At 47.5% G+C, this 68,645-nt stretch overlaps 6 protein-coding genes across 18 annotated transcripts in view; 2 read left to right on the top strand and 4 right to left on the bottom strand.

Annotated features, from left to right (window-relative positions):
• Positions 1 to 2,579: 2,579 nt before the first annotated feature.
• Positions 2,580 to 12,623, bottom strand: NAA20 (N-alpha-acetyltransferase 20, NatB catalytic subunit). Its single transcript, XM_026723000.2, has 6 exons — positions 12,377 to 12,623; positions 8,637 to 8,661; positions 7,200 to 7,290; positions 6,101 to 6,236; positions 4,333 to 4,478; positions 2,580 to 2,722 (listed from the first exon to the last, which is right to left on the bottom strand). The coding sequence occupies exons 1-6, from the start codon at positions 12,427 to 12,429 to the stop codon at positions 2,637 to 2,639; spliced, it is 537 nt and encodes a 178-aa protein (XP_026578785.1). The 5' UTR covers positions 12,430 to 12,623; the 3' UTR covers positions 2,580 to 2,636.
• Positions 12,624 to 13,772: 1,149 nt separating this feature from the next.
• PIGM (phosphatidylinositol glycan anchor biosynthesis class M) lies at positions 13,773 to 19,470 on the bottom strand. Of its 2 annotated transcripts, XM_087931842.1 has the most exons (3): positions 19,081 to 19,470; positions 17,342 to 17,503; positions 13,773 to 15,847 (listed from the first exon to the last, which is right to left on the bottom strand). In XM_087931842.1, exon 3 carries the CDS (start codon positions 15,774 to 15,776, stop codon positions 14,433 to 14,435), a length of 1,344 nt encoding a protein of 447 aa, XP_087787968.1. In that variant the 5' UTR covers positions 15,777 to 15,847; positions 17,342 to 17,503; positions 19,081 to 19,470; the 3' UTR covers positions 13,773 to 14,432. The 2 variants fall into 2 exon arrangements, with proteins under 2 accessions (XP_087787968.1, XP_087787967.1); XM_087931841.1 differs by lacking the exon at positions 17,342 to 17,503 and having other exon boundaries at positions 19,081 to 19,151.
• On the top strand, positions 19,326 to 31,927 carry C3H8orf82 (chromosome 3 C8orf82 homolog). Of its 3 annotated transcripts, none has more exons than XR_015743338.1 (4): positions 19,326 to 19,466; positions 28,775 to 28,823; positions 30,644 to 31,731; positions 31,840 to 31,927. XR_015743338.1 is itself a non-coding variant. In XM_087931843.1 (3 exons), the coding sequence occupies exons 1-3, from the start codon at positions 19,326 to 19,328 to the stop codon at positions 31,069 to 31,071; spliced, it is 618 nt and encodes a 205-aa protein (XP_087787969.1). In that variant the 3' UTR covers positions 31,072 to 31,927. The 3 variants fall into 3 exon arrangements, 1 of the variants encoding a protein (XP_087787969.1); XR_015743339.1 differs by having other exon boundaries at positions 30,644 to 31,198; positions 31,303 to 31,927; XM_087931843.1 differs by having other exon boundaries at positions 30,644 to 31,927.
• Positions 31,928 to 36,161: 4,234 nt separating this feature from the next.
• On the top strand, positions 36,162 to 54,794 carry LRRC24 (leucine rich repeat containing 24). Of its 2 annotated transcripts, none has more exons than XM_026722996.2 (5): positions 36,162 to 36,185; positions 48,204 to 48,375; positions 50,041 to 50,319; positions 50,852 to 51,020; positions 52,284 to 54,794. In XM_026722996.2, the coding sequence occupies exons 2-5, from the start codon at positions 48,214 to 48,216 to the stop codon at positions 53,318 to 53,320; spliced, it is 1,647 nt and encodes a 548-aa protein (XP_026578781.1). In that variant the 5' UTR covers positions 36,162 to 36,185; positions 48,204 to 48,213; the 3' UTR covers positions 53,321 to 54,794. The 2 variants fall into 2 exon arrangements, with proteins under 2 accessions (XP_026578781.1, XP_087787966.1); XM_087931840.1 differs by lacking the exon at positions 36,162 to 36,185 and adding an exon at positions 38,779 to 38,894.
• Positions 54,795 to 56,587: 1,793 nt separating this feature from the next.
• LOC148126498 (uncharacterized) lies at positions 56,588 to 58,732 on the bottom strand. Its single transcript, XM_087928745.1, has one exon. The coding sequence runs from the start codon at positions 58,310 to 58,312 to the stop codon at positions 56,834 to 56,836; it is 1,479 nt and encodes a 492-aa protein (XP_087784871.1). The 5' UTR covers positions 58,313 to 58,732; the 3' UTR covers positions 56,588 to 56,833.
• An 8,525-nt stretch (positions 58,733 to 67,257) lies between these two features.
• The window catches only part of LRRC14 (leucine rich repeat containing 14), an 18,598-nt gene continuing 17,210 nt past the window's right edge, over positions 67,258 to 68,645 (bottom strand). For all 9 annotated transcript variants that reach the window (XM_087931851.1, XM_087931846.1, XM_087931850.1 and 6 more), the window contains one exon: positions 67,258 to 68,527. In XM_087931851.1, coding sequence (XP_087787977.1) covers positions 67,957 to 68,527 — 571 coding nt within the window. In that variant the 3' untranslated portion in view covers positions 67,258 to 67,956. The remainder of the gene's footprint in view (positions 68,528 to 68,645) is intronic.

The following is a 68,645-nucleotide window of genomic DNA, read 5'->3' on the forward strand; positions in this document are numbered from 1 at the left end:
GGTAGAGAGAGATGATAGGTAGGTAGGTAGATTAGATAGAGGGAGAGAGATGGTAGGTAAGTAGATATAGAATAGAATAGAAAGATAGAGAGATAAACCAAAGAGAGGCAGGTAGGTAGAGAGACAGACAGACAGAAAGAACAGAGAGATGATTGGTAGATAGGAAGAAAAGAGAGGTAGGTAGATTAGAGAGGTGATAAGTAGGTAGGTAGATTAGATAGAGGGAGAGAGATGGTAGGTAGGTAATACAGAATAGAATAGGAAGATGAGAGGGAGTAGATTAGACACAGATGATAGCAAGGTAGGTAGAACAGAGAGAGATGATAGGTAGGTAAAAGAGAGGTAGGTAGGTAGATAGATCGATGATAGAGACCAATAGAAAGAACAGAGATGATAGGTAGATAGGAGAGGAAGGTAGATTAGAGAGAGATGATAGGTAGGTAGAGAATAGAATAGAGAGATAGAGAGGTAGATTAGATGGAGAGATGATAGGTAGGTAGAAGAGAGGGAGGTAAAAGGGAGGGAGGGAGTAGAAGAGAGCTAGGCAAAGAGGTAGGTAGGTAGATCAGACAGACAGACAGACAGAGAGATGATAGGTAGATAGGTTAGGTAGAAGAGAGGTTGATTAGAGAGAGATGATAGGTAGATTAGATAGGGGGAGAGGGAGAGAGAGAATAATGGATGAACGATATAGTTAGAGATATACATGGATGGATTGACATAAAGGGATAGATAATAAAGCTAGATAAAGGATATATGAGACAAATAATAGAGAAAATGAATGAATAAATGAATGAATGAATGAATGAGAAAGTGCAAAGGATATAAATGGTAGCTTGATAGGTAATAAATTGCCCATAATCCCCCAGGGACTTTCTTTGGCTACAAATGGAGTTGAACAGACCCTGCCTACCCACCCAGCCACACACACACACACACATCCCGCGCATATCCTGCTCCAGCACCTTCACCTCTGGCTGGCTGAGGAGCAGGGCTTGTCGAATCCCTACAGTTAATAACCCGCTTGCGAAGTGCATCTGGCTTCCCCATTGACTGTGTCAGGAGGTCGCAAAAGGAGATCACGTAGCCTTGGGACACAGCAATGGTCGTAGGTCTGAGCCAAGCGTACTGAATTTTGATCCTGGGGAATGCTGCAATGGGCGCATGTGTGAAAAACACCATCAGACAGTCACTTTTTTTCAGTGTTGTTGCAACTTTGAATGGTCACTAAATGAACTATAAATTGAGGACCACGTTATAATTCATAGAGCTCTGCCAGGGTTGTTCCTGAATGCTTTCAAGGTGAACTTCAAGTGCATGCTGGATTATTTATTTATTTATTTATTTTACTTGCACCTAAGACAGTCAAGAACGTCGGGTGGGGCATCTGTGGGAATTCTCAGTCCTCCAGGTCAGGGGTCTCCAACCTTAGCAACTTTTAAGAATTGTGGACAAAGCAAAGCTGGCTGAGGAACTCGGGGAGTTGAAGCCCACAAGTTTTAAAAGTTGCTACGGTAGGAGACCCCCTACTCCAGGTCATGGCTGTCCCAAAGGTGCTTTTGTTTTTTTTTTCAAGAGGCAGCTGGACTTTCTGGTTTTTACGTGAAGAGGTTTCGCTTCTCATCCCAGAAGCTTCCTCAGCTTCTTCAGCCGTTTCGCTTCTCATCCCAGAAGCTGAAGAAGCTTCTGGGATGAGAAGCGAAACGTCTTCAAAGAAAAAAAACAAAGTTCAGTTGCCTCTTGGGGGAAAAAAAAGCACCTTTGATACGTTGGGGGTGCATTCAGGGGTGGGATTCTGCTGGTTCGGCCCGGTTCGAGCAAACTGGTAGTTGAACCGGCAGTTGGACCGGCTGGCCCTCCCAGAAGTTCCAGTAGGCCACACCCACCATGGCCACGCCCCGCCCCCCCCCCCAGCAACCAGGCAGCGAACCGGTTGCTGGGATTTTTGAATTCCCTTTACTGCCTTCTAGATGTTGACTAAGCCAGCATTACCACTGAGGGGGAAATATTGGGGCCTCAAACTTGGACAATGTCAGGTTGCCAAAGCCTGATTTGTCTGCCTAGGGAAAATTATGGCACGGTGTGTTTTCTCTCACTCCCTTCTTTCCCCCTTACTGTATTGTACCAGAATAAGAGTTGGAAGGGACCTTGGAGGTCTTCTAGTCCAACCCCCTGCTCACACGAAAAACCCTATACCCCTTCAGACAAGGGACTGTCCAACGATATTTTCTTAAAAACCTCCAGCGTGTATCCTATGGCCTTTTTTAATTTTTTTTTGACAATTTGAATTCCTTACATTTTAAACGGGATTTTCCACCCCGCAAACATTTTAAAAATTTATTAATGTAAAATTCGGTGAAAATGATCAGCCCTGCATTATTAACAACACGGCCTTCGGATTTATTAATATTGTTTTTAAAACTGAATCGTGATAAACATGGAAGTTAAAAGTTTGTTTTGGGCTTTTGAGGGATTGCGAGGTTTAGAAGCGCAGCCTAAAAGCAAAAACATGTCTTCATATTTGCATATACTCTCTCTTTTTCTTCCCAAACTCCCAAGTTGCATTAGAGGTATCCTAATTGTTCTCATGTATCTACAGGTTTTATTCTCGATATATTTTACAGCAACCCACAGTATTATTCAATATCTTCCGGCCGGACAGGATGCGGTAAAGGTATAATTGATTTCTTCTCTTTATCTCTTGATAGAGCTTTCCTCATGTCTGTAATAAAAAAAAAAAAAACATGGAACGAAATATAGATTAGGAACACAACCTACAATTCAAAGCCCAGAGCAGTTGCAACAACTCTCAACTCTCTGGAATGAGATTCTCCCCCAAAATCCACAGAGTTTCTATCCTGAGGATGCTCAGGGAGCTATTAACGACATAACTACAGGTTTACAAACACACCAGCTCAAAACTCAAGAGTTATAGGAGTGGTGCAGAAAACTCAACAGCTGGAGTAAAGTTGGATATCGCATGCTATTATTGTCCATTTTCCACCAATTATGCAGTGGGCTGACAAGCTCTTTTTATTCTGTATCTGTTCTGTCCCTCGAATGGCATTTGTCTTTTTGGAAATTTGGATTACAGATAAATGTGTGTATATAGGTTTCTCCTGTGCTAACTTAATGTTTAATAATATTTAATATTGTAATACTGCGCAAAAATACATACATAAGGCTATTTATCAAAATATAAAATGTAAGAAATGTATAGTTGATTGCAGATTACAGATTAACAGAGTTGGAAGGGATCTTATAGGTCATCTAGTCCAACCCCACCCACTCACCCAAGCAGAAGACCCTACACCATTTCTGTCAAATGGCAGTCCAATCTCCCCTTGAAAGTCTCCAGTAATGAAGCTCCCACAACTTTCGAAGGCAACTTCTGTTCCTTTGGTTGATTGTTCTCCCTGTCATAAAGTTTCTCCTTATTTCCAGGTTAAATCTTCCCTTGTTCAGTTTCCATCCATTCTTCCTTGTCTGGCCTTCAGGTGCTTTAGAAAATAGCTTGACCCCTTCCTCCTCTCTGGGGCAGCCCTTCAAATATTGGAAGACTGCAATCGTGTCTCCCCTGGTCCTTCATTATTATATTATAGTTTATTCTTATACTTTTACATAATAAGTCCATTATTATTGCTTTTTACTTATTTTGTTATTAATAGAGCTTACAGATCTATAAAAGACAGGCTAATACTTTGCAAGTAGATTTAGTAGTTTTAACCATTTTCAGGGCCTGTTTCAAAAGGGCTGGGAAACTAAATTGTTATATTAATCAGCATTCAACTAGGGAGGAGGTTAGGCATATGTATATGTGTTGGTTTAGGGTTTTTTTAAGACACTTTTTGTGAATGTCTTTTGTTCTATTTTGTTCTTGTTTTTCTTTTAAATATTTTGTCTTTTTTGAATAAATTAAAAATTTGGGGGGGGGAAAAAATCAAATGTATAGTTTGGCAGGATTTGTTCCTGTATTTTGCATGTAAGAACTTAAAACAAATAGAGACATTTTTTAAAATGGGGATTTGTGTCAATCTTCTGTAGGCGATGAACAGACTGAGCTGGATGGGGGGGGGGTGTGAAATACGTCAGCAGTTTGGAATCTTTGTGCTCTCGCAAGAGACCTACATTCAGCCCCATCCCTGAATTCCATTGACCCTGATCTAGGGCCAATTTAGTTTTGACCGTTAAAATCGACCAGATTCTTGAGTATAAGTAGCAATAATAAGCTCTTCGGGGCGTGGAACTCAAGTGAATGTCCCTGGTTCTTTACAGCTGACACCATGGGTTTATCCCAAGTACCCTTTTACGGCTCAAAATCCGCACGCTTACCGTAAGCATCTTCGTCAGGTTCCCCACTGCTGGCCGAGTAGTACTCTAACACCGTCCTGTACACGCTGTAGCCCAGTTGCTTGTACATGTTCACCGCAACCTGATTTGACACCCTCACAAAGAGATCCACGAAAAATCCGCCCTTTCTTCAGCAAGAAAGAAGACGGAAGGGTAAGAAGACCGCGAGAGCAACACTTAAGACTGTGCGGCGCTATGAGGAGAAATGACGGCGCTAAGTAAAATTGCAAGGTGTATCTGTTCGTGTGCAGATAAGAATTGAAGCGTTAGGGGATTCCCTGACTAGAAAATGACTGGATTAATGTTCTCGGTTTTTTTTTAATTTTTTCTTATTTTATCGGGGTGAAATCGGGATGACAGATTTGGAGCCGAGCATTTACCAGCTGGATGCCCTCCCTGACGCCTATGCGGAGTTCACAGCAGATATTTTCTCTTTGCACCCAGAGAGAGAAATATCTGTCACTGCCTAGGATTGAACCGTCAACCTTTCGAGTGGGTGGAGAGCATCTTCACCTCTAGACCGCTGTGCCGCTCACAATGTTTTAATTAATGTTCTCTTATGTTCTGGTTTAATTATATTACAACTCTAAAATGAAATACAAGGAGAAATTAAGAGCACTCAAATTACAACGAGGTAACCTATATCTATACTTACTAGCTCGATCCCCGTGCTTCGCTACAAAACTATGTGGTCGGGCTTAGATTTTGGGGAGGAAAATAAGGGGGGGGGTGGAATTCTGCCTCTGCCTACCAGCATCCATCGGTATTCATCTGGCTAGCGTCCTGTCAGTGTGTGAAAGAGTTGAGGGCTGTTTGGAAATTGAAAGAGTATTTGCTGTGTGAGCAAGGAGACAGCAAGGAGCCTGGGCACGGCTTAGCTCAACTGCTCTGTACTAAAGCTGCTTGGTGCTGTGAAAGTAAAAGTGAAACTGAAAGTCCTCTGCTTGTATTTTGCATTTGGAAGAGATTTCTTTTCAGGCGGGGAGGGTGGGTAGAACTCCTTCGCATCAGAGCATGTTAACAATAATACACAAAATATTAATGCTCTGGGGGTCATTTCAAAATATCCTTTCTTAGCAAGACCCTAGAAGCCAAGAGGAAGATACGTGCCGAATTTCAAGTTTGTAGGCTTTATGGTTCCGGAGATTTTTGCGATGATGCGTGAGGGGCATTTCGCTTTTATACAGATAGATTTCACATGAATGTTTCTTTTGTTACAATTAGCTCTTATCATGAACCATCTTCTTATTGCTGTAAAATCCACCCATAAATGCAAAGATTGACTAGCTCTTATGCACTTAAAAGCACTTTGGCCCACTGTATTATTTAAATTTGCTTTCTGCAACCATGTAATTTTTAAATGAATTGAAAATGATGCTCCCTCTAATTCTTTTTTTGCTTCTCTTTTAAATTTTTAGTCAAGAATTTTGTTTTTATTTATCTTAAGGCCTGCAACCTTGCAGAATTCCTCTATTTCCTTTATTAATTTTACTCCCATATCCAACCAATCAACCATCCATCCAATCTCATGCCATCATCTATTTTTAAGAAAGCCACAAAACGCACAAGCTGTGGCATAAAAATGAAATCCAGCTATCTTTGAAGTTTCGTCATCCCTCTGTCTCATTCCTAAGAAACCAGACCGTTTCCCTAAAATTGAATATTAACGATTAGGATTTTTTTTACCCTAATCCATACCTCCCCGAGAACTCACCCAAATATATTTATTTGCTCACAAAATCCGCCTCACCTCTCCGAGATTTCTTCCAGCAGCTCCATCAGTTTGGCAGCCAGCCCCAACCGGCGGAACTCGGGGGCCACCGAGAGCGCGGTGACGTGGCCGTGCCACTCTTCCCTGGCCACGGATCCTTCAGCTTTGCCCATGACTGCAAGGAAGATCAGCGGGGATCAACCAACACAAATGTTAGTTGGGGCATTTGCTTAGCACCTTATTCCAGCAGAAGCGGGGGAAAAAATACCTATTTCACTACAGAAGCACCCTAAAGCAGGGGTCTCCAACCTTGGCCATATTAAGACTTGTGAACTTCAACTCCCAGAATTCCCCCTCCAGTCAGGTTAGCTCAGGGATTCTGGGAGTTGGAAGTCCACAAGTCTTAAACTCGCCAAGTTGGAAGACCCTTGAACTAAAAGATTCGGAAAATTTCACTCCATGTCATTGCAGGAGTCTTCCTTAACTGATCAAAAGTTTCAGTTATGGCAAGCCCATACAGGTAATCCTCGGCTTATACGATCTGTTGCTTAGCAACCAGTCAAAATTAGGACCCACTCCCCAAAATGGAACTTTTGAAAGGTCTAGCGTCCAGAACTAGCACCAAAGACTCCCCAGTTTCTCCACCTCCTCCTCCCTTCCAACACTGATGAAGTTACCTAGTTGGGTCATGAAACATCTGCAAGAAAGCTACCAAATTCAGAGAGCACAAAGGACTCCATAGTCTGTCCGTCCGTCCGTCCTTCCTTCCTTCCTTCCTTCCCCCCTCCTCTCTGCAAACCCAACACCCTTCTGGCACTGATGAAGTTACCTAGTTGGGTCATGAAACATCTGCAAGAAAACCACCAAGCCACTGGTGGGATTCAGCCAGTTTGTACTGGTTTGAGAGAACCGGTTGTTAACTTTCTGAGCAGTTTGGTGAACTGGAAGTTGGAAGAAATCATTAGGGCGGAGAACCGGTTGTTAAATGATGTGAATCCCACCACTGAGCCCAACCCTTAGGACTTACGACCCAAATCGCGGGCTCCATTACGGTCGTAGGTCAAGAGTGCAGGTTCAATTCTTAAAAGAGTCCAGATAGAAAAGAAAAAAAAAAAAAAAGGGAAGGGGTCGTACTTACTGTAGCCCATCAGTTCTCCCCCAGGAGCTTCTGCCACAATAAAATATTCTGGCCAGTGAGCCAAGTACTGCAAGTAGAATGGAATTCCATACTATACGAAGGGTTTTACGTTAAGGAGGATTCATCTCAGCCAGTATGCCTTCAAGAACAAACTAAGCCTCACCAAATAACGTAAAAGAGAACCCTTCCAAAATTCCACTTGCCTGTGAGCAACACGCTTGTGAGCAACACTGTGAGCAACACGCTTGTGATCAATCTATGGAGACGCCGTCACGTTCCAGGCGTTCCAAATATATTCTTCTGAGTAGGAAACTACAGAGTAAGCTGCTGTTGTCCCCACTGTAGGTGTGTTTCTTCCATGGTTTTTCTACTGTATCCCATGAAGAGCCTACAATAAAAATATGTGTGTCTGCCTGTTAGGGAAACCCTTGCGAGGTGTTGGGGAGCTGCTGCACTTCCCCAGCGAGGACCTTACGGTGGCAGCCATATTAGGTAGGCAGAGGGCAGGAGAAGCAGCAATGGATAGAAACTAACCAAGGAGAGAAGCAACGTAGAACTGAGGAAGAATGTCCCGACAGTGAGGACAATTAACCAGTGGAACAGCTTGCCACTAGAAGTTGTAGATGCTCCAACACTGGAGGTTTTTAAGAAGAGATTGGAAAGCCATTGGACTGGGATGGCATAGGCTCTCCCGTTTGAGCAGGGGGTTGGACTAGAAGACCTCCAAGGTCCCTTCCAAACTCTCTTAAGTCTGTTAATTAATCACTGAAAACAGCTTGCCTCCAGAAGTTGTGGGAGTTTTTAAGAAGAGATTGAAATTAAGGAGAAATTTCCTGAGAGTAAGGACAATTAACCAGTGGAACAGTGAGAGTGCCCATCACTAGAGGCTCTCAAGAAGAGATTGGACTGCCATCTGTCAGAAATGGTGTAAGGTCTCCCGCTTGGGTGGGGGGTTGGACTAGATGACCTACAAGGTCCCTTCCAACTCTCTTAATCTGATTAGGTAGGTAGGTAGGTGGGTGGGTGGGTAGTAAGTAATAAGTAAGTTATGGGAGCTTCATCCCTGGAGACTGGACTGCCATCTGCCAGGAATGGTGTGGGCAGGATCTCCCGCTTCGGCAGGGGGCTAGACTAGATGATCTTCAAGGTCCCTTCCAACTCTGATTATCTGTTATCTGCTTGCCACCAGATAGTTGTTCATCACCTGGAGGTTTTTAAGAAGAGACTGGACAGCCACTTGTCTGAAATGGAATAGGGTCTCCTGTCTGAACAGGAGGTTGGGCTAGAAGACCTCCAAGGTCCCTTCCAACTCTGTTATATTATTCCATTCCATATTTTCTATTCCATTTTATTCCATTCCTCATATCCTATCCTCTCCTATCAAGATCCCAGCTATGACCATCGATGTCTTCACCCCGAAGTCTCAATTAAAGATACAGTCTCTGTCAGGGGATCCAAATTGCTGTGGAAAAACAAGAGAGAAAAAATTTAAATACCGAGAGGAGGACAAAGCAGCACTAAAATCAAATATCTTTCCAGCTCCCTCCAACCCACAGAAGACTTCGAAGACCAGGACTGTCATTTTCTCCAAGGTCGTAGCAAATGGGAAGCAAATTCCAGCACTCCGGGTAAGAAAACAGCGCTTCGGACCAGCAGGCTAACTAACTTATGGCCACAACTGGGGCTCAAAATTTCCGTTGCTAAGCGAAACTGTAAAGTGGTTTGTAACATATTATGCACTTTCTTGCCTCCGTCGTTAAGCAAAGCATTGCAGCGGTTAAATTAGTAACACGGGTGCGATTAGTGAATCTGATTTCCCCGCTGGCTCTGCTTGTCAAAAGGTCGCAAAAGAGGATCACGCAACCCAGGGGACACGGGAACCGTCGTAAATACGAAGCAGTCGCCAAGCGTCCAAACTGAAAGAAAGGTTTTGTCAGAGTATATTCATGAATTGGAACAGAGCTTGGTGACAAGGTCAGCCAATGAATAGGCCTAGCAGCTAAGTCAGCCAATGAGGACTGTTTGGAAACTGAAACTAGAAGTAGCCTAGGCGTGGTGGCTCTATATTAAGCTCTGCGGCTCTGAAGTCTGCCTTCTGTCGATTTCTGAGTCTGTCTGTCGAAAATGAAACGGCTTCTCTCGTCTTGCTTGCCTGCTGAACTAGAAGTAAAAGAGAAACTAACTTGCTTACTTGCTGAAGACTGGAGCTCTGCTCTGAGCTTGCACCGTGTTTCTGTCTGAGTTTGCTCCGTGTTGGAGAAATCTACAACTGGTTTGTAAAATCTACTTATTATGTTTATAAAGACGTTAAATGAAGCATCAGCCATCGGTGCTTATTTTTCTGGCGCTGAATTAATGATGCAAAAACTCCGAACAGGTTTGCGGATGACACGACAGTGATTGGTCTCATTTGAGACAACGATGAATCTGCATACAGGCAGGAGGTTATACGACTTGCCTTATAGTGTAACCGGAACAATCTGGAACTGAACACACTCAAAACTGTAGAAATGGTGGTAGACTTTAGGAGAAACCCTCCCATACTACCGCCTCTTACAATACTAGACAACACCGTATCAGCAGTAGAGACCTTCAAATTTCTAGGTTTCATCGTATCATAAGATCTAAAATGGACGCCTAACATCAAAAACATCATCAGAAAAGCACAACAAAGAATGTTTTTTCTGCACCAACTCAGGAAGCTCAAACTGCCCAAGGAGCTGCTGATCCAGTTCTACAGAGGAAGGATGGAGTCTGTTATCTGCATCTCTATTACTGTCTGGTTTGGCTCTGCAACCTAACAGGAAAGATACAGACTTCAGAGAGTAATTAGGACTGCAGAAAAAACAATTACTACCTACCTGCCTTCAGTCAAGGACTTGTATACTGTACAAGTAAAAAAGAGGGCTGTGAAAATATCTACAGACCCCTCACATCCCGGACACAAACTGTTTCAACTCCTTCCCTCAAAACGACACTATAGAGCCCTGCACACCAGAACAACCAGACACAAGGGAAGTTTCCCCTAATGCCATCACTCTACTAAACAAATAATTCCCTCAACACTGTCCAACTATCTACAAAGTCTGCACTACTATCACTATTAATCTTCTCATCACTCCTTACCGCCCATCCTCTCCCACTTGTGACTGTATGACTGTAACTTTGTCACTTGTATCTTTACGATCTATATTGGCTGTTTCCTAGTATGATTTGACTGCTTAATGTACCCTATGATTATTATTAAGTGTTGTACCTGATGATTCTTGACAAATGTATCTTAGAACAGAACAGAACAGAACAGAACAGAACAGAATAGAATAGAATAGAATTCTTTATTGGCCAAGTATGATTGGACACACAAGGAATTTGTCTTGGTACACTGAGAGCATTTGCACCAAGACAAATTCCTTGTGTGTCCAATCACACTTGGCCAATAAAGAATTCTATCTTCTATCTATCCTCTATCTATCTAAGCATGAAAATAGTCACTTTTTTCAGTAAACTTCAGTTTTAAGTCAGGGACTACCTGTTGTCGTTATTTCAGGGTCTATGGAAAAGCATCAAAAGCCAAGACTTAGTTCCAACTAGCTCAACCTGTCTATCAAGGGATTTAATCGGAATGGAGCTGGAAGAGACCTTGAAGGTCTTCTAGTCCAGCCCCCTGCTCCAGCAGGGAGCATCAAATGGTACAGGTAAGTCCTCAACATACAACAGTTCATTTAGTGACCATTCAAAGTTACAATGGCACTGGAAAAAAAAGACTTATGGTGATAAAATTTGTCTCAATATTTTCAGGAAGAACCTAGAGGGCCACCACTCAAGGATGGTTTAAACTGGTCTTTCTGCATAATGCAGAGGGTTGGACTAGATGATCTCATGCTCCCTTCCATCATTCTAGGGTTGTATTGTAGCCAACTAACAGGAAGGGTATTTGGAAAAGCTGGGCTTTGTAGTTAAAGTCAAACAAGGAGGACCACGGGTGTAATTTCCTTCTCCATCAACACCCTCTTCAAACTCTATGAGATTATAGATAATTAAAAAGAATTAAAAGACAGACATGGGTAATATCCAAATTTCACTCTGGGAAATCTGACAAGTGAGTTGAAATAAGAGTGGAAACTCCCATTTTTACGCTTCAAGCAAAACAAGCCTCTTGGTAGCGAGATGAGTGACATATAAATTCAATTTATAAATAAGGAAAACACAAAGCAGCTTAAATTCTTGCTTTAATTCTAGAAGGCTTCTCACAGAAATTTTAAAAAGGGACGGCAGAAAAAGGCCTAGCGGTCCATCGACTTTGCCTTTTCAGTTTGTTTTTTGTTATTTTTGTTATTTTTAATTATTTTATCTCTGTGTGTGTGCATGTGTGTGTGAATCTATGTGTGTATATATGTGTGTGTGTGTATGTGTGTATATATATATATATATATATACATACATATATACATATACATATATACATACATATATACACACACACACATAAAATAATTAAAATAACACACACACACAAACACACACACATATATATATATATATACACACCTACACACACACACACAATGGTAAATATAATTCAATATTATATACCTTACAATATAATGTGTATTATATTGTGCATAATGTGTATATTATAATGTGTATTATATAATGTGTATTATAAATATTTATATATATTGTCGGAGGTGTCCCTCTGACATTTGCCCTTGAAAAAGTGAAACCATATTGAACCGGCTTGGGACCTGGATGAGAGACCACCAAGAGATCCAAACCGCTGGGAGGACCCCAGCAGGCTCTCCTCCCCTTTCTCCGGCCAGGGCTTTAAGCATTAGCAGCTGAATCCTTCCCAGCCTCCTGCTCAGCTAGGGAATCGCACCTGCTGTCCCTGGACGGGAGACCACCAGGTGAGGCCAGGGCCAGAATGGGACGGGAAGAGGGAAAGACCCCGGAAGAAGCCAGAGGAGACCCGCCATGAACTCGTGGGGAGGCCAGAAAGCGCTCACAGGGAAGGGGGCTCTTGAGGTCATTTAGCCCACCCTCTCCTCCCCGGGCTCCTTCCTTGGAAGCCCCTTCCCAAGCGAGGCCCCCTCCCTTCTCCCAGATCCGCAGCAAGGGTCCCCTCGAGGTCATCTGGACCACCACCACCCCGCCCGGCGCTGGGCCCGGGGCCTCACATGTTGTTGAAGCGGAAGAGGTCGTTGCAAGTGAACGCCCGCAGAGAAGTCATGCCTGTCTCCAGGGCAGCCGACCCGGAAGCCGCCGCCGCCGCCGCGATGCACCGCCCCGTGACCCCGAGCGTTTCCGCTCCGTGACCCCGAGCGTTTCCGCTCCGTCGCCGGGCAACGGAGCCGCCGAAGCCACGCCCACCCGAGCGTAGGAGATGCGCCCCGATTCCGGAGCCGCCGAGGCCCCGCCCACTTGAGCGTAAGAGGCGCGCCAATCCCAGAACCTCCGAAGCCCCGCCCACCAGAACTTAGAGAGAAGTTAGTAGAAGCGCGCTGTAATTCTCGCAGCCGTCACTTACGGGCTCGCATCCTGTCAATGGGCCCTTTAAGTCTCCCCTCTTTCTCCAATCTCCTTCATCGTCCTACCTCGCAGGGCTGTTGTGTGGGATACAAGAGGCTATATAAAACGCAGTGCAATCACCTCCTCTCTGATCATTGGGGGGTCTGAGTGGAACCCTTGCAGCTGTGTTTCTCTCCTTGGCAACTTTAAAAGAGATAGACTTCAACTCCCAGAAGTCCACCTCTCCTAAAGTGTCCAATTTACACTGCACTTATATGGAGAGGTGCCAACTCAATTTTGCATCATGCACTCACGATGCCACACACAAGACCACACAAACACAGGTCAGTTCCAAAGCCATCACTCCCACTGTGCCAAAAAAAATACGTGCATCCTTACAATCGTTAAATTGTTATAAATATGAATATTAGCATTCTATTGTAGGAGAAAGGAATGGTAAGTGGAATCTGATTGACACAAAAAATAATGTAGCGTAAAGCAATTATATTACTATTAGAAGTGCACAACATGTTAAACGTTGATGAATGCTATTTGATGAATTCTATTTTATCTGCATTAAAATGTGACTTGAAAGGGGATGCTTTAAGTATAATAGTGGCATGATTAAAACTTGAATAATGGAAAAATGGATAAAGTATTCTATTCTAAAAAAAATTCTATTCTAAAAAATATAAATCAATATGAATCTGTGAATTGTTATCAGAATTATATAATTTGTTAAACATTGCCAACATGATTATTAATATAGTTTCTGTAGTAAAAGGGGTGATATTAAGAATATAGAGATGGACATAAAAATAACATTGTAATATCGAATAAAATTGATAATTTAACAAAATATGCATATTAAGATCAAATCTTATAAGAATGTCAACCGCATCAAATATGAAAACTATTGTTACCTTTGTTTTAAAATGTAAGACACTCCTGAACCGCACTGTTCACACAATGATATGTTGAAACAAAAATAAAAAATGTATTTTTTTAAAAAAGTGCATCCACCCAAATACCTTTAAAACACCAACCCTTCATCTTAAAAGACCATTTCTATTTAAAACTTTTATTTGCAACCGTAGGTTTCAGCCAAATCCAGATAAAATCCCAGCAATCCATTTCAGTTCAACACACCCTTTCTCATCTAAACAGCCTTTTTTGGTGTAATATGTTTTTTTTTCTTTTTATATCCATACAGGGTATATATTCAGAATGGACAAAGGTTGTGAAAAAAGTTACCTATAAAACCACAAAGCCTTAGAAACGTTCTATTAAGTGAATCAAATCTCGAATCGCATTTGTTCGTCAGAAATTATTAGTTTGCTACTGTGGAACAGTACCTCTGCTCTTCCTCAAATTCTATTCATCCCTTAACTCTTTTCAGACCAACTTTATTTCTTGTGTTCATTCGTTCAACCGGACGTGTAGTGGAGTGGCCTAGAGGTGGAGATCTCACCTCACAATCAGGAGGCTGTGAGTTTGATCCTAGGTAGAAGCAGATATTTCCTCTCTCTCTGGGCATAATGAAAATACATCAGCTGAACAAAACTCCGCATCAGCGACACGAAGAGCATCCGGCCATTAAACTGCTCTGCTAGCTCCATTCAGTCGCCCAAACTCCACCCCGCAAGGGATTATGGGGTCATTAAATGATGATGATTCATTCAACCAGATCCCCGTGACTCCGTAGCCTTGAAGAAGCAGGCCGACTTACAGCTGCTTCCTTTTTCTGGAGGCCTGCTCCGGACGGTAGTGAGAAATCATCTGAACAAGGATCGTGCAGTTGATGGAGAGGAACCCCAATCCCGCCAGGCAGAGGAGCAGAAACGTATTCTGCCCTTGAAACTCCAGGAAGTAAGCGGGGAGCAGCCAGAGACCCTGTCCCAGGAGCCACAGCGATAGCAACACTGCCCCCCGGCGCCAGGACATCTGCAGGAAAGGCAGCACCAGCGGGAGAAGGGACAGGTACCACAAGAAATACTGGGAGGTGCAGACTTTGTTAAAGCTCACAAAAACCGCCGTGTGCAAGAAGCAGCAGAAGGCCGGGTCTCGGTGGTAGGCGAAGGAGATAGCGAGAAGTAGCAGCAGCTGAGGCAGGAAGGCAGCCAGCCCCAGCGCCCAACTCCAGCGGCTTTCAGCCGTCAAATACAGCAGGTAGAAGTAAGGTGAGAAGTTGTGACGGGTGTCCCTCCGGAGCAAATGGTAGAGGTAGGTGTGCTGCAGGAATTCCCAGCCGTAGTAGGCATAGAAGGCAAGACCTAGGGCGGCAAAGGTGCCCCCGGAGACGGTGGCAAAGATCAGGATGTCCCGCGTGAACCAGCTCGAAAACAGCCGACGGAGGTGGCCTGGGCAAGCTCCCTCTCCTTTCCGTTTGTCCGGTTCTGCTCCGGCGCTGCTTTGCAAGTAGAGAACAAAAGGCAGCGCGTAAGTCACGGGGTAGATCTTCACATGTACGGCGAGGCCGTATAGCACAGCCGCCTTCACCAGATGCTTCTTGGCCAGGTAATAGAGTGTGCCAAGGACCAGGCTGACAACAAGCGACTCGGCGTTGCCTCGGCTGGACACCGTCATGGGAAGCGGGTTAAAGAGCCAGAAGGCGCAGCACCCACAAGACGTCCGGCTGTCCAGCCCACGGAGGAGCAAGATCTGGTCGATCAGGAAGGCAGCCACCAGATCCCCGGCCACAAAAAGGATCTTGCCAAACAAGTCGCTGATGTAAATGTTAGGGGTTAACATCCAGGCCAGGAGGGGAGTGTAGCGGTACGTGGCCCGCTGGTAAGGGGACTTCCCTTCCACAAAGTATCCGGCGGCATCGGTGAAAACCTGGTAATCGATGTCTGTGTATTTCACCGGCATCGTTCTGTCCTGGTAGATCCCGTAAAACGTCAGGCCCAGCCTGATTAGCAAAGCACTTCCGAATAAAACATCTCTCCGGAAGAACCCTTTGAGAATCCGCTGCCTTAGAGGGAGATCTGGGCATGGCTCTCCGAGACTGGGATCACGATGAGAGGCAGATCCAGGAAGCGGTCCAGATTTAAGAGCTTGTTTCAACATGGTTACCCAAAGAACAAGCGTTCAAGTTGGAAGAACACTACTCCATGGTGTTCTGAATTGAGCGGGCAGTCCTGCTTAAAAAAAAAAATGTAGCCACAATAAAAAGAAAAGCAGAGATTGAATTTTAAAACTGGACAGGCAGGCCAACACTTCCTTACTCAAAGGCTACCTCATATTTGTTTATACTTGAATATAAAATATAAATATAAAGAGCAGCAAAGATGATTAGGAGACTGGAGGCTAAAACATGTCTAGTTTAGAGAAAAGACGGTGACGTGCCCCTGTTGGAATCTGATTCTGAGGGGAGGTGAAACAGCTGACAGGGAGTGGGAGTGTGGTCCGGTGGCATTCAGAGGAAGACCCAGGCCCACCCTAGGGCACACAGGGAGGAACGGATAAGGGAGCAACATGGGTTACGGGGGAGAAAAAGGTCCTGATTCCCTTCATTAGCTGCAGCAGGGAAAACGGGATTTAAAAAGAGCGTTTGCGCACAGCACCTTGCTGGAAGCAAAGCGTGAATTATCTTTGTTTATCAAGTCTTATCTGGGTTCTGACATCCTCCCAACTGTGTGTGTTTAGTTATCTTTTGAGGTCTGCAATCCCTTATCCTGCCTTGTCTCATTCATTGCTGCAGCTGTGGTTTGTGTTGGTTTTTATTTATAATCTAGATGAACTTTGGGTTCAGACTGAATTTCTTCCTTTTAAACTGTTCTTGGGAGAATTTTTTCTCCAGCAGAAGATGACTGGACATTGGAGGTCAAGTTGGAGGGATTAAAGGGACTTTACCTACTTTTGTGACTTTGTTGCTTTTGTGCCATGCCCCGGGTCATCACAGAAGGACATGGGGTGACATGATAGTAGCCTTCCAATATCTCAAGGGCTGCCCCAAAGAAGAGGGAGTCAAGCTATTCTCCAAAGCACCAGAAGGCAGGACGAGAAGCAATGGGTGGAAGCTAATCAAGGAGAGAAGCAACCTGGAATGAAGGAGGAATTTCCTAACAGGTAGGATAATCAACCAGTGGAACAGCTTGACTCCAGGAGTTGTGGGTACTCTATCATTGGAGGTTTCTAAGAAGATTTTGGACAACCATCCATGTATCTGAAATGGTCCAACCCTACTTGCCCAGGGGGTTGGACTGCAAGACTTCCAAGGTCCTTTCTAACCCTGTTATTCTGTTCCATTTTTTTGTTAAATTTATTTGTTAAATTTATTTGTCACTCATCCCGCTGTGGGGCTGCTCTGGACAGCATATAATAATAAAATGGGGAAAAAAATAATAAAACGGGAACCCTGGGAGTTGAAGTCCAATGGTTTTTAAAGTTGCCAAGATTGGACACGCTTGCAAACAAAGACAGGATTCTACACCTTAATTTTTCCTCAGTTCCTTTGGCACAGAAGCCAAAACTGCAACAGACATTAGCAACTGCCCAAAGACTGCCCCCCCCGTCACATTCCTCCAGCCGCGAAGGAACAAGTGAAGTTTTATCACAACTTAGACGGATTGCTATAAGAAAAAGTTAAAAAAGTTGTTAAATGTTTAAAATTGCAGGCATGAACTGTATACTTTGTCATGGCTTTTCTTAGCAGAATGGCATTGCTGGCGGGCATTGAAAATTTTATGTACTTTCTATCTTCGACTCCACACTCCACACATGGGAAGAACAAGGCCAGCAAAATCCCATTAAACTACTCTTTCTCCTGCAACATCCATTGGGATAATTGTCGACTGTAATTAAAAAGATAATAATTAACTCTGGGAAGGAATTTAAAGGGACCGAGACCCCAATATCCCTTCTGCTACAGGCCAAGGGTTCCTATTTCAAGTGTAACTTTGAAATAAAATGTAAAGTCATTTCAAGAGCCCTTTCACTACATTAAACCTTCAAAGCCAAAATAAATGAGGAAGCCAGGGAGAAATGATAACGCTGGCAGTCTTGCATGAAACGATTTCTACTTTTGCTGACACCAACAGAGTTCGCAAAAGAAGTAAACGCAGATAATAGCACCAGGAAGGGTGGGGGGAGCAGTTAAGCTGTATGAACTCAGCCTAAGACAAAGTATTCTCACTTTTCAGGAGGGAGAGAAATGCGGCCCTTAAAACTTATTTTCAAATTTCATCCCAATTCTTTTGAAAAGTACATTTTGAAGAAGGGAAACTGAAGTGGAGTTTCACACAGATGAGCTCCAAGCTGCTTTTCCAAAAGGCAACTGGAATGTTTTCTTCCTTGTGGAGGAAGACATTTCGCTTCTCCTCCAAGAAGCTTCGTCAATTCATGGTGAAGTAATGAAGCTTCTTGGATGAGAAAGGAAACGTCCTTTTCTTCTTCCTCAAGGAAAAAAAATACACCTTTTGAGACAAAGGATCCCCGAGAATCTCCATAGACAGTTTCACACAGAGCTGTTCTCTGCCACCGCTTAGTTCAGATCAGAGGAGCCCATCCATGGCAACTATAAGACTTGCAAACTGTAGGAATGTACTATAAATGCAAAGATGGTCATAAGTCATTTTTTAATGCCAATGTAACCTTGAACAATGGCTAAATAAATGATTGTAAGTTGGGGACTCCCTGGAGGAGTGGCCTACACAGTGATATATAAGGAGAAGAGAGAGAAATTTGCTCTTTCTGAATTCAAGAAAGGAAGACAGGAGGATGAGGAGGAGGAAGTAAAGGTGTAGTGGAAGAAGAACAAATGAAGCTCAGGAAGGAGGAGGAAGAATTGGAGAGGCAGAAGAAAAAGGGGGAAGGAGGAGGAAATTATTTAAGTGGTGGTAGAAGAAGAACAGATGAAGCTCAAGAAGAAGGAGGAAAAGATGAGAGAGGAGAAGGATGAATGGAGAGGAGAAGGGAAAAAAGAAAAGGGGAAGGAGAAAAAAGGAAGAGGAGGAGGAAGATGCAGAAGAGGGGAAGGAAAGGAAGTGGAGGTGGCAGTAGAAGAAGAAGAACAGGCTTGCTCAAGAACGAAGGAGGAGAGGAAGACGGAGAAGAAAATAAGAAGGAAAAAGGGTGGAGGAGGAAGAAGGGGTGGCGGTAGAAGGGACAGAACTGGTGCGTGCTCGAAGGAGGAGGAGAAGCAAAGGAATGAAGGAGGAGAAAAGGAAGACGGAAGGAAAGGAGGAGAGGAGGGGAAGAGGAATAAAAGGCGCGTCTCCCCTTCCTTCCCCGGCATCTTCTTCCTGCTCTCGGGGTGCCCCTCTTGAGGCTCTGCCTTGCCCTGCCTCTTAGCCTGGGCGCCCCCCCCCCCCGGGTGCAAAGGCCTCCAGGCGTCCACTGGGGGCGCCCAAGAACAATGGGGGCTACTCACGCGGACTTCGGCGGGAGAAGCAGCGCGGACCGGACTCCGCTCTCGGGACGCTCAAGCGAGGAACATTCGACTCCCGGCCAGCAGGGGTCGCACCACGGGCGGAACTTTCCTGCCGGCCCCGCGCGCCGGGGGAGCGCGTCCGTGACAGGAAGAGTCCCCCATAAGCACTTCCGGTCGAGCGGGCGCCGGCCTAACGACCGGGTTCACCGCTCTACCGCTGGCGAGTCCGCCGGTAAGGAGCCGGGATGCGGCTGCTGCGGGGCGGGCTGGGCTTCCTGCTGCGCCCGGGGATCCGTCGCGGGCCCGGGCAGCCTCTCTACCAGCAAGGCCAGAGCCCGTCGCCGCGCACCCGCGAGTACTTCTACTACATCGACCATCAGGGACAGGTATGAGGGGGGGTGGAGTTCCTCCCAGTGGGGAGGGGACAGAGGTGTTGAGGTCATAAGGTCAACCGGATGCGCCCTGGAAGGGGGTTTGTTCGATTGGAAAGGGCATTTCCGGCTGGGGAGGGGCAAAGGAGACCCCCCCCCAAAAAAAAGTGGGGGAAGGGGAAGCTTGCATTCCAGGTAGTCCTCGACTTACGACCACGCTTCAGGCTTACGGTTCTGTTGCTAGGCAACACAATTGTGGGGGGTTTTGCCCCGTTTTACGACCTTTTCTTGCCACGGTTATTAAGTGAGTCAGAACAGTTGTTAAGTGAATCTGGCTTCCCCATGGACTTTGCTTCTCAGGAGGTTGCACAGGGGGAATCACACTGGGTGCGGCTACTCTAGAGGAAAGAAGGGCTGGGCCTAGTGGGCACCTGAGAGCAGCCTTCCAATGTTTGAGGGGCTGCCACAATTCAATTCAACCTTGATTGCCAACGCACAACACGTGTACAATGAGATTGGCTGAGCCTCCCTTAGGGCACACTACACACACACACACCCAGCATAAATACATATCAATAACTCACACTGAAAAAGAAAATCCCTAGCCCAATAAATCCTACTAACAAAGAAGAGGGGGTCCAGCTATTCTCCAAAGCAGGGGTCTCCAACCTTGGCAATTTTAAGACTTGTGGACTTCAACTCCCAGAGCAAAGCTGGCCGAGGAACTCTGGGAGTTGAAGTCCACAAGTCTTAAAATTGCCAAGGTTGGAGACCCCTGTTCCAAAGACATAAGACATAAGAATTTATTTGTCATTACACTCACAAGCGGGTGCAACGAAATGAGGTGCTCTTCCACAAATAAAACTGGACAACACCATTGAAAGAAAAATAAAATTAAACACAACAGACCATACAATAATCTCTATACAATTTAAAAATGTAAATACCCCATTACTCTCAGCCATTAAATTCCACAAAATCTTATGACCCTGCATTCAAACTCAAAACTGCACTTGGATAAAAACTGTTCTTAAATCTAGTCGTCCTTGTTCTTAATACCCTGAATCTCCTTCTCGATGGTAATAGTTCAAAGAGCTGATGTCCCCGGATGAGAGGAGTCATTCAATATATTAAATATCTTCCTCTTACATCTATTCCTATACCGTTCTTCCAAAGAGGGGAGTGAGCAGCCAATGATGTTTTGGGCCATCTTAATCACCCTCTGAATTGCCTTTTCTCTGCCACTGTGCAGCTCGAGAACCATACACAGAGACAGTAGGATAATATACTCTCAATTGAACTCCGATAGAAGGTAGTCAGTAGACTCTCAGCCAGTTGTTGTTGCCTAAGAATCCTTAGTAGATACAACCGTTGTTGTGCCTTCTTAATTAAAGCAGCGGTGTTTGCACTCCAGGTCAGGTCATTTGTAATGATGGTCCCGAGATACTTACATTCAACCACCTGTTCCACAAGAACTCCCTCTATATACAGTGGCTGAATGTCTGCTCTTTTTCCTATAGTCCACTATAACCTCCTTGGTCTTCTTAATGTTAAATAGAAGATTATTATTTTTGCACCAGTGGGATAGCTGTAATACCTCATCCCGATATGCAGACTCATCATCCCCAGAAATAAGTCCTACAAGCGTAGTATCGTCTGCAAATTTTATTATCTTATTGTTGGGATGTTTATTTGTGCAATCAGATGAATAAATGGAGAACAGCAGTTGACTAAGGACACAACCTTGCGGAGTGCCAATGCTAAGTGTCTTGACAGTAGAAATATAATCATTCAGTTTAACTCTTTGTGGATGATTTGTTAAAAAATCCAATATCCATAAACAAATAGAATCTGGAAAATCTAGATCTTCGAGCTTGGCTATTAATCTGTGCGGTATGATGGTATTGAAAGCAGAACTAAAATCTGCGAACAACATTCTTACATAATTCCCCGGTGTTTCCAAATGGGATAAGGCCATGTGAAGCACAGTAATAATTGCATCCTCAGTTGATCTATTTTCTTTGTAAGCAAACTGAAGCCCATCAAAGGAATCAGGAAGGCAGGAGATAATATAATTTCGAACTAGCTTCTCAAAGCACTTCATTAAGATAGAAGTTAGTGCCACCGCCTATAGTCGCTAGGACCATTTGTGGGCAACTTTTTAGGCAGTGGAACGATGGTGGAAGCCTTGAGACACACAGGAACCACACTTTGTGTCAAGGATCAATTAAAAATTTCAGTCCACACCCCAGCTAGCTGATCAGCACAATCTTTTACCACACGACCAGGAATTGAGTCGGGCCCAGCTGACTTTCTGGAATTAACCGCCTTCATTGTCTGCCTCACATCCTGCTCATTCACAATGAAGGGGAGGCTCTGTTGAGTAAATGATGGCAAAGGGACAGTTTCAGTTTGATGGATCTCAAATCGAGCAAAAAAATTGTTCAACTCCTCCACCACCACCGCACTACCATCCAAAGAGACCTTTTTTGCTTTATAGTTCGTTAGTTGTTGAACTCCCTGCCAAACCTGCCTCATGTTATTACTGAGAAAGCAGTCTTCAATTCTCCTCTTATATTCGGCCTTAGCTTGCTTAATACCTCTCTTCAAGCACCGAAAGGCAGGACAAGAAGCAACAGATGGAAACTCATCAAGCAGAGAAGCAAGTTAGAACTAAGGAGAAATTTCCTGACAATGAAGGCAATTAACCAGTGGAAGAAATTGTCTTTGGAAGTTGTAGGTGATCCATCACTGGGGGGTTTTTATGAAGAGACTGGACAGTCACTTTTCTGAAATGATATAGGGTCTCCCTGCTCAAGCAGAGGGTTGGACTAGAATGTTGCAGGAAATTTCAAGACTCAGACCTTGGAAGCAGAAATAGTTTTATTGGCGCAAAGGTTCAGAGCAATTTAGCCAAAGCAACATCTCAACAACTTCCTATAGATTTTACACTCACATATATACATTCCAGAAGCTGCAAACCACAGAAATATAACTTGTTCGCATTTCATGGGTTACTTGAAATACAGCCCCCCCTGTTGCTAGGCTACAGTAACGAAATACTTCCCCTCTCACTAATCTATGTCAAAGGTGAATTTCCACAGCTTCTAGTTTCCAGCAGGACGCTTGTGGTTTTGTTGCAAGGTTATCTGTAACAAAGCTTCCTGCTTGACAAATATGAGTGAGTGACCGACAGGTGAACCTATGATCTGACATTTTTTCATTTCTTTAATACACACATTTCGCTATCAAAAGAACAATCTTTTATATACTTCTTTAAGTTGTGCCTCAAGAAGACCTCCGGGGTCCCTTTCAACTCTGTCATTCTACATTCTATAAAGTTCAGAAGAGAAGGATTAGAGTTGATGTGATAGCAATATTGCAGTATTTGTGGGGCTGCCACAAAGGAAAGGGGGTTATTGGAAACTCATCCAAGGAGAGAAGCAACCTGGAATTAAGGAGACATTTCCTGACAGTGGGAACAGTTAACCAATGGAACAGATTGCCACTAGAAGTTTTTCATCATCTGGAGGTTTTTTAAAAGGGACTTGACAACCATTTGTCTGGAAATAGTATAGAGTGTCCTGTTAGAGCAGGGCGATTAGATTAGAAGACCTCCAAACTTCCAGCTCTATTCTGAAGTGAATTTGGAAAAAAAAAGAAAGAATCCAAACTAGCTACTTTATTGTTCACTGCCAATAATACAGGAATCTCCCCAGCCAGGCAACTCTTGCCTGAGAAAGACTAGATAAGGCATGGCGGGAGTGGGGGAGTGATCAGGCCTTGCCCTCCTCTGGGTTAGGGTTAACGATTGTTCTCTAACACAAGGAATGGATCCTCACCCAGCTACTTGTCCATCAAGTATGGAAACCAAGTGTCAGCCTAGCTGTTCTGACCCAAGCCTTGTTCAAATGAAACAAACACAAACTGTGTTTGTATAAAAGCAACCCTTTTTTAATGCGGCGCTGGGAATTCAGGGCATTCCCAGCCAGAAGACCTTTAACCCGAATTGTCCGACATCAAAAGCAAGCCCTTTCCAGGTTGCAAAAGGCTGCCAAGAACGGAAGGCTAATTACTGATTAAATATACACGGACAGAAGTTTCAAAAAACAAACCGGAGTTTGCAGGGCTTCAACGAGGACTCTGAGTCTAAAGAACATCTTTGCTTCCTGCAAAGAACACATCCCCGAGGGCTGGTTTTTCACCTTCCAGCTTTACTCCTGAATCGCCCGTGCTGCCGCAGCTGCTCTTTGAACAGCCCCGCACGCACGTGCACTGGGCACAGGCTCCTCAGGGGACTCTTCCTCACTGCTGCCACAGTCTCTAAAGGCAGCACTCCATTCTCTGATGGTCCTGGCCCCATCCCTGCATCACACGCAGGCCCCTCATCCGAGTCCTCGCTCTCCCAGGCCTCAGCTGTCCGCACCAACCGGGCTGGAAATGGCATTCACGAGGGCAGCCTGAAGCACTTGGACCAGTGGCGTTCTCAAAACATCTTCCTGGCCTATGATTGGACTATGTTAGCTAGACTGACTACTGGGAGGTGGGCCCTGGGGCTATGTTCGGTTTGTCTCTTCACTTCAGACCTCGCCTGACTTTTGCTACATTCAGTTCTTCCTTAGTAAAAGTCCTGTTTCTGTAAATCTATGGTTTTCTCTCCTAGGGATCGAGAGAGACAGCACTGACACCTGGCGCATTGTAGTACCATGATTGCTTGATTGCAGTTTGTTACAGAGGTGGTATTCAGCCTGTTCTGACAGGCTCCGGAGAGCCGGTAGCCGAAATTTTGAGTCATTCAGAGAACCGGACAATCCCGCCTCTGACTGGCCCCGCCAACCCCATCTCTTCTCCACCTCCCATTGAGTCCCAGCTGATCGGCTGGGTCTCCTTTGGTTGCCCTGCATAGGAGAATGGAGCTGGAAAGCAGGTCAGTGGGGTGGGGAGGGAAGGGGGATTTTGCAGTAACCTTCCCCTGCCATGCCCACCAAGCCATACCCACAGAACCAGTAGTAAAAAAAAAAACTTTGAATCCCACCACTGGAGAAAGGGAGTGAGGAAGGATGATGGAAAGGAAGGAAGGAAGGAAGGAAGGAAGGGGAGGAAGGAAAGAAGGAAGGAGGAAAGGAAGCAGAGGTGGTATTCAGCCGGTCCTGACCGGTTCTGGAGAACCAGTAGCGGAGATTTTGAGTCATTCAGAGAACAGGACAATCCCACCTCTGACTGGCCCCGCCAACCCCATCTCTTCTCTGCCTCCCATTGAGTCCCAGCTGATCGGCTGGGTCTCCTTTGTTTGCCCTGCATAGGAGAACGGAGCTGGAAAGCAGGTCAGTGGGGTGGAGAGGGAAGGGAAGGGGGATTTTGCAGTATATCCTTCCCCTGCCAAGCCCACCAAGCCACACCCACAGAACCAGTAGTAAAAAATTTTGAATCCCACCACTGGTTTATTAGTATTACCAAGTACAGAGGTAGATTTTTTTTGTCTATGAAGTCTATCCCTGATGCGTCGATCCGCAAAAGCTAAAATACGTTTCTCCCCGAGTTCAGAAGGAATTCGAATGACATAACCAGGTCTCTTGACAATGTCAGCTTCAGAGTTAAAAAGTTAATGGAAACCTGGAGGGTAAAACAAAAAACCAGCCGAGTGGCAGATTCTGGGTCGGGAAGAGATGCCGGCTTCATCCTTGCCCTCAAGGCTTCTTGGGCCTCCTTGAAACCATTAACCTCAACTGCTGACTCCTATTATTGCCTCCGCTACGCTAATGGCGTATCTAATGAGCACCGAATTAAACATCGCCGGGGAAATGAGCTGGGGTCGGTATTAAAAGAGAAAGCGTACGTTGGCTTGATAACGCCGACCCATGTGAAAATTAAGAAAAGAAGAATTCGTGTGTGTGTGTGTGTGTGACATGAGAGCAGTATTCCAATATTTGAGGGGCTGCCCTGAAGAAGAGGGGGGGGGTCCAAAGCACCAGAACTGGGCAGGACAACAACAACAAAAAAAACAACGGGTAGAAACTTACCATGGAGAAAAACAGGGAGGGGATTCAAATTTTTTAACAACTGGTTCTGTGGGTGTGGCTAGGTGGGCGTGGCCACATGAATGGGTGGGCGTGGTTTTCCTTTTTTGCAGCACCCCCTTTTTTTTTGCCTCCTGGGCCTCAGGAAGCCTCCGGGGAGAAGCAGTAAGACACCGCGGGGGATCTCAGCACAGCTGATCATCGGAACAGCTGATCGGAACAGCTGATCCCCTCCTTCTTTCCTCCTCTCCTTCTTTCCTCCTCCTTCCTTCCTTCCTTCCTTCCTTCCTTCCTTCCTTCCTCCTGGGAAAAGCAGTAAGACAGCGAGGGGATCCCAGCACAGCTGATCATCGGAACAGCTGATCGTCCTCTCCTTCCTTCCTTCCTTCCTTCCTCTCCTTCCTTCCTTCCTTCCTTCCTTCCTCCTGGGAGAAGCAGTAAGACAGCAAGGGGATCCCAGCACAGCTGATCATCGGAACAGCTGATCATCCTCTCCCTTCCTCCTCTCCTTCCTTCCTCCCTCCCTCCTCCCTCCTGGGAAAAGCAGTAAGACAGCGAGGGGGATCCCTGCACAGCTGATCATTGGAACAGCTGATCGTCCTCTCCTTCTTTCCTCTTCTCCTTCCTTCCCCCTCCTTCCTCCCTTCCTCCCTTCCTTCTTTCCTTCCTTCTTTCCTTTCCTTCCTTCTTTCCTTCCTTCCTTCCTTCCTTCCTTCCTCCTGGGAGAAGCAGTAAGACAGTGAGGGGGATCCCAGCACAGCTGATCATCGGAACAGCTGATCGTCCTCTCCTTCCTTCCTCTCCTTCCTTCCTTCCTTCCTTCCTTCCTTCCTTCCTTCTTTCCTCTCCTTCCTTCCATCCTTCCTTCCTTCCTTCCTTCCTCCTGGGAGAAGCAGTAAGACAGTGAGGGGGATCCCAGCACAGCTGATCATCAGAACAGCTGATCATCCCTCTCCTTCCTCCTCTCCTTCCTTCCTCCCTCCCTCCCTCCCTCCTGGGAAAAGCAGTAAGACAGCGAGGGGATCCCAGCACAGCTGATCATCGAACAGCTGATCGTCCTCTCCTTCCTTCCTCTCCTTCTTCCCTTCCTTCCTTCCTTCCTTCCTCTCCTTCCTCTCCTTCCTTCCTTCCTTCCTTCCTTCCTCCTGGGAGAAGCAGTAAGACAGTGAGGGGGATCCCAGCACAGCTGATCATCAGAACAGCTGATCATCCTCTCCCTTCCTCCTCTCCTTCCTTCCTCCCTCCCTCCCTCCCTCCTGGGAAAAGCAGTAAGACAGCGAGCGGGATCCAAGCATAGCTGATCATCGGAACAGCTGATCGTCAGGAAGGAAAAAACAGAAATACCTTAAGGAGTGACTAGGCAGGGGAGAATGCAGTCTGCGACGTTGCGCGTGCACGATAAGGACTGACTGGGCGGGGAGGGGTGGTCAGAGAGGGGTGGGGCCAGCCAGGGGCATGATTTGCGCAGAGCAGTGGTGGGATTCAAACAATTTTACTACTGGTTCTGCGGGCGTGGCCCAGTGGGTGTGGCAGGAGGAGGATATTGTAAAATCTCAGTCAGAGGTGGCATTTTCCGGTTCTCTGAACTACTCAAAATTTCTGCTACCGGTTCTCCAGAAGTGGTCAGAACCTGCTGAAGACCAGCCCTGGTGCAGAATCCTAACAACCGGTTCTATAGAACCAGTCTGAACCGGTAGAATCCCACCCCTGGACAGAAGCAACCTGTCAACTCTGGGATTCATTGTTGCCATAGAGTTCTGGAGGGAGGAAGTGATGTATTGAATAGTTCTTAGGGGGGGGAAATATTATGAGTTATTAATTCAAGGTCACAGAGAGCGGCGTAGCAAAGAATTGAGAATGCAGATCGTTGGTTCATGTGATTGATGAGGTGTGGAAAAAGGGGGTGGAGGTAGGTGGAATTTCGTGGGATGAGCTGGTACGGTACCAGTCCTTTTTTTTTGTTGTTTTGAATAAATCACTTTGAGAATATGTCGGTCTCCGGAGTTAATATTTCAAACGAAGGATTGCTGGAAGTCTGACACAGTCCAGAATTAAGGAGCAGCTTTCTGACCGTGAGGACAATTAACCAGTGGAACAGGGGGCTGGGCTAGAAGGCCTCCAAAGTCCCTTCTATTCTATTCTATTCTATTCTATTCTATTCTATTCTATTCTATTCTATTCTATTCTAATTCTAAATCAGTATTTCTCAACTGTGGCACCTTTAAGAGGGGTGGACTTCCAACTCCCATAGTCCTGCAGTAGCGGCTGCAAACTTCCGGCAAGCAAAATCAATCAGGTAGCCAGATCTGCTTAATAACCGTGTTACCTGCTTAACAACGGCCATGATTCACTGAATGCGTAAAATGGGCAAAACTCGCTTAACAACTGTCTCAGAGCATTGGAAATATGGGGCTCCGTTGTCATCATAAGTCGAGGACTACCCGTACAAGAATCTAGTCGGCTAACGATCAAAGCTAAGTTGGCGCTTAGATAAGGGTCAGTGGAATTCATAAAGGGCTGGACTTGGGGTCTTTTGTGACAACGCAACGATTCCCAACTGATGACACATTTGACCCCCACCTTCCAGCTCAAACTCTTCTCCTACAGTACATAAGCTGCCTACATGGACTGACTCAAGGGTGGCTTGTGTGAACCAAGAGACCATTCTTCTCCAAGATGTGGAGACTCTAGAAAGAGGGCAGAGAAGAGCAACCAGGAGGATGAGGGGACTGGAGGCTAAAACATACGACGGACGGTTGCAGGAACCGGGCCTGGCTAGTCTAGGGAAGAGAAGGACCAGGGGAGACAGGAGAGCAACCTTCCAGTATTTCAGGGGCTGCCACAGAGAGGAGGAGGAGGGGGGTCAAGCTATTCTCCAAGGCACCCAAAGGCCAGACAAGGAACAATGGATGGAAAGTGAACAAGGAGAGATTTAACCTGGAAATAAGGAGGAATTTTCTGACAGTGAGAACCATCAACCCCTGGAACAGAAGTTGCCTTCAGAAGTTGCGGGAGCTTCATCCCTGGAGGCTTTCAAGAAGAGGCTGGGCTCCCATCTTTCAGAAATGATGTAGGGTCCCCTGCTTGGGCAGGGGGTTGGACTAGATGACCTACAAGGTCCCTTCCGACTCTGATTATCTGTTAAGATGGTGGAGCAGTGCCGTTTCCGACTCTTCTTGTTTTCCATTCTCTTTGCCTATTCTGTATTTTTCAGGAAGAGGAATGTCCGATTTTACTCAGTTTTTCTGTTTTTCTTCCCCACACCGTACCGACCCAACCCGATCCGATCCGGACCACCTTCCACAGCTTTTCCTGGATGATGCCAAGGTCAAGAACTTCATCACGTGTTTCAAAGGTAATAATGTCTACTTATTCCACCCCAGATTATAGACCCTTTGAGGGAAGGTTGGGACACTGGGGATAACAGATTAACTGAACGGCAGAGTTGGGAGGGACAACCTATGTGTGTAAACAACTTATATGTAAAAAAATAACCTTATTTTAATTCGTCGTATTGCCAAATTGTTATGCAGAGAAAAGTAACTAATGTGCGATTGGAAGCGGCCTTTGATGCTATCACTAAAAAAGTTTTCTCTATAGAAGTTTTCCTTCTTCGTGGCTCAAAGGCCACTGCTTGCTGTTACTGCTAGCTTTACAAACAAGAATAAGTTATTTTCAAGAGTAAAGGTGCAAGCCATTTTCAATCAGGAAAGAAAGGGATGTATTCTATTGATAAATGATAGTTTTATCTTTATATTCACTTTAAGAATCTTCTGTATTAGAACATGAATTCTACTCCAATATTTCTCACCCTCCCTCTCTCCCCCCTGTGTATGTATGTATGTATGTATGTATGTATGTATGTATGGTATTCAGCTTTGTTGGGTGTTTTCCCACATCTTTATAGTTGTGCTTTTAAAGTTGTGGCAACGTTTCGGCAGAATCTCATCTGCCATCATCAGACTCGTGTATTGGGTTCGTCTTCGTCGTGTGTTTCAGGCTTTTGCAGCCGTTTCTGTTTTAAAGTTGGTGCTAGCCTACTGCTATGCCAGAATGGTTTTTTCTTCACCCTGATTGGTTGGGAGTCTTGGTCTGTGTTTATTGGTCTTGGAGTTTGCTGTGTTCTGCTTGATTGGTGTTTCTAATATCTTCTGTCTGTTTTGTGGCTTTTTTTGTGTGTCTTGATTGGCTGGCAACATTGTGTTTCCTGTATTGGAGGCTTTTAGTGCAGCTTGGCTCCAAGTAAATGGACGGCTATCATTTTTTAGGAAGCTAGGTTTCATCTGGGTGGCTGGCTGGGGTTTGTTTGGGCTGGGGGTATCGGGGTGGTGGTGGTCTGTTTGTGCCCAGGTGTTTGCTTGGCTTGTGGCGTGGAGATTTGCTTTGTTTGTGAGTGCAGGCTTCCAGATAATTGACAGTCTGTGAGGAAGGGAGAGGAGAGGAGAGCAGTGGAAATCTAGGGGCTGGTCCTCGAGACGGAAGAGCCACCGCTGCTAGCGAAGCCCCACCCTAGCTCTGAGGATACAAGGCAGGGGGTGGAGACGAATAGGTGTGGCAGACAACTACTCATCTTCTGTGCTCATAATAATGGAATCCTTGCTTTAAATGCAGAGGGTTTGGCGTGTTTGGGGAACTGGGTCAGACCATATTGGTCAGAGTATTCATTTAATGGCAGAGACCTAGTTAGCAGAGTCAGGGAGTAGGCATGGTAACAGACCAGCCAATGGGAGCTGATCTAGTAAGCGAAACTAGAAGTTATTTCTCCGTTTTGCTCCTGTTGCTGAAGTCGCGTTTCTGCTCCGCGCTTGCAACAGGTTTCGGTTTCGGGTTTGCTCCACGCTGAAGAAACCTACAACTGGTTTTGTCAAATCTACTTAATACGTTTATAAAGACGTTTAAATGAAGCATCAGCCATCTGTGGCTTGTTTCTCTGGCGCTGAGTTAACGCTGCAAAACTCTGAAACAGGTTATGGGCCCAGAAGGCCAAAGAAAGACTGGATTGTCGCGAAAGCGGAGAGACTGCCCGTTTTCGAAGTAAGAAACAAGGCAAGAGGCTCTGCAGGATGGCAAAACTCCGAATAACGTTGCTTTGCCGGGAAGCCCCTCTGGCTTCGCACCCCTTTTCCCACCTCTTGCCCCACTGACTGGCCTCTGTTTTTCCCTCCGCTCCTACAGACAAGCAGTTCCTGGTTTTCTTCTTCAAGCAACTGAAGTTGAACCGCAGCGGCCGCTACGAAGAATCCTTCCCTTACCTGTCGCCCTGCGGCCGGGAGCACAACTACGTCCGTTGCGATGACCGGCCCATCGTCTTCACCCACCTCCTGGATGGACCCCAGGGCCAGCAGTCGCTGTCCTTCTGCGGGGGCGCAGACCGCCTGGCCGTGCCCTTCCAGCCGGAGAAGCTGGTCATGTTGGCTGAGAACGGGCGGGTCTATCACCCGGGGCCGGAAAAGGTTGGCGGGGTGGGATTGGTCAAGTCATCCTTGGCCTTTGAGCTGAGCCCTTGCTTTGAGTACCAGGACGGACCCGGTCAGCCACCCACTCATTTCCACTGGCAAGAGAAGAGGCACCCTCTGACGAACGAGCTGCTGCGGTTGATCTGAGGCCGTTGTAGAGCGAGGAAGGCCTTCCAACACTCAGAGGTCTCCTTGTTGGCGCCGTTGGCTTGGCAGAAACCCAAACTGCGTCCCTCCTGGGTGCTCGTTTATCCAAGGAGGCCATCTCAAGAAGGTCTTCTCGTTGGCCCTCTTGGGCATCTTTGGCTTGATAGAAACCCAAACCACGTCCCACCTGCCATTCCAGGTGCCTTGTTTATCCAAGGAGACCATCTCAAGGTCTTCTCGTTGGCCCTCTTGGGCGTCCTTGGCTTGATATAAACCCAAACCACATCCCCACCTGCCATTCCAGGTGCCTTGTTTATCCAAGGAGACCATCTCAAGAAGGTCTTCTCGTTGGCCCTCTTGGGCATCCTTGGCTTGATAGAAACCCAAACCACGTCCCACCTGCCATTCCAGGTGCCTCGTTTATCCAAGGAGACCATCTCAAGAAGGTCTTCTCGTTGGCCCTCTTGGGCATCCTTGGCTTGATAGAAACCCAAACCACGTCCCACCTGCCATTCCAGGTGCCTCGTTTATCCAAGGAGACCATCTCAAGAAGGTCTTCTCGTTGGCCCTCTTGGGCATCCTTGGCTTGATAGAAACCCAAACTACGTCCCACCTGCCATTCCAGGTGCCTCGTTTATCCAAGGAGACCATCTCAAGAAGGTCTTCTCATTGGCCCTCTTGGGCGTCCTTGGCTTGATAGAAACCCAAACCACATCCCCACCTGCCATTCCAGGTGCCTTGTTTATCCAAGGAGACCATCTCAAGAAGGTGGCTGGAAGCATCCATCCAGAACTCCAGTAGAGCAAGGATCCTGGACTAAGTTTCTCGGAATAAAAATCATTTTATGGTTTGTGAACAGGACTGCTCTGTGTTCAGGCAATTGCGTGGCTTAAGTGCAGGACCTTCTCACTTCCCCGAGCTCGCTCCATGGACAACCAAGTGTTGGATTTCAGCCGTGTGATGAGTGGCCTGTGTTAGGGATACACCCTAGCAGAATCTGCACAGCAGTCAGTCAGGCAGGCAGGCAAAATATGTGAGATAAACGTTTTTTGTAGCTTACACTCAGTAAAACAGATACACAGTGCTAATTAAATAGTTTATTCCAATAAGAGTTATAGCATAGTCAAAACAGTCCATATATTATCATTCACTAGTTCAGTCCGTCCAGGGATTATTCAGTTGCAAATTCCAGTGTCGAAAAAGAGAGGTCAGTAAACTTACAAATATCAGTCCAGTAATATATCTCCTTGCAGTAGAGATATGAAGAACTCAAAAACTCCTCTCTTCCTTCAGCAACTCAGCAGTAGGGGAAACACGTAGTTAACAAACCATCAATCCATACAATCCAATAATTGTCAGCGAATCGTCAGCAATCAATCAGGTTCTCTTGCTCCCTCTTATGGTGGTTTCACACCACACCCAAAATTACATGCTTTGCAGTTTTAAAGTGACACACACTTAAACTTACAATCATAGTTTATATATATTATTTTACCCAAACTACGTTAGGTAACCTATGTTATTCCTAACAGCCTGTAAACGTAATAAATAAATATAAATAAACTAAAGCCAGATTTTGCTTGGCAGATAGAAACCCAGCAGGCAGATGAGTAGCTCCCTCAAATGCAGGCTAGGGGTACATGAAAGATCTCTGGGGCTGTCTTTCTTTATCTTGGACTCTCCTGAACAAACTCACCATAATTTTCATAGAATCCTGGGGCTGGAAGGGACCTTTGAGGTCTTCTAGACCAACCCCTGCCAAAGGCAGGGATCCTTATACCACTCCAGTCAGGTGGCTGTCCAGTCTCTTCTAAAAAAACCTCCATCGCCAGCTTCTGGTGGCAGGCTGTTCCACTGGTTAATTGTTCTCACGGTCAGGAAATTTCTCTGTATGGTTGCTTCTCTCCTTCATCGTACACGTGAGTATAGAATACACAATAACAGAATTGGAAGGGGTCTTAGAGGTCTTCTAGTCCAACCCCCTGCTCAGGCAGGAAACCCTATAGCAACCAGGTCAAATATTTGCCCAATTTCTTCTTAAAATCCATTTCTTCTTGTCTTCCCTTCTGGTGCCTTGGAGACTAGGAACAGAATCTAGGAAAATAGTACAGTTAATAGATGATCAAGGCCAAATGTGTTATGGTAATAAGGAGAAAAAGATAATTATCCAAGACTTTTATGGACAATTATATAAACAGGAGGATTTTGATGAGGAAAGAATTAAGCTTTATCTACAAAATGCTAACCTACCCAAGATATCTGAAGAGACTGAAAAAATGTTAGAAAGTACCATAACAATGATGGAACTAACGGGAGCATTTAATAGGCAGAATAATGGAAAAGCACCAGGCCCAGATGGGCTCCGGCAGAATTTTATAAAACATTACAAGAATCGTTTGAGCACTCCATTGTTAGAAGTTATGAATGAAGCCATGTTAAATAAGAAAATACCCAAAACATGGTCAGAAGCTTATATCACACTTATTCCAAAAGAAGGGGCCGATCCATCACAAATTAAGAACTATAGACTTATTTCTTTGCTGAATGCAGATTACAAAATCTTTGCTTCCATCTTGGCAGAAAGGCTCAAAAGATACCTAAATAACTTTTTATTCATCCATCCATTTCTTCTTGTCTTCCCTTCTGGTGCCTTGGAGAATAGGTGGACCCCCTGTTTTCTGGTGAGAGCCCCTCAAGTATCAGAAGACGCTATCAGGGTCTCCCCCGGTCCTTCTCTTCCTTAGGCTAAACGTACCTAGTCCCCTTAGCCGTTCGGCGTATGATTTACCTTAATGAAAAATATTGTTTTGCTGGCTTTCGGTTCTGATAGAAATGCAGCTCCCTGGATGACCCTCCAGTTTGGCCAAAGCCCTTTGACAGCCTGGCAAAAACGCCAGAGCCCAAGTCAGCTGGTTGTGGTTGTGGTCATCTGGTGGGAGGGAGGGAGCACTTTAAGGAAGGTCCTTCTCGTTTGCCAAGCTTGTGCTGAGATTTTCCTGGGCTGTTGAGCCCCCCTGGAATAGTTTATAGCGGGGGGGTCCAACTTTGGCAACGTTAAGACGTGTGGACTTCAAATCTCACAATTCCCCAGCAAGGGAGGGAGGGAGGAAATTAGGAAGGATAGGAGAGGGAGGAAGGGAAAGAAGGAAAGAAAGACAGGTGTGTGGGTGGGTGTGTGAGAATTCCAGCAATCACCCTAATTAAATCACGAGCCTTGAGCCAAGTTGAAAAACTTGGAAGGATTTATGAGGAGCGACGTACTGTGGCATGATCTGTGTGAAGCCGACTCTGAGATTGCGGACGGAGGGTTAGGAAAGGGAAGAAGGCATAAAAGGCATAAAAGAAAAGTATCAACCCATAATAACGAGGTAGAGATATAAGTAAAAAACAGGTGTGGTTATAGGACACAAAGTTAGGGTTAGGAAAACAAAAGAAGACCTTGCAAACTGTTAAAAGAAGAATACTTTTAACCTTGTAACCTCCTCCTTTCTTTCTTCTCCTTTTCTTTTTCTTTCCTTTCTCAAAATTCTTTCCCGCTCTGCCTCTCCTCTCTTCTTTCTTTTGCTTATTTGCGTATGTATTGTGACTGGTTTTAATTGTAAAAATTAATAAACTATATTTTTTTAAAAAAAGGAAAGGGAAGAAGGAAGGAAATAAGGGATGGATGGATGGATGGATGGGGAAGGAAAATGAGGGATAGGATGGAGGGAGGGATAGGAGAGGGAGGAAGAAAGGACGGGATGGAGAGAACCTTGGCCACTTTAAGCCTGGGAGGACTTCCAAAATTCCCTAGCTAGCTTTCCTGGGAGTTGAAGTCCACCAGGCTTAAAGTGGCCAAAGTTAGAGACTCCATTCTAGAGAAAAAAGGGATCGTCAGAAGTCTGATTTTTTGAAATCAGCAGCCTTCCAACATGGTCTCCCAGCCACGGGGCACAAAGAACCCTGTTGAGATTATCATTGGTAATAAAGAGCCATTCAAAAACCAGCATCCAGTAAAAAAAAAAAATTTTTTTTAAAAAGCTATACATTTGGGGGGGGGAAAACACAGCCAAACGAATTGATACAGAAGTTTATTTTTTTTTCTTTCCTGGAAAACAAATAGATCAGCTTCTAACGCCGCAATTTTTTAAACTTGGTTTTATTTTCACCTGCATCTATCTGTCCGTGTGGGAGAGAGAGAGAGAGAGAAAAAAAAAAGAAAAGAAAAGAAAGATAAATCTTTAATAATGACCTGGAGGCACGACGGACCATCTGTCCGAATTGTTCCTATAAAAATAGCATCAGTCTCTAAGAGAAGCTTCATTAACAAATTGATCCGGGCACCCAAGGACGCCTTTGGCTTTGATTGCAACGTATCAGGACGGGTTTTTCTGTTGCGCGCGGTGGATCAATTCACGATGCCGAAAACGCTTCTGGGCGGGCCGTCCATCGCACACGCGAGTACAAAATACAGAATAACAGGAGTTGGAAGGGACCTGAGAGGTCTTCTAGTCCAGCCCCCCTGCTCAAGCAGGGGATCCTATACTATTTCAGACAAATGGCTGTCCAGTCTCTTCTGAAAAATCTCCAGCATTAGAGCATTCACAACTTCTGGAGGCAAGTTGTTCCCCTGATTAATCGTTCTAACTCTCAGGAAATTCCTCCTTAATTCCAGGTTGCTTCTCTCCTTGATGAGTTTCCACCCGTTGCTTCTTGTCCTGCCTTCTGGGGCTATGGAGAGTAGCTTGACTCCCTCTTCTTTGGGGCAGCCCCTCAAATACTGGGATGCTGTGCTATCACGTCCCCGCTAGGCCTTCCTTTTATGAAACCAGACATACCCAATTCCAGCAACCGATATTCCTACATTTTATCCTCCAGTCCCCTAATCATCTTCGTTGCTCTTCTTCTCTGCACTCTTTCAACATCTCTTTTTAATATTGCGGTGACCAAAATTAGATGCAGCACAAACACATATACCACAGTGGAGCAACTGGGCCCTTTCTCAGTTGTGTAGTTCAGGGTTTTGGGGGTTGTTCATTTTTTTTTTCTTTTTTGCAATATGCAGATGTACACTGGCAAGAGGAGAGAGACTATATCGCCATGGTAACAGAGATGTAGCTGTTTTGACCATACAGGTAATCATCAACTTACAAGAGTTCATTGAGTAACCATTCAAAGTTACAACAGCCCTGAAAAAGGGGGATTTTTATGACTGTTTTTCACACTTAATAACTGTGTTAGCATCCCCATGCTAAAAGGGCAATCTATTCTAGCACTGGTGATGTTCCCTAGTTGGAGAACATCAAGGATCCCTCCTCCTCCTCCTCCTCCTCCTCCTCCTCCTCCTCCTCCTGTCCAAAATAGAACACTGATTATGTTACCTAGTTGGGTCATGTAACGTCTACAAGAAAACAATTAAGCTCAGAGAGTACCCAGGACCCCACAGTCTTCCTTCTCAGTCCTTCTCTGTCACTGCTTCCTCTTCCTCCTCTCTTCCTCTTCCTCCTCCTCCTCCTCCCTGCAAACAAACCACACTCCTTTCTAGCACTGATGATGTCACCTAGTAGGGTCACAAGACGCCTGCAAAGAAAGCACCAAGCTGAGAGAGCACCAAGGGCCCCCAGTTCTCCTCCTCCTCCTTTCCCTTCTCTTTCTCCTCCTCTTCCTTCTCCTCCCCCTCTTCCTTATCTGTCTCCTCCTCCTCCCCCGTTTCTTCCTTCTCTTTTTTCTTCTTCTCTTCTTCCCCCTATTCTAGGAGCTGGTCCACACATCTTAAAGTTATTTAGTTTGCTATGACAGCTAAAAAAAAAGATACCAGCATTCCCTCATCGAAGGTTTGACTTTGAAATAAAATTGATTACTCGAAAAAGGTACATCCGGACTCCTGATATATATATATTTTTCTCCATTTCCCATCAAGTTATTCACTTTTTGGATTGTGGAGTGAGAAGGGATTTCTAAGATCAGCTAGTCCAGTCATGTTTTCCCTTTAAGCTGCAATTCTCAAATACTGGCTCCTGGGTCAAACAGGAAATATATTACAGTATACACCGTATTGTATTTTGTTTTAAGCATCCTCGGATGAAAAACAATAGTTGTGTCTGAGGAAACTCAACATCCCATATGTCCTCTATTATAAAAATATAATGAGAATAAAACAAAGTGGAAGTTCTATGCACACACAGCATTAGCAAGATGCTGCTGGATGTGTGTGTGTATATATATGTATATGTGTATGTATGTATCTCTGTGTATATGTGTATGTGTGTGTGTATCTCTCTCTCTCTCTCTCTCTCTCTCTCTCTCTCTCTGTGTGTGTGTGTGTGTGTGTGTGTGTGTGTGTGTGTATCTGCATTGTGGCATTTTTGTCTTCCGGGCCCGTGGGACTACAAAACCCAGTGACAAATAGGTTTCTAAATGTAAACCTGTGTGTGCATAAAATTCTGGAGTGCGTGCTAAGCGCTCTCTCATAACAGCCGCTACAGCAACTTCCTTGATGGTTTAAGAAGGGAGGCTGGAAAACCAACTGAACTGGGTTTGGCCTCACATTGCAGAGGGTGGAGCTGGATGATCTTTGGGGGGGGTCCCTGACAGGTGAAACAAACCCCCACAGTTTTCTGCGGTATGAAAATAAGCAAGAAGGTGGGAATCAGGGTACCTGGTCTCATTCACAGAAAACCAACAGGTGAAAAATGAAAGAAACACGTCCATAGTTAGACCAGGGTTTCTGAACGCTGGCAACTTTAAAGATGGTTGGACTTCAAAAGTTTGGTAGGGCCCCAAACAGGCAAGGACTGAGGGAAGTTGGGGTCTAGGATGAAGGACTTTGGTGCTTGGGGTGCTGTTAAGGAACAAAAGGGGGATGGACTAGATGACCTTCAGGCTGAAAGGAGTTACTGGTCCCAAAGTTCTAGGCGGTTCCATCAACCCATCCATCCATCCATCCATTCATCAATTTTTCCAATAACCCATCCATTCATTCATCCATCCAAACATCCATCCACCCATCCTTACATCTGTGGATTCATCCATCCATTTCTCTCCATCCATCCTTCCATCTATCCATCCATGGATTCATCCATCCATCCATTTCTCCATCCATCCATCCATCCTTCCATCTATCCATCCGTGGATTCATCCATCCATCCATTTCTCCATCCATCTATCCACCCATCCTTCCATCTATCCATCCATGGATTCATCCATCCATCCATCCATTTCTCCATCCATCCATCCATCCATCCATCCTTCCTTCCTTCCATCTATCCATCCATGGATTCATCCATCCATCCATTTCTCCATCCATCCATCCATCCTTCCTTCCATCTATCCATCCACCCATCCATCCATCCATCCATCCATCCATCTACCCATCCATTTATCTGTCTATCCATCCACGCATTCATTTATCCATGCATCCATCCATCCATCCATCCATCTCTCTATCCCTCTATCCATCAATTTCTCCAATCACCCATCCATCCACTCATCTGTCATCAATCTGCCCATCTGCCCATCCATCCATCCACCGGTGCACCTGTCGTCCCTTCCTTCTATCCATCCATCCCTCCATCCCTCCACCCCTGCACCCGTCCTTCCCTCTTCCCTCCCTCCATCCGCGCATTCCTCCCTCCCTCCCTCCCTCCTCTGCCCCGGCCAGGAGCCTCCGGGTGGGAGGGGGGGAGGGGGCGGCGCTGACGTCACCGGGCGGGCGGGCGGCGGCGGCGGCTGGCACGGGAAGGCAGAGCCGGGCGCTCGGCGGCTTCCCAGGCGAGTCGGGCGGGCATCCCAGCAGAGCGAGCCGGAGCGAGGCCGCCGATGCCATGGAGAGCCGTGCGGGGCAGGTGAGGGCGGGCGGGCTCCGCGGCGCCGCCTCTCCCGGAGCCTCGGGCAGGGCGACGCCCGCAGGGGGTGGGCGCGGGCAGGGCCCCCGAGGGAGGGAGCCTGGGGGGGAGGCATCTCGGGGCAGGTAGATGGTGGGCCTCCGGGACTCCCGGCCACTAGAAGGCAGCGGGCCCCCGGATGGGCCAGGTGCCCAAGGAAACCCCGCACCCCACCCCACCCACTTAGCGCCTAAGGAGGGTGGGTCGCCTCTGCCCATCATCCCCAGCCAAGGAAACCCATTTCACAGAATAACCCACAACAGAAGGAATGGAATAACCGAGGCGGAAGGGGTCCTTAGAGGTCATCTAGCCCAGGCATTCCCAACCCAGGGGAACCCTGGGGTGGGTAGGCAGGATGATATTCCAAGGGGTACGAAAACCTGGATTTAGAAGCTTCCAAATTATCTTGTATATGCATAATGAGATGTGTGTCTGTGTGTGTATGTATGTATGTATCTGTATCTGTCTCCGTTTCTATCTCTATCTATCTATCTATCTCTATCTCTATCTATCTATCTATCTATCTATCTATCTATCTCTATCTCTATCTATCTATCTATCTATCTATCTATCTATCATCTATCTATCTATCTATCTATCTATCTGTTTGTCTATCTATCTATCTATCTATCTATCTATCTATCTATCTATCTATCTATCTATCTATCTATCTATCTATCTATCTATCTATCTATCTATCTAGTTGTCTGTCTATCTATCTATCTATCTATCTATCTATCTATCTATCTATCTATCTATCTATCTATCTATCTATCTATCTATCTATCTATCTATGGTATTTAGGTTTCTTCGGGTATTTTTCCACATCTTAATAGTTGTGCTTTTAAAGTTATAGCAACATTTCAGCAACAACTATTAAGACGTGGGAAAATACCCGAAGAAACCTAAATACCATAGATATAAATACCCACGAAAACATAAGAAAATATATGTATGTATGTATGTATGTATGTATAATTATTTACTTTCGTAAAGGGGTGCAAGAATATGGAATAGAATACTTTATTGGCCAAGTGTGATTGGACACACAAGGAATTTGTCTTGGTGTAAATATATCAGGAGAGTATAGAAAAGGTTAGGGACCCCAGATCTAGTCCAAGCCCTTGCTCGGACAGGACACATTTGGGGGATTCACCACCAAGAAGTCCTGTCTTTATCTTGTGGCGGGGAGTTCCACCACTTCGTGGTGTCCCTAAGCCAGGGGTCTCCAACCTTAGCAACTTTAAGCCTGGCGGACTTCAACTCCCAGAATTCCCCAGCCAGCTTCACTCTAATGCAGCTTTGCTGGCTGGGGAATTCTGGGAGTTGAAGTGGCCAGGGTTGGAGACCCCTGCCCTCAGCCATCCTGGGAGGCTTCTGGGGCCCCAGAGCTGCTGGGGCCCCTCCTGGGCCAGCTCCCTTCTTAAGAATGGGGGAGCCAGCTTCAAGGCCCCCAGAAGGAGAAGGTGCCCATCCGGGAGACATCCCCAAGGCTGGTCCCCGATAGTTGATGCGTTGAAAGGTGGCATCTCTGCCCAGACAGGATTCTTTCTCATCTCTGGGGCACGGATGGGATTCAGGACAGATCATCCTTGACTTACAACCGTTCATTAGGTGAATCACTGCAGTCGTTAGGCTAGTCACCCCATTGTGAAGTGACTCTGGGTTCCCCGTTGTAAAAGGGGGCAAAAAAACCAAACTGAACAACTGAAAAAAAAAGTGACTTGTGACCGTTTTTCACACGACCTGTGGTGGGATTCTGCCTGGTCGGACCAGCTCTATGGCATGGCATGCAGGCCATCCCACTTGCCTAGGTTGTGCCTTTGCCTAATTTTTGATAAGTTGCTATTTTTCCTTTCCTTTCTCCTCCCCCAACCACCAGCTGTTCTGCTGTGTCGGAAGATTTAGATTAGCTAGAAAGCAGGAAACCGTTGGATTTCTTGCTTTCTAGCTAATCTAAAAGCAGAGCTGAACCTTCCTTTAGGGCTGAAGCTTCTATTTTTCAGTGCAGACTCAGCAGATAGCAGATAGATATATCTCTGAATGAATCTGTGATTCTGCGAGCAACTCAATCTGCCTGCCAGCTTTGCCTCATTTTGGGTAAAAGTTGGTCTTTTTTTTAATAAAAAATCAATATTTACATAAATATTTACAATATTTACATAAATATTTACAATATTTACATTCAAGCCATGCCCAGCCAGTCACGTGACCACCAAGCCACACCCACAAATTAGGCCAAGCCCACAGAACCAGTTAAGAAATTTTAATCCCGCCCCTGCTTACGCCCTTTGCAGTACCCCCACAGTCACGTGATCAAAATTCAGACGCTTGTCACCTGGCTCGTATTTATGACGGTTGCAGCGTCCCCATGGTCTTGCGGTCTTCCCCCTTTTGCGACCTTCTCACAAGCAAGGAAGCCAGATTCACTGAACGACCGGCTGACTAACTTATCAACTGCAGCGATTCGCTGAACAACTGTGGGCAGAAAATGGGGCAAATTCTTTACAAATGTCTCACTTTAACAGCTGAAATGCGGGGGCTTCCATTGTGGTCGTAAGGCGAGGATTACCTGCATTCTGTACGAAACCGAACCCGGAGGTGATTCATTCTTTTTCCTGGGCTGAGATGAAGGAGCTCCTGCAAGCTGCTGGGCAGGCATCCCCCAAATGGCCACTTTAAGACTTGTGGGACTTCAACTCCCAGAATTCCCCAGCCAGCGCTGCTAGCTAGGGAATTGGCTGGCTGGGGAATTCTGGGAGTTGAAGTCCACACATCTTTAAATTGCCATGGTTGAGTAACACTATCCTAAAAGGGCCCAAAAGTAACCCACATACTTATTACTGAAAAGTAAATTATTTGGATGCATTCCCATAGCCTGAACGAGCCAAGCTCAGATTTCAGGCTGCTTAACCTAGCTCAGGAGACCCCAAACTTGGCTACTTTAAGACTTGTGGATTTCAGTCCAGTATCTTGTAGTTTCTGCACTTGTCCGCCACATATGGTGATACATTCCAGGTATCTGATGACATTTCCAACACTTCGCCGATTTATCTTTGAACATCTTTGCTATTCTTGCTGGTGGGTAGATGCCACCTGTAAAACATCTTATACAAATTCTCTTTATATGCTGTTGACATTGTTAATGTATAGTTTCTGGTCCATAATTTCTGCCATTTTTTCTAAATCTATCCCATACCCAAGCAAGATTTTTCCCCATGCAATCATTGTTTCTTTAACTTCCTCTTCTTCTAACTTCACTCCTAATAATAAGCATGTAATCTTTTAATCATCCTCTCATCAGTACCTGTTAAGATTTTATATTAAATTCATATATACCCTTCATTTATATACCCTTCTTTCTAACTATCTTTGTCATGTCTAGAATGTATTTGCACATCTGAGTACCAATTCATGTTTATTCCTTGTTCGTCTGACTCTTCCTTTGTTTGGAGTTCACCCTTTTCATTTAAGATTTCACTGTATCCGACTATTTGTTCCATTTTTTTTAAAAAAAATAAATGGATACGCAAATGCCTCTATTGTTGATACCCAGAAGGCAGAAGCTTCTCCATCTCCTACCTCTGTTCAACACGAAATCTAGAAGTCTGGTAGGTTGACGTACCACCCCGTTTGGGGTCTGCGTGGTGTGGGGGGAACGGAGACCCCTGCCAAATATCCCCCCCACCTCCCGCAATTTCACCAGTGGCTTTCAAAGCCCCAAGGTCACTCTGGATATCCCCTCCCGGTGACGGGGTTTGCTAATCACCATTGTAATCTCAGAATGAGTATTCTTGCTAAGCCCCTGTGAGGAAGGAGCTGATCGGTTTTGCACGTAATCCTGCCCTATCCCTGGAGGATCACAGAGTGGATCATAATCGTGCACGTCACACGCTGTATCTGCCTCTCTTTCGCAAAGCCTTCCCCCACCCACCGCCACCCAAGGGTCCCGACTGCCATTCTGAACCCCATGGGACGTCCTTAGGATAGCTTGATATCGTTCTAGCTTTCAAGCGGGGGAACTGAGGCGGAGGGAGGTTCGTATATGGCAGTAAATCAATATATAGTTTTTTTCTGGGCGCTTACGGAGATTGATTTTTAGCTTGCAGACTTTTCACAACCCAACTAGGTAACATCAGCAGTGTGATAAGGGAGTGAGGTTTCCAGAGAGGAAGAGGAGGAGGAGGAATGGAGGGAAGGCTGCGGAGTCCTTGAGCTTAGTGGTTTTCTTACAGATGTTTCATGACCAACTAAGTAACATTAACAGTGCTGGAAGGGAGTGAAATTTGCATTGAGGAGGAGGAGGAGGAGGAGGAGGAGGACTGGGGAGTCCTTGGTGCTCTCAGAGCTGGGTTTTTGATTGCAGACATTTTATGACCCAACTAGGTAACATCATCAGTGCTAGAAGGGAGTGGGATGTCCAAAGTGTAGGAGAAGGAGGAGGACGAGGAGGAAGAAAGGACTGCTGTGGGGTCCTTGGTGCTCTCTGAGCTTAGTTTTTTGTTTAGAGACATTTCATGACCCAACCAGATAACACCATCAGTGTTAGAAGGGAGTGAGGTGAGGAGGAGGAGGAGGAGGAGGAGGAGGAGGAGGAGGAGGAGGAGGAGGAGGAGGAGGAGGAGGAGGAGGAGGACTGTGAGGTCCTTAGTGTTCTCTGAGCTTGGTGGTTTCCATGCAGACATTTCATAACCAAACTAGGTAATATCATCAGTGCTAGAAGGGAGTAGAATGTGGAGGAGGAGGAGGAGAACGACTGTGGGGTCCTTGGTGCTCTCTGAGCTGGGTTTGCTTGCAGACATTTCATGACCCAACTAGGTAACATCATCTGTGCTAGAACAGAGTAGGGTGTGCAGAGAGGAGGAGGTAGACTAGGTGCTCTCTGATTGTGGTTGTATTGTGGCAGACGTTTCATTACCCAAGTAGGTAACTTCATCAGTGCTGGGGAGTCTGTTTATATGCAATAGCCTGTCCTGGCAACGTTGGTGGGGATATGGTTTTCTACTTGGTAATACCTTATTTAGGGAATTGTTTTCTGCTCGATTGTCTGTCTGGTGTTAATCCCTGCTTATCTGGGTGTTGGTTGCTGGAGAGGATGCATGTATATCTTCTCTTCTTTTGGATTTGGGCTTACCTTGTGTTCAACAACTGATGCAATTCACCCAGGATGGACTAGAAGACCTCCAAAGCCCCTTCCAACTCTGTTATTCTCTAATTTCTGAAGCTGTGAAACAGCCTCCCCTCCCCAGAGATACGGGAGCTCCGTCACTGGAAGTTTTCACACAAAGGTTGGGGCAGCCATTGGCCAGGGCAGATTTGAGGCTTCCTGACTTGGGCAGAGGATGGACTAGATGCCCTCCCATGCCCTTTCCAAACTTTGGGATTCTAGGAACCGAGCTGGCACTAATCAAGAAATGAGCCGTGAGGGAAATGAATAGCAATTCTTTTCTTATTTGAATTTCTTGTTTGGAATGCAAGGATTGGCAATCTAAAGGATTGGCATTGCGTTGATTGCAACAAGAAGGCAGTTTGGGGTCAACGTTGGGATGACAACATAGAGGCCTTGATGGCTGCCAGACTCTTCCTCGCCTCATTCAGAAGGAGATATCCCAATATTTAAGGGGCTGCCACAAAGAGGAGGGGGTCGACTTATTTTCCAAAGCACAAGAAGGTCAGACAAGAAACAATAAATGGAAACTCATCAAGGAGAGAAGCAACCTGGAACTAAGGAGAAATTCCCCGACAGTTAGAACAATTAACCAGTGGAACAGCTTGCCACCAGAATTTCTGGGTGCTCCAATCCTGGAAATTTAAATTATAGATTGGACAGCTACCCAAAGGTGCTTTTTTCAAGAGACAGCTGGATTTTCTTTGAAGGCGTTTCACTTCTCATCCAAGGAGCTTCTTCAGTTCTGACTGGATGGTGGGGAATGGAAGGATTGAGACTCCTTGCAGACAGAGCTGGTCATTTGCATCCTTTTAGAGGGTCGTTGAGGCCACCTGGAGGTTTATCTGTGTCCTCAGGGTCACCTGAGCGGTGCAAACAAGCGTGGAGCTTCCTCCAGACTCATTTGCATGACAACATCTGCAGAAAACATCCCGCACCCATTTGCAACACTCAGGTGACCCTGAGGACACAGACAAACCTCCAAGTGGCCTCAACGGCTCTCTAAAAAGGATGCAAATGACCAACTGTCTGCAAGGAGCATCAAGCCTTCCGTTCCCCTCCATCCAGTCAGAGCTGAAGAAGCTTCTTGGATGAGAAGCGAAACCTCTTCGAAGAAAAAACCAGAAAGTCCAGTTGCCTCTTGAGAAAAGCGCCTTTGGGACAACCAGGACCTGGATGATGGAGAATCTCCATAGATGGTTGGACAACCCCTTGAACGGGGGTTGGACTAGAAGACCTCCAAGGTCCCATCCAACTCTGTTTTTCTGTTGTTCTGAAAGCGATGTCCTGACTGAAGGGCCCTCTCGTCCTTCTGCTTTCTCTTGCTTTGGTGCTATATTTGGCTCTCTATATTTGCGCCCAGCGTGCCAACCCAGCACGTGATGAAGCTTGAACTGGGCACCATGCCAATCCCAACCGTTCCAGCGTTTTGGCTCAGCGTGAAATGCAAATACAGCCGCGTTTCTGTGGACTCGAGGATGCTTCAAGGGCTTAAAGCAAAGACTTCCGTTTAAGAAGAGGAGAGAAGCGGGGAGAAGAGCCGTTGTCCCTACTCAGCTAATACACCCCTTGGTGAGGCTCGGGGGCTTAAACTCGGATACCTGTAAACTGTCTGTGAACCTGTGGTCTCCATATTGTAGGCTCTTTTTTTCTTTCTTTTTTACTTTTACTTGTAGGTCATCTAGTCCAACCCCTTGCCCAAGCAGGAGACCCTGCACCATTTCTGACAGATGTCAGTCCAGTCTCTTCTGGAAAGCCTCCAGGGATGAAGCTCCCACAACTTCCGAAGGCAACTTCTGTTCCATTGGTTGATGGTTCTCCCTGTCAGAAAGTTTCTCCTTATTTCCAGGTTGAATTTCTCCTTGTTCAGTTTCCATCCATTATTCCTTGTCTGGCCTTCAAAGGTGCTTTGGAGAACAGCTTGACCCCCTTCCTCCTCTCTGGGGCAGCCCCTCAAATATTGGAAGGCTGCTCTCCTATCTCCCCTGGTCCTTCTCTTCACTAGACTAGCCAAGCCCAGTTCCTGTAAACGTTCGTCGTATGTTTTAGTCTCCAGTCCCCTCATCATCCTGGTTGCTCTTCTCTGCACTCTTTCTAGAGTCTCAACCTCTTTTTTATAGTGTGGCGACCAAAACTGGATGCAGGACTCTAGGTGTGGTCTTACTCAGGCTTTATAGAGTGGTGTTAGTACCTCCCTTGATCTCGATTGTATCCCTCTGTTAATGCAAATTAGGATTGCATTGGCTTTTTGGGCTGCTGCTGCACATTGCTGGCTCCTATTTAGCTGATTGTCCACTAAGACTCCAAGATCCCTCTCCCAGTTGCTGCTATTAGGCCTGGTTTCACCCAGTTTATATGTGTACTTTTGGTTTTTCTTGCCTAAGTGTAGGACTTTACTTTTCTCTACATTGAATTTCATTTTGTTAGATAGGGCCCAGAGTTCAAGTCTCTCAAGATTCATCTGGATCTTGAGCCTATCTTCTTGGGTGTTGGCTATTCCTGCCAGCTTAGTATCACCAGCAAATTTGATGACTTCCCCTTCTTTCGTTGAGGGTTGCCAAGGCAATGATAGGAACTTTACAACTGGTGGACTCCAATTCCCAGAATTCCTGAGCCAGCTGGCTCGGGAATTCTGGGAGTTGAAGTCCACAGACTACAATTGTCTGGTCTGGGCCTACAGGTTGCTAAGGCAACAGGATTAGAGGTCCTTTCACTCCATTCCAACCATTTCTGGTCTGAAAAAAACGAAATTTCACATTGATTGGGTTGGTCAAGGCGTACAGGTGGTCCTCGCAATCCATCCCCACACATTTCTGTTGTTAAGCGAGGCATTTCTGAAGCGAGTATTTCCCCATTTTAACCATCGTCCTTGCCACAGTCGTTCAATGAATCCCCGCAGCTGACCCGTTAGTCTCACGGTCATTAAGTGAATCTGGCTTCCCCATTGACTTCGCTCGTCCAAAGGTCGCAAGAAAGGGGATCACTTGAGCTTGGGACACACAGCGTCGGTCACAAGAATGAGTTCAGTTGCCAAGCTGACACGGTTAGTCACTTGAGATCATCTAAACAATCCTCATGGTCGCCGGATTGCCCTAAGGGTACCATCTGGCCATCTTGGGGTGACTTGCCTTGGTTTCTCCTGTGTTGGGGGCCGTGTTGCAATGTTTTCTCTCTCTCTTTCTCTCTCTCTCTGCTCTCTCTCCTCTCTCCCCTCTCTCCCTCTCCCTCTCCTCTCCCTCTCTCTCCCTCTCCCTCCCTCTCACCCCTCTCTCTGCTCTCTCCTCCCTCTCCTCTCCCTCTCCCTCTCTCTCTCCTCTCCCTCTCCCTCCCTCCCTCTCTCTCCCTCTCTCTCTGCTCCTCTCTCCCTCCTCTCCCCTCCCTCCCTCCCTCCTCTCTCTCTCTCTCTCTCCCTCCCTCCTCCCTCTCTCCCTCTCTCTCTCTCTCCTTCTCCCTCTCCCTCCCTCCCTCTCACCCTCTCTCTCTCTCTCTCTCCCTCTCCTCTCCCTCTCCCTCCCTCTCTCTCTCCTTCTCCCTCTCCCTCCCTCCCTCTCACCCTCTCTCTCTGCTCTCTCTCCCTCCCTCTCTCCCTCTCCCTCCCTCTCTCTCTCCTTCTCCCTCTCCCTCCCTCCCTCTCACCCTCTCTCTCTGCTCTCTCTCCCTCCCTCTCTCTCTCTCCCTCCTCTCTCTCTCCTTCTCCTCTCCCTCCCTCTCTCTCCCTCTCTCTCTGCTCTCTCTCCCTCTCCCTCTCCCTCCCTCCCTCTCACCCTCTCTCTCTGCTCTCTCTCCCTCCCTCTCTCCCTCTCCCTCCCTCTCTCTCTCCTTCTCCCTCTCCCTCCCTCCCTCTCCCCTCTCTCTGCTCTCTCTACCTCCCTCTCTCCCTCTCCCTCCCTCTCTCTCTCCTTCTCCCTCTCCCTCCCTCCCTCTCTCCCTCTCTCTGCCTCTCTCCCTCCCTCTCTCCTCCCTCTCCCTCTCTCTCTCCTCTCTCTCCCTCCCTCCCTCCCTCTCTCCCTCTCTCTCTCCTCTCCTTCCCTCTCCCTCCCTCTCTCCCTGTCTCTCCCTCTCCCTCTCCCTCTCCCCTCTCTCTCCCTCTCTCTCTCCTGCAGCTGGTCTAGGATGGCCCCGGCGAAGGTCTCCCTTCTCTGCCTCCTGGTGCTCGGTCTCCTGGTGTTCCAGGCGCATGTGTGTCCCACGCCTTGCCGCTGCTACAGCCTGACGGTGGAGTGTGGCTCTTTGGGGCTGAAGGACATTCCGGGGAGCATCTCCCCCACCACCCAGGTGAGGCCGCCAGAGCCCAGGAGAGTGTAGATCGCGGAATGGGGAATATTCTTTATTGGCCAAGTGTGATTAGACACACAAGGAATTTGTCTCTGGTGCAGAAGCTCTCAGTGTGCATACAGCAATCCAAAAGTGCTTTTTACCCAAAAGGCAACTGGGCTGTCTTGGTTTTTTTCCTGGAAGACATTTCGCTTGTCATCCAATAGAATACAGAACACAGAATACAGAACACAGAACACAGAACACAGAATACAGAACACAGAATACAGAACACAGAACACAGAACACAGAATACAGAACACAGAAGACAGAAGACAGAACACGGAATACAGAACTTAGAATTCAGAATTCAGAATTTAGAATATAGAATATAGACTGTAGATTGTAGAATATAGAATATTATTTATTGGCCAAGTGTGATTAGACACACAAGGAATGTGTGCAGAAGCTCTCAGTGTGCATACAGCAATCCAAAAGTGCTTTTTACCCAAAAGGCAACTGGACTGTCTTGGTTATTTCCTTGAAGACATTTCACTTGTCATCCAATAGAATACAGAACACAGAATACAGAACACAGAATACAGAACACAGAACACAGAACACAGAATACAGAACTTAGAATTCAGAATTCAGAATTTAGAATTTAGAATATAGAATATAGACTGTAGATTGTAGAATATAGAATATTATTTATTGGCCAAGTGTGATTAGACACACAAGGAATGTGCGCAGAAGCTCTTAGTGTGCATACAACAATCTGTCCCAAAGCTGCTTTTTTTTCCAAAAGGCAACTGGACTGTCTTGAAGAGACAGTCTTTGAAGACATTTTCCTTCTCATCCAGAAAGCTTCTTCAGTTCTGACTGAATAGTGGAGAATGGAAGGATTTCTATTCTTCACAGTCATCTGGTTGTTAGTGCTCTGAAGGTCGGTCATTAGCTCTCTCAGTGTCGTAGAAGCCACTTGGAGGTTTATCTCGGGTCGTTCCACACCCAGTAGAACCTTCTCGGAACCTTTATTGACTCTCAAAAGGGCAAATGAGCAACTCAAGGTGAGAAGACCCTTAACACGGGGAGAAGGACCCCACAGTTCTCCTCCTCTTCTCTGCAAACCCAACTCCCTTCTAGCACTGAAGATATTCCCTAGTCGGGTAATGAAATGTCTGCAAGAAAATAGCCAGGCTCAGAGAGCACCAAGGACCCTACAGTCCTCCTTCTCCTACCAAAACCCCCCAATCCTTCTCACACTGATTGTGTCACCTAGTTGGGTACTGAAACGTCTGCAAGAAAACGACAAAGCTCAAAGAACACCAAGGAACCCACAGTTCTCCTCCTCCCCCTCTTTTCCACAAACTTTACTCCTTTGTAGGACTGATGGTGTTGCCTAGTTGGGTCAATGTAACGTCTGCAAGAAAACAACCCAACTCAGAGAACACCAGGGACTCCCTCTTCCTCCTCCTCCTCCTCCTCCTCCTCCTCCTCCTCCTCCTCCTCCTCCTCCTCCTCTCCACAAATCTTACTCCTCTCTAGGACTGATGATATTCCCTAGTTGGGTCATGAAATGTCTGCAAGGAAACCACCAGGCTCCAATGTAGTTTAGGTCAACAAGGGACCTGCATCCCAGCCTTGACTGCATCTGGCCTTTGTCTCTCCTTCCCTCCCGGGCAGACCATTTTCCTGCAAGATAACAGCATCACCCAGATCCGCCAGCAAGACCTGGTCTCCCTTCTGGACCTCCGCTATCTCTACATGCAGAACAACACCATCTCCGCCCTGGAGCCTGGCGCCTTCCACCCCCAGAATCGGCTGCTGGAGCTGGCGCTGAACGGCAACCGCATCCATCTGATCAACAGCAGCATCTTCAAAGGCCTGGAACACCTCCGCGTCCTTTACCTCTCCGGCAACCAGATCACCCGACTCCCAGATTTCACTTTTTGTGAACTGGAGGTGTGTCTGTGTCTGTGTGTGTGTGTGTTGGGTCTGGTCTCTGGATGTTGTGTGAATTTTTTCGTTGTATGCGTAGGCTTATACACGTACAATGACAATAAAATTTATACTCGAAAGTTTGAAGTCCACAAGTCTTAGAGTTGCCAGCTTTGGAGACTCCAGATGCTTCCACACGGCCAGCCTCTTGAGCCTTGAGGAAAATGGGAGGGGGGGGATTTCTTGGAGTGTATGTGGTTAGACATAGTAGCATTCTTTTTCTAATGTCAAGGTCGTGTTATCTCTGCACCTGGGTGAGGGAACGTCTCAAGTCGGGATGGATGGTGATTGGGGCAGGCGATGCAATGATGGGTACAGGGGTGGATTTGTGGGTTTTTTTTTTACTTATTGCAAGGAAACCCGGAACTTTCAGATTCGGGATTTCCCAGATGTGTCCAAATAAAACAGAACTTTTGAGATGTCTGTCTCAGAGTTCTGACGTGTGAGGAGGAAGGACTGGGAGAGCCGGACTGTTGACTGTTGTTCCCCTTCGCAGAGGCTGCAGGAACTTCACCTGCAAGAGAACAGCATCGAGTCCCTGGAGGACCAAGCGCTGACTGGACTGACCTCGCTGGCCTTACTGGACCTCAGCAAGAACAACCTGCGCACCATCAGCCGCGTGGCCCTGAGGCCCCTCATCAGCCTGCAAGTGCTGAGGCTGACAGGTAGGTCCAAAGGGAGCCCTGGAACAGGCCTCCGATTCTTCTGGGCGAAAGAGGAGCCCTTTAGGCAGGTGGGGAAGCATCTCAGCAGGAAGGGCTGAGAGAAATCGGGAACAGCTCAGAACTCTGGTAGAAATAGGAATGGGAATTAGAATAAAATAGAATAAGGAATGGAATGGAATGGAATGGAATGGAATGGAGTGGAGCAGAATGGAACGGAACGGAACGGAATGGAAATGGAATGGAATGGAATGGAGTGGAGTGGAGTGGAGTGGAGTGGAGTGGAGTGAAACAGAAACAGAATAGAATAGAATAATGTAATGAAGAATAGAATAAGAATAAAATAGAATGGAATGGAATGGAATGGAATAAGAATAAAATGGAATGGAATAGAATAGAATAATGGAATGGAATGGAATGGAATGGAGTGGAGTGGAGTGGAGTGGAGTGGAACAGGAATAAAACAGAACAGAACAGAATAGAATAATGTAATGAAGAATAGAATAAGAATAAAATAGAATGGAATGGAATGGAATGGAATAGAATAGAATAGAATAGAATAGGAATAATGGAATGAAGAATAGAATTAGAATGGAATGGAATGGAATAGAATAGAATAGAATAGAATAGAATAGAATAATGGAATGAAGAATAGAATAAAATAAGAATAAAATAGAATAGGAATAGAATAGAATAGAATAGAATAGAATAGAATAGAATAGAATAGAATAGAATAGAATAAGGAAAAAATAGAATAGAATAAGGAATGGAAATAGAATAAGGAAAGAATAGAATGGAAAAAAATAGGAATAGAATGGAATAATGGAATGAGAAAGAGACGAGAAGGGAAGGGAAGGGAAGGGAAGAGAAGAGAAGAGAAGAGAAGAGAAGAGAAGAGAAGAGAAGAGAAGAGAAGAGAAGAGAAGAGAAGAGCATTCTTTATTGGCCAAGGAAGGAAGGAAGGAAGGAAAGAAAGAGGGGGAAGGGGGAAGGGAGGGAGGGATGAGGATCAGGATCCTGGTCGATCAGGAGACCCGAGACCCTTTCAGTCCGAATAGAGCCGGAAGGGCCCCCCTACCACCGTCTGCTTAAGTTCAGGGCCTCCATGGGGGTCTCCTGCTCCATCCTCCTGCTCAACCTTATCCCATTCCAGACAAGGGGCCGTCCAGCCTTTTCTTCAAAACCTCCCGTGAACTACCGTTGACGCAGGATACTCGTTGTTTTTTTCTCCCCCACCCCGCTTCCTCCCACCCCTCCCCCCGGCAGAGAATCCATGGCGGTGCGACTGCGCTCTGCACTGGCTCAGCAGCTGGATCCGAGAGGAAGGCCAGAGGCTCCTAAGTCCCCAGGACAAGAAGATTGAGTGTTCGGAGCCGCCCCGCCTGGCCTACCAAAGCCTCGCCGACGTCTCCGGCAACAGCTTGATCTGCATCCCGCCCGTCGTGCACGTGCAGCCGCTCGAGGTCACGGCCCGGCTGGGTGACGACCTGCGCGTCTCCTGCCAGGCCTCGGGCTACCCGCAGCCCCTGGTGACCTGGCGTAAGTTGGCCCACTGGCGGGCCGGGGACTCCTGGGGAAGCCGGACCCGCCTGCCCAGCGGCAGCTTCGAGCTGAGAGAGCGCAGCCTCGGGGAGCGCTTCGAGCAGTCGGACACCGGCAGCGGGATGCTCTTCCTGAACAACGTGACGGTGTCCCACGCCGGGAAGTACGAGTGCGAGGCCTCCAACCCCGGCGGGATGGCCCAGGTGGTCTTCCACCTCCTGGTGAACCTCTCGCAGCAACAGCAGCAGCAACAGTCGCAGGGCTCCGCGGCTTCCGTCGACATCAGCCAGGAGCCCCTGTACGACCTGGAGAGCATGGATTTCCACGCCCTGGGCATGGCCACCCAGACGGCCATCGCCGTGGCCATCTCCCTGCTAGCCCTCCTGGCCCTGCTGTTGGTCATCATGATCTACCGGAAACACCGCAAGCGGAAAAAGGCCAAGAAGGAAGAGAACATCCTGTACGTCAACGACTACTCCGACGGGCCCACCACTTTCGCGCAGCTGGAAGAGTACCGAGATGAGCGCGGCCACGAGATGTTCGTCATCGACCGCAATAAGCCCCTCTTCGCCACCTACAAGGACCCCCAGGGCCTAGCCGGGGTCTTTCCGGAGCAGCTGCAAGACCAAGCAACTCAGACGCCGGGAGGAGGAGGAGGAGGAGCGGGAGAAGAAGAAGAGGCTCCCCAGGAAGGCGGCGAACACTTTGCCAACCAGGGACTGACGCTCCAGCCTCAGATAGCGTACGAAATCCACTGCTGAGTGGAGCTGTGGAAGCTGGGGGGTGAAGGGACTGCCCCTCCCCAACGGAGCCATTTGCTTGACTTCCTCCTACCACCGTCTGCTTAAGTTCAGGGCCTTGAGTGAAAGGAACCTGGGACCTCTGGTGGAAACCATGCCACGGGTTGTGGGGAGGACTCGTGTATGTTCAATAAGAGTTATGACCTTGTGGCTACTTACTTATGGGACATGTTCGACCCTCACTGTGTTGATCATCCCCGTCTTGTTCTCCGTTGTTCCCTGAAAAGGCTGTGGAGCAATTCAGGAGGGTCCCTCAAGCTCACCTTCAGATCTGAAAGCCTAGCACACCTGAAGAGCTTTGCTAGAAGGGTCCCCCTTCGGCTGGCTTCTCACTGCGATCCATCAGATTCCTCCAGGACACGCCCAAGCAAGAACGGGATCCGTGACACCTTCCTCTTCCTCCCCCATCACGACGATGTCGTTCCTCAACACACTGGACTTGGAGGCCCCTCGCCCCACCAAGCTGGACATCCTCAAATGTTTGGACCTGTCAAAAGCGCGATCGGACGGCTGATGGACAGCAACGGATTTTGACCGCTGAACTTTTGCCAGCTTCCAGTGGTGACCCTTCCCGGGCATTCTGCAACTGGACGTAAGGGTTTTGGGGTCACAGAGAAAATGCAAGCTTGGGAAAAAAAAAAAAGTCACCGAAGGCTGAATGAGACATTCACTGTGCAAATTTGACCAAAAACTGTGCAAATTTGACCCAGATTTCAGTGATGACAGGACAGCCTTTACAATCCCTCGTGAAGGCTGAGTAGGACACTCAGTGGGGTTTGGGGTTTTTTTTTTGGCTTGCCTGTCATTTTATTTAAAAGGATAAAAATTTGTATATCCCACAGAAAACCCCTCCTTAACGCCACCTTACAGGTTGGTCCTTGACTTATGACCACAGTGGAGCCCAAAATTTCTGCAGCTAAGTTATTGAGTTTTGCCCCATGTTTCAAGCCTTCCTCACCATTGTTGTTACGTGATTCACTGCGGTTGTTCAATTAGTAACACGGTCGTGAAGCGATCCTGGTTTCCCCTCTTGACGTAGCTTGGTGTCAGAAGGTCACAAAATGTTGATCGCTTGACCCCGGGACACTACAGCCATCGTAAATGCAAGTCAGCGGTCAAGCTGAATTTTGATCGCATGACTTAACGGTCATTAAGTGTGAAAAACAGCCCTGAGTCACTTTTTTTTTAAGAGTCGTAACTTTGAACGGTCGCTAAACGAAGGGTTGTAAATTCGAGGACTATACTCCTCTGCCGGCGATAATGTGACATCTCCTTCCTTCTCCCCACCAGTCCCCAAACCATGAAATCAGGTGTGTCCCAAGAGCACAGAAAACAACCTAGCTGTGTAGTTGCGCCAGGAACAAAATGGCTGCCCGGGAGATTATTTTTTTCCCCCAAGCAAACAAGCCAATAAAATATAGCCAGCATCTCGTCACTGCGGAGGCTCCGTTGTCTTCTTTTGGGGACTTGGAGGCAGGGGATAATGGGAGAGAGAATATCTCGCTTACGCTGAAGGGTCCTGCTGGCTGAAATCTTTGCAGAGATGCCCACTTCAGTGGTGGCATCTCTCTAACCAACTTATTTATTTCCTTAATATTTATATGCCACCTATCTCACTGTCAAAAACAAGGAACAAACATTAGAGCAAGAAATATTACATAAACAGAAATTAAACAAATTGCAAAGCCCAAAGGATTTTGAGCCACGGTGGTGCAGTGGTTAGAGCGCAGTACTGCAGGCTACTTCTGCTGACTGCCGGCTGACTGTAATTTGGCAGTTCAAATCTAACCAGGATCAAGGTTGACTCAGCCTCCCGTCCTTCTGAGGTGGGTAAAACGAGGAGCCAGAGCAGGGGTGGGATTCAAATTTCTTAACAACCTGTTATGAGGCGTGGCCTAATTTGTGGGTGTGGCTTGGTGGTCATGTGACTGGCTGGGCATGGCTTGTATGTAAATGTTATAAATATTTATGTAAATATTGAATTTTTTTCTTTAAAAAGAGCAGCTTTTACCCAAAATCAGGCAAAGCAGCAGGCAGATTGCTTGCAAAATCACAGATTCATTCAGAGATCCATCTTTCTGCAATCTTCTACCTGTCGCATAAAATTTGCTTGGAAGCAAACTCATAAAATTTGTTAGCCAAGCAAACTCACAAAATTAACTCACAACACACCATGTATGTAAATATTGAATTTTTTATTTTTAAGAAAGAGCAACTTTTTACCCAAAATCAGGCAAAGCAGGCAGGCAGATTGAGTTGCTCGCAGAATCACAGATTCACTCAGAGATCTATCTATCTGGCATCTGCTACCTGAGTCTGCACTGACTAGAAGCTTCAGGCTCAGCTCTGCTTTTAGATTAGCTAGAAAGCAAGAAATCCAACGATTTGCACAGCAGAACAGCTGATGGTCGAGGGGGAAAAATAGCAACTTACCAAATGCAGGCAAGTTGGATGCCAGGTAAGGTGTGAGTGGCGGGGAGAGGAGGGGCGGAGCCAGCCAGTGGCGCGATTCGTTGGTTCTCTGACCTGCGCAGAATCGTAACAACCAGTTCTATAGAACAGGTCCAACCTGGTAGAATCCCACCCCTGGGCAAGAGGCTGATTCTGTCAACCCAGAGGGGCGGGGATTCTACCGGTTTGGATTGGTTCGAGAGAACTGGTAGTTCCGGTGAGCATTTGGCCCCGCCCACCCACCCCTGCTGCTTCCTATGTTTTATTTCTGTTTTTAGAGCACAGCTGAGCAGTTTGCTGCAGTAGAAGGGATGCACTCACTGAGCCGGTTGTTACCATGGTTGAATCGCACCCCTGTGTAAACCACTTAGGGCTGTAAAAGCACCGTAAAGTGGTATATATGTCTAAGTTCTACTGCTACTGCTATTTGCCTGCCCAACGTGTTCCTTTTTGGTAACCATGTAGTTGTATTTCTCATTTGTTCTCTTTCGTTATTTATTTTGTTGTGCTATTATCTTCTGTTCTTTTCTGTTGCTAAGCAGGAGAGTTGTTAAGTGAGTCTTGCCCCATTTTACGACTGTTCTTGCCATGGTCTTTAAGTGTACCGCTGCAGTTGTTAAGTTAGTAACGGGGTCATTAAGCGAACATGGCTTCCCCATGGATTTTGCTCGCCAGAAGGGATGATCTGGAGACACTGCAACCGTCATAAGTACGTGCCAGTTGCTAAGCGTCCAGATTTTGATCACACAGCCGTGTGGATGCTGCAATGGTTGTACGTGTGAGCAATGGTGCTAAATCATTGTTTTAATTCTGTTTGAACTTCAAACGGTCACCAAAGGAATCGGGGACTCCCTAGTAAAGAAAACTGAGAAGCACTCATAATTAGGCTCAATTTATTAGAATGCAAGCTTGCTTGTTAGAGGAGGCAGGGAGACAGAGATGGAAACGGGGTTCTCCTTTGAGCCTCCCTCTTCCTCTCCCCCTTCCCCAGTTCCAAGAGGACCGGTCCCCCCCGAAAACGTGTTAATCCGTATCCCCTTCGCTGAGGATTCCCACCTCCATCAGGTAAACTCTGGTTCGGTAACCCCGATATGCGGACTGGATCTTGATTGCCGCTTCTTCCTGGAGACGCAATGTTTGCCGGACCCTCCAGCCCCGCCAGAAGGCCTGGATCAGGGTGGCTGCGCGTACCACTTGCCACATCTGCTTCCTGGTTTTGAACACGCGCCTCTGGCCTTCGCCCATCCGGCGGGCCCCGTAGTTTTCATACAACCAGTCGGAGGTGCCCTGGGGAGACATGCTTTGCTGTTGAAGCTGCTGCGGTTGGACGCTGGTGGACGAGAAACTCCGGGTGTTGGTGCGCTCCCGTGTCAGCCGTACGGAGGTTTGCGTGCTGGAGGCCAGGCGCTGACTGACCACGACGCTGGGTTCCCGACTCTGCCTCCGCCCCTGCTCTTCCGCAGGCATATGGTAGCTTTTGGAAGGTGCCTGATGGGAGAAGCGTGGCCCGTAATGGCGTGGCTGGCTGTACGCTGGTCCCTCCTGCCTCGAGGTGTAGGACACCCTTTGGGCATTCTTGGATGGAGAGACACTTGCGTGCCTGTCGCATTCGCTGTCCTCCGCTTCCGATTCTGATGGCGGCCCTTTGCCCACGCCCACCAGCACACGGATGCTGGTGCACCTCCCACAGCGTGGACACGTCTTGGGCTGGGAGGGCTCGGTGTCCTCTCGCTGGGCCAGGATGGATGAGGATCGTGGTACTTTGCTTTTCCACTCTTCAGGGTCTCCCACAAGGCACTTGCGCCAATGTTTCCTGGGGTACGGGCCCACCCAGGAGGAGCTTCCGGGCATGTAGCTGGGATGGCCATAGTAGGTCCCCGTTGGTACCCTTGGGGAACTATAGTAGGTCCTCTGTGGGCGTCCAGGGTGGTAAATGGGGCGTCCTGCTTGGATCAAGTCCTGCCGAGTACGGTATCCCCGCCAGTGAGCTTGGATGGTGGTGGCTGCCCGCTGGCATTCGGCGAGGGCCTGGCGAGTCATGTAGCCCCGATAGTGGGCCTGAATAATCTGAGCCGCTCTCTCCTGGTCCATCCTGGCGTGTCCCCAGGTTTCTCTCTCCCTCCCAAAGGAGGAGACGGAGGACGACCTTCGGTGCCTGTAGACTTGTGATGGAGGCCTCTCCTGCCGCTGCATCACACGGTATTCGCGAGTGATGTATCGCCGCCAAGCCGCCTGGATGGTGGCAGCCGCAGCCTGCTCTGTCAGGATTTGCTTACGGGTGAGGTGGCCTCGCCACGTGGCCTGGATGGTGGTGGCCGCCTTGTCCATGAGCATGTCAAGCTCGTCCACAAGGAAGGAGGATCGATGGCGGGAACGGCTGTTACTCCGGGCTCTGACCTTGGCCAGCTGCCGGTCGTGGGGGTGCATCTCTTCCTCGGTCATCTCCTCTTCCCCACTTGGATGGCTGTAGGAGCACCAAGGATGATCCTCGTAGGTCTCCATCTGAGGAGGGAACGTGAAACGGCAGGCGTTAGCAAGGAGGCCCTGATGCGTGGCTTCTAGAGAAGGGCCTGGAACTGCTAGGTCCAATTACGATGCCGAGACAAGGAAGATTATTTGATTTACAGCCATGATGGTGAACCTATGACACGCGTGTCACAGGTGGCACGCAGAGCCATTCGTACGGGCACGCGAGCTCCAGCCTAACTTACCTGCACTGCGCAGGCGTGTGCCCTCCCAGCTGATTTTTGGCCCGTTTGAGGCTGTTTTCACCCTCCTGGAGGGTCGAGCGAAGCCTCTGCAGTCTGAGGAGGCCAAAAAAACAGGCCTTCCGGAAATTTCTTTCTTTCTTTCTTTCTTTGATTTATATTGCGGCCTATTCGCCCACGATGACTCAAGGCGGCTTACCCAATGTAAAATCATGCCGTGTTTCTCCAACAATACGGCCCCCCCACAATACGAAGACCCAGCATGTTTTCTAGGCGTAAAATGAAATTAAGCCCCTCCCCCCAAATTTAGGCCTATTTTAAAACATGCAAAATTGGGGGTGGGAGAAGCGGGGGGGGAACTTGCGTTTCAGCCGCTTCTCGGGTGGGGGAGCCGCCTCCGTAACTTCCACGGTTTCCGCCGCTGCTGCCGCTGTTATTGGAGACGGCGCTGGCGCGAGAGGGACAACTGCAGCTCGGCCTGGTCGCGCTTGGGATGCAGGAACGGGCTGCGCACCGGGACTTTTGCAAACTTGCAGAGCCCGAGGCTGGAGCACCAAGGGTAGCAGCAGCAGTGACGCTCGCTCGGCTCTTCTCACGCCCACCCAGCCGCTCGGGATTAAACCAAAACGCAGCGTGAGGCACTCCCAGGTACCTCAAAATGTGTTTTTTTTTTCCTGTTGTTACGGGGACGGGGGGGAAAGCAGGACCGACTCAGATGCCGTTGTTGGAGACGGCGCTGGCGAGAGAGACGCCAGCACTGGCGGGAACAGTGGAAGCTATTGGGCAGCTGAAACGCTGCCAGCGGACATCCCCGCCACCCACCTGCTGACCCGGGTCTGCAGCAAAGGTGCTTGGCGGGGGTAGGGAGCCCTCCACGCTCTGCCATGATTGGATGTTAGGAGTGGCTGGTGGCGAGGCATAGCTGCCCGCGGGGCGCCCTAGGCAAGGGTGCGCGGGTTGGGGGGGGAGAAAGTAATTCACCCCGAAAAGACGTCCTAGCTGTTTTTCCGGGACTCGAAAAAAATAATAATAATAAGACCCGGCCTTATTATATGAGAAACACAGTATTTAAAACAAAACATACACATAAAAGCAATAGGAACTAATAGAAAGAATCAAATAAATTAGTAAAGTACAATAGAACCAAATTTGTGAAAACCGAAAACAAAAATAACTCACACATCTCAATGACAGCGGGTCACACTAGCCATCTGATGGGTTCCATCCCTCTCTGGGTTCTCCAGGCCCGCTGGCAAAACCAGGTTTTCAGTGCCTTTCGGAATAATATTAATGAGGGGGCCGTTCTAATCTCAGGGAGAATGATGTTCCAGAGAGACGGAGCCGCCACAGAGAAGGCCCTTTTTCTAGGTGCCACCAGGTGTATCTCCCTCAGGGGTGGGACCCACAGCATTCCCTGCCTCCTCGCTCTAATGGGTCAGGTAGAAATACCGGAAGTGCCAAAACGGGCCCATTTTTCGGCCTCCCGAGGCTGCAGAGGCTTCCTTCGACCCTCCAGGAGGGCGAAAACAGTCTCCAACGGGCCTAAAATCAGCTGGGAGGCGCGCGCATGCGCAGTGCAGGTAAGGGGGCAGGGCGGGGGGTGTTGTGCGTGCATGCTCAGAGGGGGGCAGGGCACATGGCATTGTAGGCGCTGTCGTGTGCACGCACGCACGCTATCGCACCGCAGGCGCTTTCGGCACACACACACACAACAAAAAGGTTCGCCATCCCTGATTTACGGTTTCATTTGAGACGCTTCTGTGACAAAGCCGTCTCCGTTTGATTGATTTCACTGGCGAGAAAATGAAAGGGGGGAATCACGCGTAATAAAAAGGAAGAATATTCTGAATTGCTCCCCTTATTAAAGGGAAAAGTAACAAAAGCAAATGCCAAAAAAGCACAGGGAATTTGTCGAAGGGGCCTTGGAGGGGGTCTAGGACAACTCAGAGAGCCCCAAGGACCCTGCAGTTCTCATCTTTCCCCTTCTCCTTATCCCTGCCCTGCTCCTCCTCCTCCACTTCACAAGCCCCACTCTCTTCTAGAACTGATGAGGTTACCAAGTTGGGTAATGAAACGTCTGCAAGAAAACCACCAAGCTCAGAGAGCACCAAGGACCCCACAATTCTACTCCCGCTCTTCCTCCCAACCCCTACTCGCTTCCAGCATTGATGATGCCATCTCCAAGGTCCCTCTCACGGTTACTCTTTTTGAAGCCAGGTCTCACCTAAGCTGTGCTTGTACCTTTGGATTTTTTTTGTTTTGCCCAGTTGTAAAACTTTGCTTTTTTTCCACAATACATTCCGTTTTGTTGGGTAGGCCTGCCAAGATCTTTCTGAATCCTGAGATTGTCCTCCAGGGTGTTGGCTGTTCCTTCCACTTGAGTGTCATCTGCAAATTCCCCTTCTATTTCCTCATCTAAGTCATTGATGGAGATATTAAAGAGTTCTGGGCCTAAAACAGAACCTTGTGTACTCCAACACTTACTTCCCTCCATGTGGATGGGTACCATTCAAGACTACTCATTGATTACGGTTCGTCAGCCAGTTACAAATCCATGCTGTCTGTCCCACATTTTTCTACCGTAGCTTAGTGAGAAGTAAGTTGAGGTCTACTTTGTCAAGTGCCTTGCTGAAGTTTTATTATGTCCACAGCATTTCGTTGGTCTACTAATTTAGTCACTTTGTCAAAAAATAATAATAATTAGTCACTAGTTGGGTTATGAAATGTCTGCAAGAACAGTGGCCCCCAACCTTCTTTGTACCACGGACCGGTACCAGCATCACAAAATGATCCACGGACCGGTACCGGCATCAGCACGCACGACCAAGACAAGGCGAGCTGACCGACCGGCCAGCCAGCCGTCCCCCGCTTCTCCCCGCCACCTTCAACTCCTCCTTTGTACCTTTTTTGTGCTTTTCGGGCTCTTTCTTAATCTCCTCCTGAGTAACGCGAGACTCCACCGCCATCGGGACGGCTCTTCGTTCAAAGCTCCCCCCCCCTTCGACGAAACTAAGGCGCGAGGATTCCTTCACCACCCAAACGCCGCTTTCCAACAACCGACGACCGACAAGCTCACCCGGAAGCACTTTCTCAAGCGTCATGGAAACAAGATGGCGGCGCCCAAGCAAACCGTCGGCCTGGTACAAAATGATCCACGGAGCGGTACCGGTCCGGGGCCCGATGGTTGGGGACCACTGTGCAAGAAAACCACCAAGCTCAGAGAGCTTCAAGGATCCCACAGTTCTCCTCCTCTTCTTCCCCACCCCCGCAAACCCCACTCCCTTCTAGAACTGATGATGTTACCTAATCAGGTAATGAAACGTCTGCAAGAAAACAACCCAGTTCAGAGAGCACCAAGGACCCCAGACTTCAACCCTGAGCTACAGATACTCTCTTCTATCAACCCTGCCTTATTGATTTTCTTGCAAATGGTTCATATTTTGATCCATGAGAAGTTTTCAACCTCCCCTTCAACTCTTGTATCCCCAGAGCCTTTATTTCCTGAAATGCATCTTTGCAAGGAACTAGAATAGATGAAACCTGAGATATAATTCTACGCACCTGCTTTAATCCGGAACTTTAGTGCACCTGGAACCCGCACGGTATACTGAACATTAACACAATTGAGCAGATTCAGAGGTCTTTCTCGACAAAAGTTCTCCACTCCACCCCTCACAATAGAATTCCTTACGAAATTCTGGGCCTGGACAATCTGGAACTGCGCTGCCTGCGGTCCGATCTAAGCACGGTACACGAAATTGTCTGTGACAACGTCTTACCTGTCAACGACTTCTTCAGCCTCAACCGCAATAATATACAGGCAAACAACCAATACATACTCAAGGTAAACTGCTCCAAACTCAACTCCAGAAAATACGACTTCAGCCACAGAGGGGTCAGTGCTTGGAATGTCCTCCCCGACTCCGTTGTTACAGCCTCAAACCCCTCACAGCTTCAACCTCGAACTGTCTACCGCGGACCTCACCCCATTCCTAAGAGGTCCTTAAAGGGGGACGTGCATAAGCGCACCAGCCTGCCTACCTGTCCCCATTTATCTGTATTTACTCGCTTTGTTCTTGTTTTTTATGTTCAGTGAGGGTTTTTAACCAGTGGCTGGGATTCCGCCAGTCCGCGCCACTTCGGGAGAACCAGTGCTTGAGTTTCTGAGCAATTTGGTGAACTGGTGGTCGGAAGGAATCATTAGGGCAGAGAAACGGTTGTTAAATTATTGGAATCCCACTACTGGGTTTAACCCTGGTCGGCCTAAGATCACCACCTTTTGTCTTCATCCAAACCTACTCGAAGTATCCAAAGCCACGCCGATTAATATGATGCGCAAACCTGGGCTGTTACCTTGATGGTTTTCTCTTTGGCCAATCTCTGAAAGGTTGAGTTGTGTTGCTACGTGTTGGGGGTCTGTGACCTGGTAAAGAGAAAAGAAGAGGGTGAGTGGGCAGAGGAAGCTGCCCCCTGTGCCCTCTGGAAAGCTCCTGCATCGTTGACAAAGCCAACCGAACACCGTCTCTGCCCCCAAGCGGGTATACTTGCACGGACCCTGTTCTGTTTCTGCCTTTAAGGCCTTCCAGCCAATTCTTTCTTAGGCCGAGAATTCTTGCCAGCCGTGACCTCAAGGCCTGATGTCACCACAATTGTGGCATCATGGCCTAGGCGCAGCCAAGCATGGAGTTGCCGGGGGGGAGCCTTGGGGCAGCTGATTTCAGGAACGGAGCGCCCATCTTTGGTGTAACGTTTCGCAGGTGTGATGTATGAAGCCAACGAGGAGACAAGACAGGACGCTGGGTCTAGTTTTGAGTCTCTACTCAAACCACACAGCTCAAGAGAAGATTCTTGGATGCTCCTTGCAGAACATAGAAATCATAGGGTTGGAAGGGGGGCTTTGGAGGTCTTCTAGACCAACCCCGTTTCAATGGTAGAAGACCCTCTACCGTTCCAGGCAAATGGCAGTCCGGTCTCTTCTTGACAACCTCCAGGGATGGAACACCCTCAGTTTGATCATTCTAGCTGAAATGAAATCCCTCCTTAAACCGAATTTCTCCTTGGTGAGTTTCCATCTGTCGCTTCTTGACTTGCCTTCCGGTGCTTTTGGGAAATAATTTGACTCCCCTCTTCTTTGGGGCACCCTTTCAAATCCTGGAATTCTGCTATCATACCACGCCAAGTCAGGGGTGGGATTCAAATATTTTTACTACCGGTTCTGTGGGCGTGGCTTGGTGGGCGGGGCAGGGGAAGGAGACTGTCAAATCCCCATTCTCTTCCCACCCCACTAACCTGCTTTCCAGCCCTGTTCTCCTATGCAGGGCAACCAAAGGAGACCCAGCCGATGAGCAAGGACTCAATGGGAGGCGGAGAATATATCGGGGAGAGGCCAGTCAGAGGTGGGATTCCAAACTACTCCAAATTTCCGCTACTGGTTCTCCAGAATTGGTCAGAACTTGCTGAAGACCACCTCTGCTCCAAGTCCTTCTTTTCATTAAACTAAACACACCCAATTCCACCAACCATTTTAGGTCGCTTCTCTGGTCGCTTCTCTCCTTGAGGAGTTTCCATCCGTCACTTCTTGTCCTGCCTTCAGGGGCTTTGGACAATAGCTTGACCCCCTCCTCCTCCTCCTCTTCTCTATGAACAGCGCCTCAAATATTGGAAGCCTGCTATTATGCCCCCGTTCTCTTTCTCTTTCTTCCTGGGCCTGAACGTAGCCAGTTCCATTAACCTTTCCTTGCACGATTTATCCTGAAGATCCCTTCTCTTCTCTGCATTCCTTCCAAGGTCTCAACATCTTCTTCTTCTTCTTTTTTTTCTATTGTGGTGACCAGAACTGGACGCGGGATTCAGATGTGTGGCTTCACTAGCACAGAAGAGCGTGGCTGTATCGGTATATCACTTTACATGGTAATCTCCTTTTGAAGGCTGTTGCAGGGAGGAAAATGAGAGGATCTAAAATAGATAGATAGATAGATAGATAGATAGATAGATAGATAGATAGATAGATAGATAGATAGATAGATATAGATAGATAGATAGATTACATAGAGATACACACAGAGATATCTATTTATCTATCTATCTATCTATCATCTGTCTATCCTCTCTCTATCCTCCCTATGTATATCTTCCCTATCTATCCATCCATCATCTATCCTCCCTCTATCACTTCTATCCATCCATCCATCCATCCATCCTATCATCTATCTCTCTATAATCTCTATCCATCCATCTTATCCATCTATATCTATCTATCTATCTATCTATCTATCTATCTATCTATCTATCTATCTATCTATCTATCTATCTATCTATTTATCTATCTATCCATACACACACACGCATACATATATACATACATACATACATACCGGTTTTGTGGTGTGGGTGTGTGTGTGCGCGCGCGTGCGCGCAATGGTTATCTAATCTCTTCATAAAAGCCTCCAGGGTTGAAGCACCCATAACTTCTGGAGGCAAGTAGTTCCACTAGTGAATTGTCCTCACTGTCAGGAAATTCCTCATTTCCAGGTTGAATTTCTCCTTGTTCAGTTTCCACCCATTGTTCCTTTTCTGGCTTTCAAAGGTGCCTTGGAGAATAGCTTGACCCCCTTCCTCCTCCTCTCTGGGGCAGCCCCTCAAATATTGGAAGGCTGCTCTCCTGTCTCCCCTGGTCCTTCTCTTCCCTAGACCAGCCAGGCCCAGTTCCTGTAACCGTTAGTCTCCAGTCCCCTCATCATCCTGGTTGCTCTTCTCTGCACTCTGGTTGGGCAGTCCGGCTGGGCAGAGCAGGGGAGAGGGAGAGCAAGGGAGAGGGAGTGCAAGGGAGAGGGAGTTCGGAGGAAGACCTAGGCGCACCCCCTCTTCATCCTAGGGCACGCAGGAACAGAGAAGGGAGCAAGGTGGGTTGGGTGGTTTATGGGGGTGGAAAGGGCCCTGATTCCCTTCATTAGCCACCCCTGAGGATGAGTTTAAAAGAGATGCAGGCTGAGTGCGGCAGCTGCTGGGAGCCAACGTGACTGCAACCTGCGTTGTCGTGGCTTATCTGTGTTCCTGGCACCTTCTGAACCGTGTGAGTTTTGCCGTGCTTTCAAGTCTAACATTCTTGCTCCTGCCCTGCCAAACTAATTACTTCCGTTTGGTTTGTTTGGACTTTTAAGGGACAGTTTGTGTTGCTCATGTTTTGGACTGAATTTCCTCCACTTAAAGGCTGTTCCTGGGAGAGTTTTTTTCCTCCAGCCGAAGGTAACCTGGACATTGGGGGGGCAAAGTTGGAGATAATAAAAGGGACTCTCCCTGCTTATCTGACCGGGTTGCCTTTGGGCCACGCCCCGTTGGGTCATCACATCCACAAGCCTTAAAGCTATCAAGTTTGAAGACTCGTCTTGAGGATTCAGAGACCGCCCTCAATTTAGTGCCGTCCTCCTGACAATCCTCAATTTTGATCGCCCCCCCCTCACGCAGAGACTGCTATACCAGGAAAGAGGGGGAAAAAATCCCAGGTAGTCCTCCACATACGACCACAATTGAGCCCCAAAGGAATGTTGTGGCTCCCATCCCTGAGGGAAGACACCCCTGGTGGGACCCAGAAGAAGGGCCTTCTACGTGGTGGCTCCCTCTCTGTAAAATCATCCCCCCAGAGATTAGAAATGGTCTCCACTCTGACACGCTTCCGGAAGGCACTGAAGACCTGGTTTTGCCAGCAGGCCTGGGGAAACCAGAGCCATTCAATGGCTCGTGTGAGGTGCTGTCGTCGGAGCAGCGAGTGTTGTGGTTTGCCAGCAGCCGGGGCAGGCGGCAGCGGAATCGAACAGAACGGGGACCAGCCAGGGAATCCGGAGGGTCCTGCGTCCGATGCAGGGATGGGGCCAGGACCATCTGGGAGTGGGGTGCTCCCTTTGGAGTCTGTCAGCAGCGAGGAAGAGGACCCGAGGGAGCCTGTTCCCAGTGTGCAGAGCTGCTAGAAGGCGAGAGCAGCTGAGACAAAAGGGGCGACTCGGGAGTAAGGGTGGGAGGTGACAGCCCCTCCCATGAGGGATAAAAGTCAGGCCAAGGTGATGAAACCTTTGCAGGAAGCAAAGTAATTCGATCGGTTCAGTCATTCTGGAAGCTCTTGTAGTTCGGTTGGTTTCTTTTCTAGTTCATTGGATGCTTCTGTTATTGGCAGCGCTTCACAGAACTGAAAGGTGGGTGCTTATCTCGGGGGGACTATTTTGAGATTAATTCCGACTGGGAATGAAAACACTTCCCAGTGTTGCGATAAAATAAGTCTTGGCTTTTTTCTTTGAAAACGCTTTCCTTCTCATCGTTTCTCTGAAATGTTTTCAAAGGAAAAAAAAACCAAAACTAAAGAAGTCCAGTTGCCGTTTGGAAAAGGCACCATCCTATTAATATAGCAATAGCGCTCAGACTTATATACCGCTTCAGAGTACTTATACAGCCCTCTCAAAGCGGTTTCCGGAGTCAGCCTCTTTCCTCCAACAATCTGGGTTCTCATTTTACCCACCTTGGAAGGACGGAAGGCTGAGTCGACCATGTGCTGGTCAGAATTGAACACCCTGGAGTAAAGAGTGAGCTACCTTGCAGCACTGCGCTACGCTGCTCTAAATTTTAAACGTTCTCTACTCATCTCTAATTCAACTTCAACCTGAACTTAATTCCAGATGCTCCTTGGAGACAGTTCGTGTCGCCGGTGGATTCCAGCCCTTCCCACAAGTCCATGACAGATACTAGTACTCCGCTCTGAGAGCCATTGTTTTTTTTATTTCAACATGAAAGCTGTTGTGTCGTCATCTTCCCCCTCCCGCCGCCCGTCGTAAAAACGAGGTTTCCCTCTAAACTCGAGATCCAAAACTTGCCTCCTCCCACCTTACCCGACAACGCGAGAGGGCGAACGAACAGGTGAAAAACGCCCACCTGCACTCTCTTATCTGGCCCCACAAACAACACAACGCTACATTCTGATGTATAGAAGTAAAAAATAATAATAATCAAACAACAGGGAACATGACCCCCCCTCCCTCTCATTGCTACATGCACTGGAAATGGTCTGCAACTGGGGCGGGGGGGGAAAAACATGGTTGGGACAGACATTCTGGGCTGGCATCCACCTTCAGCAGGGATGGAGAGACAGCAGAAGCCCCCCTCCCCTCCCCCAGCTGTGTGCCCCCTTCCACTGATGCCTGCCAGGTGGCTCCCGTTCACTGGCAACCTCGAGGGCCCAGCACAATTGGCAGAGCGCGTTTCCAGTCTTCAGGAGAACCTCCCTGCAGGCTCTTCCGTCGGCTGCTGGCGGGGTTAAGCCGGGCATGTCTTCTGGCTTTACACCCACCGGGATTGCCTGGTGGGCTCAGATCACCGACAAGAGAGGAAGAAGAAGGGGAGGTGGGTGGGTGGGGCTTTATTCCAGGTGTAGAAGAGTACCAACGCCCAACGGGGCTATAAACTGAAATAGTCGAGGCTGTTGTGGCGACAGAGGTTCGTGGTCCAGATGGCGTCTCCCCGGTTGGCGCTCAGCAGCATCTGCTGGAGTTCGTTGCTGACCCGGGAGAACTTCTCCTCGTCCACCGAACCGTTGAGCAGGTTGGAAGAGGTGGGGGGCCAGGGCAGGTCGTCTCCGTAGCAGTCCACAGGGTAGGGGTAGATGACCAGCCGCAAGTCCAAGAGGCCCACTGTCTTGTGGAGCAGGTTCTTCACCCCCTTGGCTGAGATGGGGTTGCCAAAGACGCCCAGGTAGCGGAGGCGGGTGCAGCGGCAGAGGGCGGGCAGGAGCAGGTTCAGGTGGCTGTCCATCAGCCGGCACTCCATGATGTCCAGGTGGAGCAAAGAGGAGGCGGCCTCGGTCAGCAGGCCCTGCAGAGGCTGGAGGAGGCTGTCGGACAGGTTGTTGCCGCTCAGGTCAAGCTTCTTCAGGGCCGAGGTGTGGAGGCTTTGGGAGAGGTAGGCAAAGTCGTTGGGCAGCAGGTAGCAAAAGGCCAGCTCCAGGCTCTCCAAAGGGCTTCGCAGGTCCCTGCAGGTAGGGCAAAAGAGAAGGCCACTTAAGGACTGGCAGGGGGGGGGCCCTCACTCCCCACCCCTCGTGTTGGGACATAGGAGCTGTGCGGTGGTTTCAGGAGGAGGACCACCCG

Source organism: Pseudonaja textilis, chromosome 3, assembly GCF_049901715.1.
Source record: "Pseudonaja textilis isolate UNSWEBS1 chromosome 3, rPseTex1.2, whole genome shotgun sequence".
Taxonomy (NCBI): domain Eukaryota; kingdom Metazoa; phylum Chordata; class Lepidosauria; order Squamata; family Elapidae; genus Pseudonaja; species Pseudonaja textilis.

What these genes read in the sequence shown, in the direction of transcription:
- NAA20 (XM_026723000.2), bottom strand. Translation starts at nt 12,429, where the DNA reads ATGACTTCTCTGCGGGCGTTCACTTGCAACGACCTCTTCCGCTTCAAC. An exon ending in CTCTTCCGCTTCAACAACAT is followed by an intron (nt 8,662 to 12,376) that starts GTGAGGCCCCGG and finishes GTTTTTCCACAG; the next exon opens with CAATTTGGATCCCCTGACAG. An exon ending in CTGGAAGAAATCTCGGAGAG is followed by an intron (nt 4,479 to 6,100) that starts GTGAGGCGGATT and finishes TTCTTGCTGAAG; the next exon opens with AAAGGGCGGATTTTTCGTGG.
- PIGM (XM_087931842.1), bottom strand. Translation starts at nt 15,776, where the DNA reads ATGTTGAAACAAGCTCTTAAATCTGGACCGCTTCCTGGATCTGCCTCT.
- C3H8orf82 (XM_087931843.1), top strand. Translation starts at nt 19,326, where the DNA reads ATGCGGCTGCTGCGGGGCGGGCTGGGCTTCCTGCTGCGCCCGGGGATC. An exon ending in ACATCGACCATCAGGGACAG is followed by an intron (nt 19,467 to 28,774) that starts GTATGAGGGGGG and finishes CACCTTCCACAG; the next exon opens with CTTTTCCTGGATGATGCCAA. An exon ending in CTTCATCACGTGTTTCAAAG is followed by an intron (nt 28,824 to 30,643) that starts GTAATAATGTCT and finishes CCGCTCCTACAG; the next exon opens with ACAAGCAGTTCCTGGTTTTC.
- LRRC24 (XM_087931840.1), top strand. Translation starts at nt 38,869, where the DNA reads ATGCCATGGAGAGCCGTGCGGGGCAG. An exon ending in TGGAGAGCCGTGCGGGGCAG is followed by an intron (nt 38,895 to 48,203) that starts GTGAGGGCGGGC and finishes TCTCTCCTGCAG; the next exon opens with CTGGTCTAGGATGGCCCCGG. An exon ending in TCACTTTTTGTGAACTGGAG is followed by an intron (nt 50,320 to 50,851) that starts GTGTGTCTGTGT and finishes TCCCCTTCGCAG; the next exon opens with AGGCTGCAGGAACTTCACCT.
- LOC148126498 (XM_087928745.1), bottom strand. Translation starts at nt 58,312, where the DNA reads ATGGAGACCTACGAGGATCATCCTTGGTGCTCCTACAGCCATCCAAGT.